At 33.1% G+C, this 72,089-nt stretch overlaps 2 protein-coding genes across 2 annotated transcripts; both read left to right on the top strand.

Annotated features, from left to right (window-relative positions):
* Positions 1-34,326: 34,326 nt before the first annotated feature.
* On the top strand, positions 34,327-37,375 carry LOC134855226 (uncharacterized). The gene is made up of 3 exons (XM_063871683.1): positions 34,327-34,929; positions 35,642-35,880; positions 36,688-37,375. Exons 1-3 carry the CDS (start codon positions 34,679-34,681, stop codon positions 37,155-37,157), a joined length of 960 nt encoding a protein of 319 aa, XP_063727753.1. The 5' UTR covers positions 34,327-34,678; the 3' UTR covers positions 37,158-37,375.
* Positions 37,376-39,908: 2,533 nt separating this feature from the next.
* LOC134855281 (uncharacterized) lies at positions 39,909-41,538 on the top strand. The gene is made up of 3 exons (XM_063871760.1): positions 39,909-40,044; positions 40,512-40,762; positions 41,064-41,538. The coding sequence occupies exons 1-3, from the start codon at positions 39,990-39,992 to the stop codon at positions 41,349-41,351; spliced, it is 594 nt and encodes a 197-aa protein (XP_063727830.1). The 5' UTR covers positions 39,909-39,989; the 3' UTR covers positions 41,352-41,538.
* The last annotated feature ends 30,551 nt before the right edge of the window (positions 41,539-72,089 follow it).

Genomic DNA, 72,089 nt, shown 5'->3' with positions numbered 1-72,089 from the left:
TTGACACATAGCAGCTGCCATTGGGAAAAATGATTTTTGCAGAAAATGGTGGAGTTATATAGTAGTAGTAACGCCTACGCAGCTTCCATATAGGGAAATCCTTCCATATTTGGTACTACTTCCATATATGGAAATGGCGATGACTCATACTGCTTACTTTCATTTTCATTTAAACTCAAAGTCATTTCTCTCATTTCTCCTCATCTGATCAGTTTGTTCTTCAAATGTACTCGAGAAAAGTTGATAGTTCCAACTATATTGAATTTTCAAAAAATCAAAAAAGAATTGGGAGATTTGTTTGGTTCCAAAAATCCTACAAGGGAAAAATATGCTTGGAACCGTGCTTTCAACTATTAAAAATAAATGATTTGGGACAATTTGAAAAGTCTCAACAAGTCTATCTTAGTGAAAAAGAAGGCGAAGCAATATCCGCAATACGGAATACTATTATTCACGATGCTGAAAATCTTGGACTCGTACCTATATATGAAGCCAAATCTGGCAGAGAATCAACGATGGATCAGGAGCTCGACATCTGTAATAGAGTATATGAAATAGCAATGTACAACATGAGGAGGGTGTGTGTCACAATCAAGAAGTAGAACGTGAGCAAGCCACCCTACATTCAGATTCGACTCTTCACTGCAAAGGAAAATGAAGACTTGAAGCAAGTTGCATATGTCAACTATATTTTGAATGAATTCAAAGAACTGTCCCAAATATTGGGAGACTTTATGTTTGTTGATAATTGTAAACCTCAGTAAAGCTTTGTGATGTTTTGCATGTTTGGTAATTGAGATATTATTGGTTCAAAACTATTTTTTCTCACTAAAGTGTATATTTAGAGCTATAATATCTAGGAAAAGTCAGACAAAACATACAATTTAATCGAAATTGACATAAAACACTAACCAATTATGAAATGATTTTCCAGTATTTGTTTATGAAATTGCTGATGAATTTATTTAATAACTGTTTTCATCACAATTTAGCTAAATTTTGCCTCCATTTAAGAAAATTGCAAACAAGAATGTATATTTAATTGAAAACATTATCATTATTTTTTTAGATTTTTTGAATTTCATTGGTTGTTTTCAATTTTTTTCTACCCTAATTTGAAGTTTTTATTGGCTACATGAATTTCCTTGAAACTAATTAGACTCTAAATAAATTTAAAATATTTACGGTGAATTTTACTACAAAATACTTTAAAAATGATAAAACAATTCGAGTTTTTTCAGAATCTTCATATATTTCAGTAAGAAAAATGTTTCCATCAAAAGCGTTTTCAATGTCTGAATTGAACATTTATCAGATTTTAAAATTGAACTACTACAAAAAACTACAAGAGTGGTGGACAGATGAAGTTGATGGAGATTGTATTAGTTTTAATTTGTATAGAAACACAGAAAGTTCAATAGTTTTGTTAAAAAAATGGAGAGGAGATTACAAAAAAGAAGAGTACTGTCAGATTTATCAACAATATTTTTATTTAGAAGAGTTAACTCAGATTGGGTGGTCGATCAGTAAAAAACAAAACAATGGAAGAGCCTATGAATCAGAAATTGGAGATAAGGAACATCAATTCGATTACTGTTTTGAATTTGATACAAATACAAAATCCAGATTTGACAGAATTTCTTTTGATCGTTTATCCAAATTTAATAGACTTCCGGTTGTTTATACTACAATATACCAAAAAGAAAACGATAAAAACGTATATTTTGGTAATTTCTTTTTCACTGGTTAGAAATAGAACAAATCGGAAAAATTTTGATCGAAATTTCAAAATTTGGTTTGAATATCGAAAAAACAATATAAAATAGACAAGAAATCTCATTTATCAAACTTCAAATCTTAGTTATGTTGGAAAATTTCAATAAAATTTATTGATTAAGAAATTTCATAACATAGTCTGGTTCTGATCTACAAAGTTTTTTAAAATCTGTGATTACTTCATTCTGATTGGTTATTAACACAAATAATGTCTGTGAAAGTATCCTCAAAATCAATAAATTTTGAAGAAATTGTTGAAAAATTCATGAGAAAAAGAGCTCAACTCTGATTGGTTGACATTAAATTTCTTGAAAATTTCATGACTTTTGAAGCTCAATTCTGAAAGGTTGACATTGAATTTGTTGAAAATTACATGACTATTGAAGCTCAATTCTGATTGGTTGATATCAGAAAAGATAAAGTTTCCTTGTAATTAATGCTCGATTCTGATTGGTTGATACTTTTAAAAATTCCATGGTTAGATTGGATGATTTTTATTTTAGCTAGGCTAAATAGCATATCCATTATGATTTTCTTTCTCGTTAAAAACAATTGGTTAATAAGTTTGCCGTTTTTATTTACTTTTGTTCATTTTTTGAGGCTATTCAACTCACCTTATCTAAAAATTTGGTACATTTTAAATCTCCCATTTAATTTTTCATTACTATTGAGATGCGTTCACTCAATAGAAACGAAAGAGTTGCATGTCTTGAATGTGGCAGGGATTACACTCACAAAGATGCATCAAGACATCGTAGAACATGTGGTGTTTTGAAGTGTTCTAATTGTAATTTTTATACTTATAGCAGCGAGGAACTCGCTAATCATTTCAAGAAGAAGCATTCTCAGCATAATATTAAGTTATGTGCTCAGCAGACTCCAAACACACTTCAGGAAAAGGTAAAATTTTTAAGTTTTTTTTTTGAAAAACTTAGAAATTACTATGATTATTAGTTTTTACTGAATCTGAAAAGTCTCAGCAATTGTAACAAATCAAGTCAGTAATTATATAGTGTTTTCATTACATTACCTGAACTATCATTTATTTTTTTATTCAAAGGTTTTGATTGATGTTAAAGACAGCAAAAACTGAGTTCAAATCGTCGTGAAACTTTCCATGGAACTCGATCCGAAAACTTTTAATCAACAGTAAAAACTCCATTGATTGCAAGCTTGCGGAGATTTGTTGTGATAAATTTGTAGTAAAGTGTATAACATATGCTAATGAGTATTTAAGTATTCACCTAAAAATTGTAAAACTTGGATATTTGGAAAACATCAACTAATTGAAAGGTTTTTTGTAGTTGCTATTTTAAAGTTTTCCTTGTTTTGTGCTTGTAAAAGTGATCATAGAGCAGAGCTTTTTAAGCAGATAATGTGGTTTGACTTATTAAGAATAATGTTTTTCTATTGATTTTTTGATAATTTCAGAAAAGAAATTGATAAATGACCTGGAAAAAATGTTTTTTTTGCTAAACTTTGAAAGTTTCAAGATAATGATACACATCATTCCAACTAAAAATTTATTCTAAAAAAAAGAAATTCAGATTTAAAACAGCATTATACAGTTATGAGCTTGAGAAAATCCTTTAAAGCTTTTTGTAAAGGGTTTATGGTATTAATTCAGCTTCGGATTATTGATCGTTCGTTGAAACGATACATTTTTCCATCTAAAATTCAATTTTCAAGTAAAAATTTGCTCAAATTGGATTCATTTGGTAGAAAGTAGATGAAGCAGAAACTGAGAAAATGCTAAAAGGAGATAGAAACTCAATTTAATCCTTAAGAGATTTGAGATACTTTTACTAAAATTTAGCTTATAAAGTATATCGTGAGAAAAAAAATCCAACATAAAAATTCTCAAAGTCTTATATTTATCCGTAATTCATTAGAAAAAATTGTTATCATTTGATATATTTGGTACTTTATATGAAAGATCAAATGTTTTGAAGATAATTTTTGAAAAGCAAAACCAATTCGACATCTTTTGGAAGAAGATACATAAAGCATAAATCGAAAACTTGCATTCAAGATCTACTTTTCCTTGCTACACAATACTACATAGAATATACAACACTATATACAATACATTACTACATTTTTACTACATAGAGTTTTTTTCTTAATAAAAATCGGAAAATTACACAACTGTTCCAGTTTACACCTTGCTTTGCTAAATCAATTTTTTGAGACTCACTCTTTCAGAAGTTTTTATATTGTATATGTTAGGAACTAGGTTCTCTTGCGCATTTCCGGAGATTTTCAGATTATAAATAATAGAGCTGCTCCTAATTTGTTCTTAGATCGTAAAAATACACCTTTATACTCTCATTGTGTACATATATTTTTGAATGCTTTAACTAGTACCAATTCTTTCTCACTTGGATATTTTTGAGAAAATTTCCGTCATAAATTAAGAAAAAAAGCGAGTTAATAACTATTTTGCAAGAAAAGTGAGAGTTAATGATTCCAAAATGTGTATTTTTGCTTAAATAGTTTACAATAGCAACTGAACAGGGGAACCTCGAGGAACATTTTAACATTTTTTATTGTAATTATCATACGGTATCAGTTCTAATTTCATCTCTGCTAGCAAATTGTTCGTTCAATTGATACTATTTTCCTCCTAAATTCTCCAGTTTTGACTAAATTTTCTAGTAAAGTGTGTTCAATAGCGAAAACATGTTTTAAACAGAAAGCAAGAATAACTTTAAAACATGGAAAAACTCTACGGAAAATCTTGAAAGTTATGTTGCAGAAGCAACAGAGAGATAATCATCAGTTATGAAGAAGTTTTTGTTGAATTTGAGCCAATATCGAATAAATTTTTGAGAAACATTTATCCCATTTTAAATAATTTTAGCAATAAACCGTTAATTTTTTATCAATAATCAGAAATTTCTAATTTTTAAAATGAAAAATTTCTCACAAGTTGTAATTTTTGTACAAATTTGGGTAATTCAATGAGAAAAAAATGAGAATCATGGAGTTTGAATCATGGAGTTTGATTTAGAAATTTCATAGGATATTACCCTTAAGGTTCATTTCAATTGAGATTCCTAAAAATAATCCCTGAACTGGACAAAAAAAAAACAGTTAAAGACCAAAATTACCTTCTCGAAAATTACGACTAATTTTACTGTTTTCCGGAAGTTTCAAAATTGATTCTGCTACTATGAACCTTCTTTTCAGTGTTTAGAGCATTGTATAACCAAATATTTAGCTCAAATTAAGGTAAACTTCATCGTATTTCAATATTTTGAGAAAAAAATGTTGAAAAAGTCATTTTTTATTCAAAATTTTGTATCATTGTCTCAACATAATGCCAATTAACATATAGTCTTAGCTTATTTTTAAAAACTATAAGTAAAAGTATGTTTAAAATTAGATCAAAAGCAACAATACATTAGCCAAAATTATGAGATTTCTGCAATTTTTTCCAAATACTTGAAATTTTTGCAATTTTTTCCAAATACTTGAAATTTTTTGCAATTTTTTCCAAATACTTGAAATTTTTGCAATTTTTTCTCAAAAAATTTAAACTTTTTTGAAGTTTCAGTAGGTTTCAGCATTGTTTCAATTAGATAGAAAGTAAAATTATCGTTTCAATTAGATAGAAAGTAAGATTATTTAATAAATTAGGTCAAATAATAGCTAACCTTATCGTTTTTTGAAGTTTTTTTTTGAAAATTTTTTCATAAAAATTTACCCAAAAACTCTTACCATTGACTTACCATGTATCAAAAAACTAATCAAAAGTCCTTCATTACACAACCTACACGTAATTAACTTTCAATATTCACAAATTAGTTAACACGCGCCAACATTTTGCGAAAAAAACTAGACATTTCCACACAAAAACTAAAAAAATTACGATTTTCTTACCATTATCTTACCATCACACAAACCATAAAACCTTACCATCGGTATTCCCTATCTTAATACATTGTAGACTCTATACCCAATCTTAATACATAGCATGGCAGACCCGAAGTCTATAGCGTATCTTAATACATAGGGTCTGCCATGCTCCCCCCCCCCCCCCTGATCACCTCCAACATCTACTACTTCTGTATCTATTGCACATATGTTGTTTGTTTCATTAAGAAATGAAAAGTAATTTCTAAAGTTACACACTTAAGATAGTCAACTTCAGGGTCAATGTGATGTTGTAGGGTGTTCGTTTTCATGATAAGTTGATGGAATGTTTTGTTCATAAAAGATGTTGTTTTTTGGACTTGGAACATTCTCGTATAGATTTTCAGTCGATATTATGATTTATACCTATGGCGAAATTATATTTAGAGTTGGCATTAGTGTGTGGTATGGTGTGAGGAAATAATAATTATCTTTATCGAAGTTGAGCTGTACCATGTTGAGTTGTTCATCAGGATTGAGCTGTACCGACTACATGCTGCTTCACATGGAACGACGGTATCCGAAAAGTATTTTAGCTTTGATAAGATAGCCCTAAAATGATTTTTTTTGCATCGTTTTTCCGCAAAAATATAGAGTGGTAAGGTTTTTTTCGTACAAGGATGTTTTCTTCGTAATCGATGAGCTTTGAAAAATTTCCCTAGAGAAGGTATCTTGCATAGAGAACTGCTAGTGATAGTGCTAGTGCCTGTTGTATTTTTTTTCTTTCTGATTCACATTCTTTCTAATTCTCAAAGCAAGATGTTTTTTAGTGTCGTCTTCTAAATCTCCTGTCGTTTGAACTTGTTCGAGTTGTGTTTTGCAATCAAGACACATTAGTTCTTGATATCCAGTGTTTTTTTTGCTAATTTCACAACTTGATTGATCTTTTATACCGATATGAGGTTTCCAATTTTTATCGTGGAGGTCATTGATTAACCATACGTGTGCGCCATGATAGGGATATTTTTTCGTCATGTTGTATATGGCCTTGGCTGCCTTCAAGTTGATGCTGATGTTTTGAGTCCGGAAGAATTTGAAATTTTACACCTATACGGATAATATCTTCGTTAAGAATTAATATTGAAAGTTGCAGTTCAGTTTAAAATTTTCGGGATTAGAGTTTAGTGGTCGTTCAATTTTGCTTTTTGCATTTTTTTATGTCTTCTTCTAAACCTTCTGTGATTTGAACTTGTTCAAGTTGTTTTTTCTAATCAAGACACAAAATTTTTTGAGATATTTTTTGAATATTATAAACTTGTATATCTTTGTGAAAGTTACGTCTATATATTTGTGTAATCAATTTATTGCCCAAGTGTGTCGTCACGTGTTATGCAAATGTGCACCATTTAAATGAGGAGGTGCTACAAAATTGTTCCAGTCTGCTCGTAAGGGTGTATTAGTTGTTTGTAATTATTGATACCTTTGTTTCATATGTAGTTGCAAGTTTATGGAAAAAGTATAGAGAGTTGAAGTAATTTTAACCGATGGTGTTGATGGTAGGATTTTTGTTTCTGGTAGGGCTGATGAAATTTTAATAGAAAGAGAAACCGATTGGGTCGGTAGCTAGGCTTGATTTTCCTCAGGGAATTGTGTGGTTCATCCAATATGAATTGTGTGTGAAAATTGGGCGGGGGGTTGAACGGTTTTCCTTTATTTGCTCAAAGTTGGAATTAAACTTAAATAGTCTGATGACAATTTGGTGTGTTTTGTGGTGAACTCAGATTTAAAAGCGGGAGAGTAATTTCTGTAGTTGTTGGTAGTTCTTGAAGAAGTGGAAGATGCAAGCGATGGGGATGTGTTCAATGGTCCTCTTGGTGTTGTTAAATTTTGATTACGTCTCGGGTGATTTTTTTTTGTATTTCGATTAGAGTATTTTGAGCTGGAGTTTGATTTTGAGTTTTGTTCAAGTCTTGTGATATTCGTTGGTAGAGATTTCATGTTAGTTGGTACTTGGTTCACATCAAATTGCGTTATGAAGTGCTGGAGTTGGTGCTTCTGACAACAAAATAGTTGTCTTCCTTCAAAGATCTATGGGTTTCCAACGTATGATATCCGGATAGATGCTTGAGAATGGGTTGACTGTACATTTGAATTATCGACTGTGCAGAATTTTGGTTCGGGTGTTACCATGGGTTGTGAGCTGTGGAAAGTTTTATTGGGGTTTGATCAGCAATTTTCTTTTAGATTTTTGTATTTTGTCAAACAGTAGCCAGAATTAAGACAAGGGTTGCTTCATTAGATTTTTTTTAAAAATCTGTTATTCGGGCTGCTAAAAGTTTGGAAGATAACGAAAAGTATCAGGACTTTTTCTTTTTAAATTAAAGATACCTCGTCATTTAGAAGAAAAAATTAGTTTTTGCTAATTCTGATTAGTTTGTCGATGGTTTGGAAAGGTAAATAAAAGTTTTTAATAAAAATAGGAGAGCAAAATGAATACAAAAAACTAGAAGAATACTATTAAAAAATCATAGATATCGGTTTATTCGAAAATAAAAAAAAAGTTTTGAAAAAATGGTAGGATTTGCTTGAAAAATTGAAAAACTCACTTGATGTGAGCATTCGAAAAATGATATCAATTTTCTAAAATTTTTCTTTAATTTATCGGAGTTGAATGCAAAATTATCGGATTGTTTAATGATTTCTGACAAAAGAGTCGGGTTGAGGGAAGTTTTGGTGAGGACCAGTATGAACGGCCTGATAATAAGTTGCTATTTCTTGTTTTTATTTATAGGATGATCAAGGGTTAGGTTATCTTTGGGCTGGGGGATTGTGTGAAAATTTAACTTTGAACTAATTTCCTTTTGGGGAGACTTTTGCGGCTTAGTTTTTTCAGTTTTGTTGACTTTTGTTTTGAGTGATAGAAGGGGGTTGTAGATTCGATAGAACATTTATTTGAATTGTAAAATATGATAGTGTTGCTCTTTTTTGGCCTGAAATTATTAAGTTGTAGTTACGGAGTCCTAATTCAGGTTTGGATTTGATCGTTTAATTAAATGGAAATGGCGAATAGAAACTTTGAGAAAAAAAGCGCCGTGATAGCAACAAAAAAACTGGAATATGATTTTTATTGTATTGTTCGCTCCTATTGTATTGTTTGCGGACTATCAGGTGTTCTTTGTTTGATTGCTTTTTGTGGTGTTTTGACATATGGAGTCCAGTAAAAATTATATAACTGGATGTCTTGTGTGATTTCGTTTTTGATTTGGACATTTTGTTCATATCGTTTTTCTGTAGGTCCGTCCAAAATTTGCAGTGGTCTTTTTCTTGATGATTGTAACTTGTTTGATACTCCCTTGTGTATTGTTAAAATTGGAATGGAAACGAATGCTCCAAATTTAAGATTTGAATTGGGTGTAAGACGGGAATTGATAAGAAGTTTTGTCTTTGGAACATTTTCTGTGATGCTTTTTGATCATTGCATTGCTTTTAAAATCTGTATTTAAAATCCTTTCCAAATGCATACCAGAAGCTAATTCCATAAATTTAGGTGACAAAAATGATTTTCATCATTAGTACGAAGCAGTAAATTAAAACATATGGAATCTTTCGACAGTTGGCAGTGTTTTTGACGCGTTTGCTGTGAACGTTACTGATTTACATGGATTTTGACTTTTTTTAAAATTTCATACGGTGTTAATTCAGATGTTGAGTTTTTTTGAGAATTATGTGCGAATGGTGATAAATTTACATCTGTTGACACTTTTACATCTGTTGACCATTCAGTGTGTTTAAATTTTTTTTGTCATTTAGACATTATAAGTAATCCTGGATTGTACGGTTCATGTCTTCGACTAATCCTTCAGTCTACGGACTGTGTGAACTTAAGGTTTTTTTAAAATATTATTTTAATGACAGAATGTAATAATTCCGTTATTATTAAAATCTGTACCATAATCAGTGGCAAGGGTCTCGGGTAGTCCGATTTTGGCGACTAGTGTTCAAAAATGTAGTGTATGTACAAAAACATTACAATGGGGAACTAGACTTAGGGCTACAAAATGTATAAATTCATCTATTAAAACACATCAAATGTGTAAATTCATCTATTAATAAACATTAAAATGGGTAACTAGACTTAGAGCTACAAAATGTTCTATTATTGAGTTATCTATTATCTATTCATCTATTATTGAGTTTCCTTCAGATGTATGACTTTCATCTTGAGCAAGAAAAAATTTTGGGATTTTTTGTTTCGTGGAATTTCAGCTGTCTTTTTTAGGGTGAGTAACATTGTTGGTGTGTTTCTTCTGAGAATATCTTTTTTTGGTTAAAAGAATTTTTTATACTTTTATGATCTGTAAATTGAACTGTTCGATGTTTTGAACCAGGATTTAAATGTTCGTTTTCTGTTAGTGTAAAAAATATAGCGGTACACTCTCTCATGAATGTAAAAATGATAAGTCTGCTGGTGTGAAAAGTCGTGATTGTGCTGAGATTATTAATGTTTTAAATGTACGGTGATGAGATTGCAAGAGTGCTGCTCTAAATCCAAATTTGGATGCATCACACAGTGCAGAAAATTGACGATTGGCATCAAAATTAGTGTTTTAAATTTGCTTGCGAATGAGTTTTTCATTTCGTCAAATCGTTTTGGTGTTCGATTGTCCACTCAAAAGTTTTTTTTTGAACTGAAGTTATGTTGAATGTTTCTAAGTATAGTTGGAACTTTTACAGGTATTTGCCTAAAAAAATTAACATATCTAAAAAATCTTGAATTTTTTCTCATTAAATGGTGGTTGTAACCTTTATCAAGGTTGAAATTTGAAAGACAGCTGATGAAACACAAACACAAAAAATGGTGAGTGAAATATTTATCATTAAATGTTAAAAAAATTAAATTTAAACTTACCAGGTGTTGGGATAGGAAAAAAATTAATAAGCAAGTTAGTTTCAGCCGCGGATGATTGCATAAAAAGCTTTGCGAGCATGCTAATTGAAATTTTCTTTCGTAAGAACGACCAATGAAGTTCCACTGTTCAGATGGTTTTAATTTCTCCAGGAGTTACTGCAAATTCGTGGCGAGTGTATTGTACGAAATTATAGAGTTCATGATCATATTTTCTATTGTGAAAGTTTTCTTTAATCGGTACTTTTACAGGTTGGATGTTTCTATGCGGTTTGACAATGAGACGGAGAGTTCATTGAGGAACCTGCTTGTGAGGGGGCAAAAAATATACATTTGTCTTGATGGATCATAATTACAGAAGATGCCGTAGATTTTAGTTGTTTTAAAACAGTAAAACTAAATCATAGCGTGGTTTTTTGAATAAATGAACAGATATTGCTAATGAGGTTTCCGTTAGTAGTGCTTTGTAAAAAAGTCTCTGTGTGGAATGATATTCAGTGTACGTGTGAATTAGTTTTGCTTTTAGCATAACTTCATGCGAGCATTGGACGTCACGCACTTTTCAGACATGGAAGAAAAGGTTGAGTTTAAAATGATCAAGTTCAGTGGAAACACTTCGTATGCTTTAGTCTTTCTGCTGCGTGATCAATCTTGTCGTCAAATTTTTTGTTATTGCTATCTAGGTCGAGAATATAATCGGTTCTGACGAATAATAATTTCTCTGTTAGTCGTGTTTCAACTGCTGAAAACCTATCATAAGGTGAATCTTCCAAGTAAGGATTAACTGTATAACTGTACCATGTAATAGAAAATTGATTGGATTTTTGAGCGATAAAACTATTAAAAATATTGTTTTGAGAACGAAAATTAACTGTGTGAGGTTGTTCTCTGTTTTTTCCATGTAATTTGTCGGTATTTTTTTAGGCTGATATGTGATGTTTTATATATGAGTTGGAAATGCGTTGCAGTTCATTGTTCTAATGGTTCAGTTTTGTAAACATGATTACGCAAGTTAAATTGTGTAATTATGCTGGTGCTGTTGGTGTAGTGTGTGCGTTATTTTTCGGGTTATGTTATGTGTTTGGTTTTGTTGATAATTTCTTATAGTTTTCATCATTTTGTGCGTCTAGTCTTATTTTGTGCGAGTATTATTCTGCTACCCTGGCTTTTTATTTGACATCTGTATCTATTGCCAATATGTTGTTTGTTTCATTGTTTGGTAGGATTTTTGTTTCTGGTAGGGCTGATGAAATTTTCACAGAAAGAGAAACCGATTGGGTCGGTAGCTAGGCTTGATTTTCCTCAGACAATTGTGTGGTTCATCCAATATGAACTGTGTGTGAAAAATGGGCGGGGGGTTGAACGGTTTTCTTTTATTTGTTCAAAGTTGGAATTAAACTTAAATAGTCTGATGACAATTTGGTGTGTTTTGTGTTGAACTCAGATTTGAAAGCGGGGGAGTATTTTCTGTAGTTCTTGACGAGGTGGAAGTTCAAGCGGTGTGGAAGTGGTTATGTTATGTGTTTGGTTTTGTTGATGAAATCTTATAGTTTTCATCATTTTGTGCGTCTAGTCTTATTTTGTGCGAGTATTTTTCTGCTACGCGGGTTTTTCTTTTGACATCTGTATCTATTGCACATATGTTGTTTGTTTCATTAAGAAGTGAAAAGTAAATTCTAAAGTTACACACTTAAGATAGTCAACTTCAGGGTCAATGTGAAGTTGTAGGGTGTTCGTTTTCATGATAAGTTCATGGAATGTTTTGTTCATAAAAGATGTTGTTTTTTGGACTTGGACTATTCTCGTATAGATTTTCAGTCGATATTATGATTTATACCTATGGCGAAATTATATTTAGAGTTGGCATTAGTGTGTGGTATGGTGTGAGGAGATATTAATTATCTTTATCGAAGTTGAGCTGTACCATGTTGAGTTATTCATCAGGATTGAGCTGTACCGACTACATGCTGCTTCACATGGGACGACGGTATCCGAAAAGTATTTTAGCTTTGATAAGTTATCCCTGAAATGATTTTTTTTGCATCGTTTTTCCGCAAAGACAGAGTGGTAAGGTTTTTTTCGTACAAGGATGTCTTCTTCGTAATCGATGAGCTTTGAAAAGTTTCCCTAGAGAAGGTATCTTGCATAGGGAACTGCTAGTGATAGTGCTAAGGCTGTTGTATTTTTTTTCTTTCTGATTACATTCTTTCTAATTCTCAAAGCAAGATGTTTTTTAGTGTCGTCTTCTAAATCTCCTGTCGTTTGAACTTGTTCGAGTTGGGTTTTGCAATCAAGACACATTAGTTCTTGATATCCAGTGTTTTTTTTTGTTAATTTCACAAATTGATTGATCTTTTATACCGATATGAGGTTTCCAACTTTTATCGTGGAGGTCATTGATTAGCCATACGTGTGCGCCATGATAGGGATATTTTTTCGTCATGTTGTATATGGCCTTGGCTGTCTTCAAGTTGATGCTGATGTATTAAGTCCGGAAGATTTTGAAATTTTACACCTATACGGATAATTAGAATTAATATTGAAAGTTGCAGTTCAGTTTAAAATTTTCGGGATTAGGGTTTAGTGGTCGTTCAATTTTGCTTTTTGCATTTTGTTATGTCGTCTTCTAAATCTTCTGTGATTTGAATTTGTTCAAATTGATTTTTCTAACCAAAACACAAAATTTGTTGAGATGTTTTTTGATTATTATAATCTTGTATATCTTTGTGAAAATTACGTCTGTATATTTGTGTAATCAATTTATTGCCCAAATGTGGGGTCGGGTGTTATGCAAATGTGCACCATTTAAAGGAGGAGAAGCTACAAAATTGTTCCAGTCTGGTCGTAAGTGGTTTATTAATAGTTTGTAATTGTTGATATCTATGTTTCTTATGTAGTTGCAAGTTAATGGAAAAGGTATAGGGAATTTAAGTATTTGTAACCGATGCTGTTGATGGTAGGATTATTTTTTCTGGTAGGTTTGATGAATTTTGAATTTTTACCTGAAAGAAAAATCAATTGGGTGGCTAGCTAGGCTTGATTTTCCAAGGGAAATTGTGTGGTTCATCCAATAACAAATTGTGTGTGAATAATTGGGGGGGTTAAGATAGTCAACTTCAGGGTCAATGTGAAGTTGTAGGGTGTTCGTTTTCATGATAAGTTCATGGAATGTTTTGTTCATAAAAGATGTTGTTTTTTGGACTTGGACTATTCTCGTATAGATTTTCAGTCGATATTATGATTTATACCTATGGCGAAATTATATTTAGAGTTGGCATTAGTGTGTGGTATGGTGTGAGGAGATATTAATTATCTTTATCGAAGTTGAGCTGTACCATGTTGAGTTATTCATCAGGATTGAGCTGTACCGACTACATGCTGCTTCACATGGGACGACGGTATCCGAAAAGTATTTTAGCTTTGATAAGTTATCCCTGAAATGATTTTTTTTGCATCGTTTTTCCGCAAAGACAGAGTGGTAAGGTTTTTTTCGTACAAGGATGTCTTCTTCGTAATCGATGAGCTTTGAAAAGTTTCCCTAGAGAAGGTATCTTGCATAGGGAACTGCTAGTGATAGTGCTAAGGCTGTTGTATTTTTTTTCTTTCTGATTACATTCTTTCTAATTCTCAAAGCAAGATGTTTTTTAGTGTCGTCTTCTAAATCTCCTGTCGTTTGAACTTGTTCGAGTTGGGTTTTGCAATCAAGACACATTAGTTCTTGATATCCAGTGTTTTTTTTTGTTAATTTCACAAATTGATTGATCTTTTATACCGATATGAGGTTTCCAACTTTTATCGTGGAGGTCATTGATTAGCCATACGTGTGCGCCATGATAGGGATATTTTTTCGTCATGTTGTATATGGCCTTGGCTGTCTTCAAGTTGATGCTGATGTATTAAGTCCGGAAGATTTTGAAATTTTACACCTATACGGATAATTAGAATTAATATTGAAAGTTGCAGTTCAGTTTAAAATTTTCGGGATTAGGGTTTAGTGGTCGTTCAATTTTGCTTTTTGCATTTTGTTATGTCGTCTTCTAAATCTTCTGTGATTTGAATTTGTTCAAATTGATTTTTCTAACCAAAACACAAAATTTGTTGAGATGTTTTTTGATTATTATAATCTTGTATATCTTTGTGAAAATTACGTCTGTATATTTGTGTAATCAATTTATTGCCCAAATGTGGGGTCGGGTGTTATGCAAATGTGCACCATTTAAAGGAGGAGAAGCTACAAAATTGTTCCAGTCTGGTCGTAAGTGGTTTATTAATAGTTTGTAATTGTTGATATCTATGTTTCTTATGTAGTTGCAAGTTAATGGAAAAGGTATAGGGAATTTAAGTATTTGTAACCGATGCTGTTGATGGTAGGATTATTTTTTCTGGTAGGTTTGATGAATTTTGAATTTTTACCTGAAAGAAAAATCAATTGGGTGGCTAGCTAGGCTTGATTTTCCAAGGGAAATTGTGTGGTTCATCCAATAACAAATTGTGTGTGAATAATTGGGGGGGGGGGGGTTGAATGTTTTTTTCTTATTTGTTGAAAGTTGGAATTAAACCTAAATAGTCTGATGAAAGTTTGGTGTGTTTTGTGGTGAACTCAGTTTTAAAAGAGGGAGAGTAATTTCTGTAGTTGTTGGTAGTTCTTGAAGAAGTGGAAGATGCAAGCGATGGGGATGTGTTCAATGGTCCTCTTGGTGTTGTTAAACTTTGATTACGTCTTGGGTGATTTTTTTTTGTATTTCGATTAGAGTATTTTGAGCTGGAGTTTGATTTTGAGTTTTGTTCATGTCTTTTGATAAGGGTTGGTAGAGATTTTATGTTAGTTGGTACTTGGTTCCCATCAAATTGCGTTATGAAGTGCTGGAGTTGGTGCTTCTGACAACAAAATAGTTGTCTATCTTCAAAGATCTATGGGTTTCCAACGTATGATATCCGGATAGATGCTTGAGAATGGGTTGACTGTACATTTGAATTATCGACTGTGCAGAATTTTGGTTCGAGTGTTACCATTGGTTGTGAGCTGTGGAAAGTTTTATTGGGGTTTGATCAGCAATTTTCTTTTAGATTTTTGTTTTTTGTCAGTTGATTTCAAGCAGAAACATGTTCTTGGTAATAGTCTGCGACAAAAATTTTATTCAAATAGTAGCCAGAATTAAGACAATGGTTGCTTCATTAGAGTTTTTTTAAAGTTTTATTTTTCGGGCTGCTAAAAGTTCGGAAGATAACGAAAAATATCAGGAGTTTTTCTTTTTAAATAAAAGATACCTCGTCATTTAGACGAAAAAAATTAGTTTTTGCTAATTCTGATTAGTTTGTCGATGATTTGGAAAGGTAAATGTAAGTTTTTAATAAAAAAAGAAGAGCAAAATGAATACAAAAAACTAGAAGAATACTATTAAAAATTCATAGATATCGGTTTATTTGAAAATAAAAAAAAGCTTGAAAAAATGGTAGGATTTGAAAAAAGTTTGTTAGGATTTGCTTGAAAAAATGAAAAACTCACTTGATAATAGCATTCGAAATTTGATTTCATTTTTCTAAAAGTTTTTTTTAATTTATCGGAGTTGTATGCAAAATTATCGGATTGCTTATTGATTTCTGACAAAAGAGTCGGGTTGAGGGAAGTTTTGGTGAGGACCAGTATGAACGGCCTGATAATAAGTTGCTATTTCTTGTTCTTATTTATAGGATGATCAAGGGTTAGGTTATCTTTGGGCTGGGGGATTGTGTGAAAATTTAACTTTGAACTAATTTCCTTTTGGGGAGACTTTTGGAGCTTAATTTTTTCAATTTTGCTGACTTATGTATTGAGTGATAGAAGGGGATTGTAATTTCGATATGATTTTTGTTTAATTTGTAAAATATGACAGTGCTGCTGGTTTTTGGCCTGAAATTATTCAATTGGAATTACAGAGTCCTAACTCAGCTTTTGATATGATTGTTTAATTAAACGGAAATGGTGAATAGAAACTTTAAAATAAAAAGAGCAGTAAGGAAAAAAGGGCCGTTATTGACTGATTATTTCGGCATCAGTTCTCAAACAAAAAAAATGAAATACAACTTTAAGGATGTTTTTCTGGCACGTTTTTTATCGTATTGTTTGCTCGTTTTTGTTTTGTTTACAGACTAACAGGTGTTCTTTATTTGATTGCAATTTGCGGAGAGCATGTTGTTTTGGAAGAATTGATAGTTCAAATGTTCATGTGATTTCGTTTTTGATTTAGACAATTAGTTCATATCTTAATTCTGTGGGTTTGTCAAAAATTTAAAGTGGACTTTCTCTTGATGAGTGTAATTTATTTGATACTCCCTTCTGTATAGTTAAAATTGGAATTGAAACAAATGCCCCAAATTTATGATCTGAAACAGGTGTAAGACGTGAATTGATTAGAAATTTTGTCTTTGTAACATTTTCTGTGATGCTTTTTGATTTTGCATTGCTTTTAAAATTTGTATTTAAAACCCTCTCCAAATGAGTACCAGAAGCTAATTCCAAAAATTTGTGTGACGAAAATGATTTTCATCATTAGTACGGAGCAGTAAAATATTACATATGAAATCTTTTGACAGCTAGCAGTGCTTTTGACGCGTTTGTTGTGAACGTTACTGATTTACACAGATTTCGATTTTTTATAATTTCATACGGTGTTAATTCAAAAATTGGGGTTTTTTGAGAATTATGTTCGAATGGAGATAACTTTACATCTGTTGGCACTTTTACATCTGTTGACCATTCAGTGTATTTAAAAATTTTTTTGTTTTTTGGACATTATAAAAAAATCCTGGATTGTACGGTTCATGCCTTCGATTATTCCTTCAGTCTACGGACTGTGTGAAATTCACGTTTATTTTTTTGATATTATTTTGATGACAGAATGTAATAATTTCGTTATTATTAAACTCTGTACCATAATCAGTGGCAATGGCAAGGGTTTCGGGTAGTCCGAAATTGGCTATCTAGTGTTCAAAAAATGTAGTATAAGCACAATGTACATTACAATGTACAATGCCTCTTTTCGGGCGAGTAACTCTGTTGGTGTATTCCTTTTAAGAGTATCTTTTTTTGGTAAAAGAAATTTTATAGTTTTGAGATCTGTGAATTGGACTGTTGGATTTTTCGAACCAAGAATCAAAAACTTGTACTCTGTTAATATTAATAATATAGCGGTTCACTCTCTCTTGAGTGCAAAAAAATAAATAAATCTACTGGTGTGAAAAGTCAAAATTTTGCTGATATTAGCGATATTTTAACTGTTCGGTGATGAGATTGCAAGAGTATTCATAGGTATTTTACATTTGAACAAAAAATCTTGAATTTTTTCTAATTAAGCGGTGATTTTAACCTTAGATTTCATCTGTTCGTAATTTTGGAGCTTTTTTGTACTTCAGTTAAGTGTCCTAACAATATAATTTGGGTGAGAAATAAAAACATTTTTCTTGACTGCTTTCTATTTCTTTTTCTAGTTTTTGGGGGTTTTGTTCTAAAATTTTAAACATTTTGGTTTTGTCTGTGGTTGTTTAAAAACATCCTCTAAAATTGGTTTGACGTTTTCACTCAAAGTTAAGGGTGGGAAATTTTTGCTCATGATTGCGGAAAAAAAACTGTGGTCCCATGGATTTTCCATAGACTAATCTATTAAGTTCCTACTGTTGATTTCCCATGACAAAGTGTGTTACGTGTCATGATTGTTCACCTAGGGGCATCTGATTGTATGCATGTTTCATTTTTGCGGTTGTGGGATTTTGTTCATTTGTTTTTGTAATTTTTACCACTAATGGTTTTTTTGGCCATTCACATTTTATTTCATCTATTAGAGAATCTAATTATCTTGATTCAAAATTTATATTTAGAGATTTTCCATTTGCTCGATTAGTATCCGTGTATGTGATTATGTTTCTTTTTGGTTGTTCATCTTAGTCACTTGTGAAATAGTAACATATAGTTCGCGAATATCTAGGAGTCTCTCTATTTTGATTTGTAAATGTTTCAAGACTTTACTTGCGCGTTGCTTCTTGAAAACTGCGTTTTGTTTAAAGGGAAGGTGTAATGATGAATGTTGTTTTCCAACATGAAACTTTGATGCTGAATTTACAGTGGCAACTTTTAAAAGAAAATTTGGCAGTGGTTTATTCTCTCTTGTAATTGTACTTTTTAATTTTGCTTGGCTCATTTTTTCTCGATTTAATTGTTAGTTTTGGGAATAAAACATCGTGAAAAATTTCTTTTTTCTGGTGTGTAAATTGTAGTTTCAAATGTAATGTTAAAAAATGGTGTTTTGTGGTATCATTGGTTTTTCGTTTCGGTTCTCTAATCAGTTAATTATAGACAATTCTTCTTTAAATATAGTGGAGTGTCAAATCTGCAGTATTTTTAAGAATTTTAATTATTCTAAATTCTCGTTCGAGAGTTGGATGTTTTGATGTCTTTGTTTTGTAATTTGCGTGTATTCCTAAAATAAATGTTATCTAATTTGATGAAATACTATAAACTTAGATAGATAGATAGATAGATAGATAGATAGACAGATAGATAGATAGATAGATAGATAGATAGATAGATAGATAGATAGATAGATAGATAGATAGATAGATAGATAGATAGATAGATAGATAGATAGATAGATATAGCATGACATTGTCTGTTCTTGTTTTTTAGCGGATTTGATTGATGAGATTATGGTTCAAAGTATTCATGAATTGGCCTAAATTCAATGTCAGGCATGTACAGTGTTTGCGTGTTTTGATCATTGATGAACTGATGAAATTGAGCTTTAGAAAATTTATATGCAACACCAGCTAATGGTTTAAAATATTTTCGTTGATGGTTGTAAATTGGATAATTTTTTGAGAGTTTTTGGATGCCTAATTAGTTTTTGAAAAAATGCCAATGGAGATTTTTCATTCGTGTGTATTTATCTTGATTTTGTATTTCAATGTAAAGTTTTTTGATTGTTGTTATTTTTTTAAATAAACGGTATTGCTACAAAAATTTTGATTGGTTTACTTTTGATCTTTTTTTTCGCTCAGTTGTTTTTGTATGCTGAAATAACTGTCGAATTTTTCCATAATTTTTCAAACTTGCTCACTGTGCGGATGCTGATTTGCTTCAAGTACTATGGGGTATTAGCTTCGGCTGTAATGAGCAATCTTCATGCCATTGTTAAAATTAATATTGATTTTCCGGCTTAATTGATTAAAAAATCTTTTTTCAGGTCTTGAGTTTGATTTTTTTTTGCTTTTCGGTCTTTCTTTCAAAATTGGTAACGTCCAAATCTTTTTTTGGCCGAGACCTTTTGAGATGTGAGTTCTGATAATCTTCAATTGTTTTATTTCATTTTCGACATCATGTGGAGAATAAATTCTATCTGATATTTGATTTCTGGTCAGTTCATGAGGATTACTGTATGGTTATTGGTTCTCAAAGTGGTCAGAATCAACCTGGATTTCATGTTCATGCTCAATTGTTATCAAATCATTAATGTCTCGTCGGTTTCACTTTTGTCATTTGTTCTTCCACATTATATGTGATTCAATTGAACTTCTGAAGTTTCTTTGATCTCAATCACTGGCCAGGGTTTGTTTCAATTGTGGTTTGTACTTGATCAAGTTGTCATTGATGCTTTGGTGTGCTATTTCTATATCTTTGGTTTTATCTATTTGATTATTATGAATTATTTTTTGTGGTGACTGTGAACAATTTCTTGATGATCTATTGTCTTTTTTTATGATTTCTCTTTGTCGCGTGATTTGTGGTTACAGTTTCTGTTTTTCAAGTTATTGCTGGAGAAGTTCTTATATCTGTTGTTTGAATAATTCCGGTTGCGGTTATTTGAAAAATTTTTAGAATGGTCGTTTGAAAAAATATATATTGCGGTTGCTGGAATATGAAAGTGTTCTTTGATAATTAGGATGTTTAATTCTGTTTAACTTCGATCATGAGCAATTTTTTCCTGTTTTGACTAATATGGCTATTAGATTGGCTACATCTGATTGGTGACTTGTAAGTAAAAAATTTGATATGGGGTTTCTCCTCGAGAGTTATTAATGAATGATTATTATGATCTGTTGTTAGAATAAACAGATGGTATCGGTTTTCCTGGGCTAAGGTTACTTTGAAAAGTTCTACTGGGCATGCTTCAATTTTTTTAATAAATTGACAAAAACTGTGATTCGGTGATTTGTTGGTATTTGAATTATCTTGTTGTTTTTGAGTAAAATCGGTAAAATCGGTCAGTGTTTTTGAAGTTACACCAATTTTTAAATTAAGATTTTTCTATTAAAGTTTGGGATTTTTTTCTAAATTATAAGTATTGGGGTTATATTTTTCTGCCAACTCACCATCTGAGTCATGTATTTTGTTTATATGTGAAGTAGTTGTTTGAATGTAAGATATTTAGTGTAACTTGAAGTTTTCTGTTTCTTCGAACTTCATTTTAATTTCAGCTAGTTCTAGTTTTTATACGAACTTACGAAGTCGGTACCTAGTTTGCCAACTGATGATGGTTGTGATGATCTTTTCCGTATTGATTTCTCCCTAATTGTGGTGTTAAAGTCATTATTAGGAAAACTGTCATTGTAGTGTTTTGTTATCGTGTCTATTCAGTGAATATACTTTTAGCAAAAGTGTTTTTTTTTCTCACGAGAACTTTTTACAGTTTCATTAGGAAGTCTACAAACTTCTACACATAAATTTTTTGATTTTGATTGTTTCAATCTGAGTAAAAAAGTCCTACTGTTTCTGTAGGAAAAGTTTCCAATCTGATTTGATTTCTCTTGGTAGAACTGAAAACTACACCATATAAAAATTTTGAACTGCACCATTGAGTGTGGTTCGCATTATCGCTTAATGTTTGTGAATCCAATTTTGATGAACAGTTGTTTTTATTGATTCTCTAAATATCTTTTAAAATTAAAATGGCTGCTTTCATCTCATTTGACAGCATTCCAATTTCCATTAATTCCAAAAATTTGTGTGACGAAAATGATTTTCATCATTAGTATGGAGCAGTAAAATATTACATATGAAATCTTTTGACAGCTAGCAGTGTTTTTGACGCGTTTGTTGTGAACGTTACTGATTTACACAGATTTCGATTTTTTTTATAATTTCATACGGTGTTAATTCAAAAATTGGGGTTTTTTGAGAATAATGTTCGAATGGAGATAACTTTACATCTGTTGGCACTTTTACATCTGTTGACCATTCAGTGTATTTAAAAATTTTTTTTGTTTTTTAGACATTATAAAAAAATTCTGGATTGTACGGTTCATGCCTTCGATTATTCCTTCAGTCTACGGACTGTGTGAAATTCACGTTTATTTTTTTGATATTATTTTGATGACAGAATGTAATAATTTCGTTATTATTAAACTCTGTACCATAATCAGTGGCAATGGCAAGGGTTTCGGGTAGTCCGAAATTGGCTATCTAGTGTTCAAAAAATGTAGTATAAGCACAATGAACATTACAAGGGGGAACTAGACTTAGGGCTAAAAAAACTTGTAAAGGCATCTATTAATACAATGATGTATGAGTTTCCTTCAGATGTATGACTTTCATCTTGAGCAAGAAAAACTTTTGGGTTTTTTTGTTTTGTGGAGTTTCAGCTGCCTCTTTTCGGGCGAGTAACTCTGTTGGTGTATTCCTTTTAAGAGTATCTTTTTTTGGTAAAAGAAATTTTATAGTTTTGAGATCTGTGAATTGGACTGTTGGATTTTTCGAACCAAGAATCAAAAACTTCTACTCTGTTAATGTTAATAATATAGCTGTTCACTCTCTCTTGAGTGCAAAAAAAATAAATAAATCTACTGGTGTGAAAAGTCATAATTTTGCTGAGATTAGCGATATTTTAACTGTTCGGTGATGAGATTGCAAGAGTATTCATAGGTATTTTACATTTGAACAAAAAATCTTGAATTTTTTCTAATTAAGCGGTGATTTTAACCTTAGATTACATCTGTTCGTAATTTTGGAGCTTTTTTGTACTTCAGTTAAGTGTCCTAACAATTTAATTTGGGTGAGAAATAAAAAGATTTTTCTTGACTGCTTTCTATTTCTTTTTCTAGTTTTTGGGGGTTTTGTTCTAAAATTTTAAACATTTTGGTTTTGTGTGTGGTTGTTTAAAAACATCCTCTAAAAGTGGTTTGACGTTTTTACTCAAAGTTAAGGTTGGGAAATTTTTGCTCATGATTGCGGAAAAAAAACTGTGGTCCCATGGATTTTCCATAGACTAATCTATTAAGTTCCTACTGTTGATTTCCCATGACAAAGTGTGTTACGTGTCATGATTGTTCACCTAGGGGCATCTGATTGTATGCATGTTTCATTTTTGCGGTTGTGAGATTTTGTTCATTTGTTTTTGTAATTTTTACCACTAATGGTTTTTTTGGCCATTCACATTTTATTTCATCTATTAGAGAATCTAATTATCTTGAGTCAAAATTTATATTTAGAGATTTTCCATTTGCTCGATTAGTATCCGTGTATGTGATTAAGTTTCTTTTTGATTGTTCATCTTAGTCACTTGTGAAATAGTAACATATAGTTCGCGAATATCTAGGAGTCTCTCTATTTTGATTTGTAAATGTTTCAAGACTTTACTTGCGCGTTGCTTCTTGAAAACTGCGTTTTTTGTTTAAAGGGAAGGTGTAATGATGAATGTTGTTTTCCAACATGAAATTTTGATGCTGAATTTACAGTGGCAACTTTTAAAAGAAAATTTGGCAGTGGTTTATTCTCTCTTGTAATTGTACTTTTTAATTTTGCTTGGCTCATTTTTTCTCGATTTAATTGTTAGTTTTGGGAATAAAACATCGTGAAAAATTTCTTTTTTCTGGTGTGTAAATTGTAGTTTCAAATGTAATGTTAAAAAATGGTGTTTTGTGGTATCATTGGTTTTTCGTTTCGGTTCTCTAATCAGTTAATTATAGACAATTCTTCTTTAAATATAGTGGAGTGTCAAATCTGCAGTATTTTTAAGAATTTTAATTATTCTAAATTCTCGTTCGAGAGTTGGATGTTTTGATGTCTTTGTTTTGTAATTTGCGTGTATTCCTAAAATAAATGTTATCTAATTTGATGAAATACTATAAACTTAGATAGATAGATAGATAGATAGATAGATAGACAGATAGATAGATAGATAGATAGATAGATAGATAGATAGATAGATAGATAGATAGATAGATAGATAGATAGATAGATAGATAGATAGATAGATAGATAGATAGATATAGCATGACATTGTCTGTTCTTGTTTTTTAGCGGATTTGATTGATGAGATTATGGTTCAAAGTATTCATGAATTGGCCTAAATTCAATGTCAGGCATGTACAGTGTTTACGTGTTTTGATCATTGATGAACTGATGAAATTGAGCTTTAGAAAATTTATATGCAACACCAGCTAATGGTTTAAAATATTTTCGTTGTTGGTTGTAAATTGGATAATTTTTTGAGAGTTTTTGGATGCCTAATTAGTTTTTGAAAAAATGCCAATGGAGATTTTTCATTCGTGTGTATTTATCTTGATTTTGTATTTCAATGTAAAGTTTTTTGATTGTTGTTATTTTTTTAAATAAACGGTATTGCTACAAAAATTTTGATTGGTTTACTTTTGATCTTTTTTTGCTCAGTTGTTTTTGTATGCTGAAATAACTGTTGAATTTTTCCATAATTTTTCAAACTTGCTCACTGTGCGGATGCTAATTTGCTTAAAGTACTATGGGGTATTAGCTTCGGCTGTAATGAGCAATCTTCATGCCATTGTTAAAGTTAATATTGATTTTCCGGCTTTATTGATTAAAAAATCTATTTTCAGGTCTTGAGTTTGATTTTTTTTTTTGCTTTTCGGTCTTTCTTTCAAAATTGGTATCGTCCAAATCTTTTTTTGGCCGAGACCTTTTGAGATGTGAGTTCTGATAATCTTCAATTGTTTTATTTCATTTTCGACATCATGTGGAGAATAATTTATATCTGATATTTGATTTCTGGTCAGTTCACGAGGATTACTGTATGGTTATTGGTTTTCAAAGTGGTCAGAATCAACCTGGATTTCATATTCATGCTCAATTATTATCAAATCATTAATGTCTCGTCGGTTTCACTTTTGTCATTTGTTCTTCCACATTATATGTGATTCAATTGAAGTTCTGAAATTTCTTTGATCTCAATCACTGGCCAGGGTTTGTTTCAATTGTGGTTTGTACTTGATCAAGTTGTCGTTGATGCTTTAGTGCGCTATTTCTATATCTTTGGTTTTATCTATTTGATTATTATGAATTATTTTTTGTGGTGACTGTGAACAATTTCTTGATGATCTATTGTCTTTTTCATGATTTCTCTTTGTCGCGTGATTTGTGGTTACAGTTTCTGTTTTTCAAGTTATTGCTGGAGAAGTTCTTATATCTGTTGTTTGAATAATTCCGGTTGCGGTTATTTGAAAAATTTTTAGAATGGTCGTTTGAAAAAATTTATATTGCGGTTGCTGGAATATGAAAGTGTTCTTTGATAATTAGTATGTTTAATTCTGTTTAACTTCGATCATGAGCAATTTTTTCCTGTTTTGACTAATATGGCTATTAGATTGGCTACATCTGATTGGTGACTTGTAAGTAAAAAAATTTGATATGGGGGTTCTCCTCGAGAGTTATTAATGAATGATTATTATGATCTGTTGTTAGAATAAACAGATGGTATCGGTTTTCCTGGGCTAAGGTTACTTTGAAAAGTTCTACTGGGCATGCTTCAATTTTTTTAATAAATTGACAAAAACTGTGATTCGGTGATTTGGTGGTATTTGAATTATCTTGTTGTTTTTGAGTAAAATCGGTAAAATCGGTCAGTGTTTTTGAAGTTACACCAATTTTTAAATTAAGATTTTTCTATTAAAGTTTGGGATTTTTTTCTAAATTATAAGTATTGGGGTTATATTTTTCTGCCAACTCACCATCTGAGTCATGTATTTTGTTTATATGTGAAGTAGTTGTTTGAATGTAAGATATTTAGTGTAACTTGAAGTTCTCTGTTTCTTCGAACTTCATATTAATTTCAGCTAGTTCTAGTTTTTATACGAACTTACGAAGTCGGTACCTAGTTTGCCAACTGATGATGGTTGTGATGATCTTTTCCGTATTGATTTCTCCCTAATTGTGGTGTTAAAGTCATTATTAGGAAAACTGTCATTGTAGTGTTTTGTTATCGTGTCTATTCAGTGAATATACTTTTAGCAAAAGTGTTTTTTTTTCTCACGAGAACTTTTTACAGTTTCATTAGGAAGTCTACAAACTTCTACACATAAATTTTTTGATTTTGATTGTTTCAATCTGAGTAAAAAAGTCCTACTGTTTCTGTAGGAAAAGTTTCCAATCTGATTTGATTTCTCTTGGTAGAACTGAAAACTACACCATATAAAAATTTTGAACTGCACATTTGAGTGTGGTTCGCATTATCGCTTAATGTTTGTGAATCCAATTTTGATGAACAGTTGTTTTTATTGATTCTTTAAATATCTTTTAAAAATAAAATGGCAGCTTTCATCTCATTTGACAGCATTCAAATAACCTCCGACAGAGTATTCAGGATCTGTTCCTTTGAGAAAGCATAATGGTTTGCTTGATGTGATTGATGATCTATCCACTAGGTTAGGTTTTCTTGCCATTTGAGGTGATTCTTTGGTGTTGTGTCTTTGTGTAAACTTTTTAAATTAGTAGGAACAACTTTGTGCTGTTTTAACTAATACTTTAAGTGGGTTTTATTTCGCATTGTTTCTGGTTGGTAGCCTTGATTATGCAATGGGTATTGTGTTTGAATGCTATTACCTAGAGGTGGCAATCTAGGTTTTTAGCTTGATTTCTTGATGCATTTATAAAGGGTGCAAAAATATCTGATTGAACTTGTCATACGGCTTGTCATTGTTAAAACAGTGATATTTTCATTGTTTTTATTTTTGTTGCTTATGATTCTGATGAAAGTGTTCTTATTTTTCTGAGAAATATGGTTGATTTCAATTTGGTGATTCTTTAAAAATTTTCCGTGCAATATGTGTGGGTTTTTTTATCATGGCAAAATTACTGTTTCTTGATTTGAATTCTTAGGTAATTGCTGATCATAATTGTGTTCTTGAGCTTGTGTTTGCCTTTCTAAGAGCGGTCGTGCTGATGAGCGACTAAAATGCTTGTTTGCAAAAATTTTTATTAGTGATTTGCAAAATCGTTTTTATTCTGTATTTTTTGTTTGTTGAAAGAACGTTTCTTGGTTAATGGCCTATATGCTTGATAATCCATCCATGAGTTCTCGTTAAAAACTGTTCGCTTAGCTCTTGTTTGCACTGCTGTTTGTGGGTACGGTTTTTTTGTGGTGATGTAATTGTTGGAGGAAAAGGTGATGACTTTTGCTTGGTTGTTGATGGCTATGTTCAACATAATCTTCAGTAGTCAAATGTGATGGTGTTTGAAATTCTTAGTTATTCAACGTTGTAGTTCTATATAATTTTTAGTGGGTTCACAAACTATGATTTTAAAGTATAATTTTGTAAATCTTCGTGTTTGAAATTACAGAAGTGGTTTCTGTTGTTATTGGAATTACTTTGAGATGGTTTCATTTACTTAAACGATTTGAATTGCTGAGTTGGAAAAATCGCCTGTTGTTAAAAAAGCATTGGGTGATAGCTTTCTGGATCCCGTGCGTTATCTGTTTCATCTGCTAAAATTGTGTCTTTTTTAAAATATGTGCGAAAGTATTTTCGGGATTGTTCTAAGAAGTGTAGATTGATGTGTATCGTTTTGTTGTTTGAATCTGGTGGTAGGATTTCAGTAGTGAATATGCCTTATTGTGATGTTATATTACAGATGCTTGGAAGATAATGATCAACTATCTGACTATTGAATCTGACTTCTGCAAAAAAATTTTGACATGGGTTTTGGTCTATCGACTTACCGAAATAAGTTTATGATTCATTTAATCAAAATTGTACTTGTCCTCTTGATGGATCAGTAGTGGGATCAAAGACAATTGGGAGGTTAGAAAAGCTATCAATAACATCGTCGTTTTGAATCATTTTTATGCGATATTACAGTTACTGTGTACTATCAAAAGTTTTATAAGTTGATTAATGTACAATCGTACTGACTTTGTGTGATAAAAGATTTTTTCTACGTTTACTTTTTAGAGAGGATGCCGCTGTAGCATCTGATTCAGAAATTATCGTTGATCGTTGACTCGTTTATTTTGATCGTTCATTAGGTTTCGGAGAATTTCGAGGTTTTTTACAGTTGTCGCGTCGAATTTGGAAATAGCGTTTCATTTTCTGGATAATCGGGTTTTTACAGGTGTTTTTGTGTAAAAATGATAGTCTTATTTTTCGTTTGCCATTTTGATCTAATGAATCCTATCTTTTGTTTGTGCGTTGTTAAAGGAAGGTGGTATTTAGTAACTTATGTTAGACAATTCTATAGATATTTTACTTGTTTGTTTCCTGATTTATCTTTTGATTAAAATGTTAGATTAATTCATGCAAATTCCAGGTGTTACATCATGTTTCTTAAACTGTTCACACTTAATTTTGTTTATGAGCTTATCCTAAACCTTGAGTCGTCTTTTCCTGACGAACCTGGTTGGGAACAGAGTTTATTGATTCAAAAGATTGATTTTTACTGCTCTCAAACGAATATGCTGTTCTCTACATGTAAGTAATTTTAACCGTACTTAAAGGGGATCATTAAGAGATCGAGGGTTGGAGAATGATAAATCAATCCGAAATGTTCAGGTATAATTAGAAAATAAGTGAATCGTTAAAGACTAGTTTAGTGCTTAATAATTTTCATGGTAGTTCTAAGCCTGGGTAGATTACGAGGTGGGAATCATGTGAAGGATAAGTAACCGAAGTTATTCGATGTTTGGCCAAATTTCAAGGGTGGGTTCTGAAGAAGAATTCAGTTATTCTTGAGTCGTTTGTAAAAGTTGGAGATAAGATCGACGCTTAAGGCTTTTAGACATTTTACATTAAGACTAGAGGTTTAACTTTTTCAATGATCTGAGGAAAATTTTGATGATCCGATTTTAAAATAAAGTTAAGTTAAAAAGTTTCAATAAAATTTAGAACTTAAGGTATAGAATTTAGTTTTTAAGTTTCAAAGGAAGCCGTGATGATCTGTTCCATCGAGTTCAAGTTAGGTCTCAAAGTTTATTTTATCAAGAAATAAGCCTTGAAAAAAATTCGCTGAAATAATTTAATGGTAAAAATGATTGAAGTTCCAAGAAAGGTCTTGATGATCTCATTTTGAAGTTGAGTTCTGTTTCGTATGAAAAAAATGTTCTCCTAGATTAGGAGGAACAACAAAAGAAATGTCCTTGCAAAAGCAAGAAGTTATAAAAAAATTTGTTTGGACTAACCATCTAAGTAACTTTTATTATTTATTTTTCTGTGTTCTTTTTTAAACTCATGATTGAAAAAAAAATGTTTATAGAATTTACCGCAGATTTAAAGTTTTAAGGTTGACATGGTTTTGTTTGTCCACAGGCTTTTATGTATCAATTTACTCTTTGGTTATTTTAAGAGTTACGGCTCTGTTTTTAACAGTTTATGTAGTATTAAGCAAGGTAAAGGCACAAATAATTTTAAGTTCAGTAATCGTCGTTGTCTGTTTTTTTTTCGTTTGCGATACATGTGTTTGGTTTTTCGTCATTGTTGTGACCTGGTTTCGTGTCTAGTATTGGTGCAGTTTGAGTATTTTTTAGAGACGTAGAATTAAGCTAATTTTATTATCGGTTTGACTGGGTTTTAATTTTGATTTTTGCTAAGTCTAGGTTTTTCTAAATCTAAGTTAGTATAAGTTAGTAATGGAGACTCTTTTGGTCGCACCAGTTAAATTAGGATTCAGGTAGACGCTCTCAGAGAGCAATTACGAATAGAGTACACCGTCTCTTTGTCATGGTTTCTTATTTTGACCGGATAGATTCGTGCAACTTCGTAGTCTAATACCGACCCTAATTTTACTCTTAGTTTATTACAAATCCTCTTTAGTTCCTTGTCTCAATAGATCTAGTATATACTAGTAATCTTGCGAGTTTAGAGGAGAGGTAGAGCAACTGCTTTCTAAGTTAAATTATTTCTGCTCTGGCTGAAAGTATAAATAGTTTCAGCTTTACAATTTATCATAAGTTTTAGTAATGGATTAGTATTCGTTATTTCTAATTATTTTACAGTAATAATTATCATAGAAAACTATTAAATATACAAAATACTTGTTTCAAACTGGTTCTAGAATAAGTAACTAGCTCAAGAAAGTCTTGCATCGAGTAGAAAAACAGCACGGGCGTTTTTTGCATACATGATCAGATAGTAAAAAAAATAGCATAATGAAGAAAAAACATCCATCGGTTTTTCATTCAGTTAATTAATACAACACTTCCAAAAGGAAATAGAATGAATGGAAAAATTCCATCAAATTAAATTTTTGAGAATCTGTTAAAAAAGATTGAAATTTAAGTGGTATTTTGTACCCATCAATTTTCATCAAAATTTTAAAAGTTATTTAAATTTATTTTCAGCCAGAACAAAACCATTTTCATCAAAAAGTGTCATTTCCTTCCCTTAAATTTGGTCGTACATTGAGTCTGAATTTTTCAATTCCAAAAACGCTAAGTTAAAAGTTTGATTGGTTGCAAGTTTTTTGTTCAAATTAAGTTAATGTTCATATATAAATGTTCGAACGAAACCTTTTTACAGTAATGCTACGAATGTTTCCAGCTTTATTCTATATCAAAGTAGGTATAAATCGGGTGTTTTTTCTTTAAATTTAGCCGCCTGATGGTAATTTAAGAAAAAAGAATATGTGTTTGTAGAATAAGAAAAAACGATCAACATTACATTATGTTTTGGTTATAATGTGATGGATACATAACCGATAGATGTTGTTTGTCATTCTGCTCAAGTTGAAAAATGTACATTCCTACTGAAACAAAATATATGTTTATGCCAAACAGCAGTAAGATGAAAGTTTGGTAGAAACAAGAATGGTCTGTCACTGTTCAAGTTGCACAGAAGATTCCGACCATGGTCTTAAGAAACAACAATTTTTTTTAAAAAAATTAGTGGCGTTTTTTTTTCTGCGTGGCATGAAAAACGTATCTGCACAAAATATAGAACTAAGACATACTCGACAGTCATAGTGAAATGAGCATATTTGAAAACAATTTTTCAAGAACAATGACCAGAAAAACAAAATTATCAAAAAAAAACTCGAGTTTTTTCAATTTCAGCGTTGAAAGACTCAAAAATTTTACGTTCAGAATAAACTATTGTGAGCCATTAAGTTAATAAATTAAGTTATTATAAGCCCGCTCACTCCCTTCACTAGCTCGAAGTTAGACAAAAATCAAAAACTGAAAACCGGTTTCTATTGACAATGGAAAAATTTTTGGAATTTTTTCAATGCCTTTCAAATCACGACTGAAAAAGTTCTTTTATGATAAACCTTTCACTCATTCCAATAAATATTGGTGGTTGCTAATTTTGCGTGGAATTTTAGAAAAAGCAAAAAGAAAAGAACAAAACACACCCGAAATGAACGACACAGGAACGAAAGCTAATATATGACATGGCTAGTATAAAGCAAGTAATAGTGCTACATTTACAAGTCCGATGAAGCACAGTGGCTTGTGCACGATTTTGTCAATTCCTAACGCAATGACTTGATCCTCAGTGGGGCTAAGGCGCTTCTAAACAGTAAGCAAACACAAGGGCTAATGCTGATTGAGCTCCCCGGTTGACCGAAAATGCTTATCATACAATTCTCATAAATGGAAAATTTTTTTCGTACATCTTCATACCATTCCATACGTACAGAAAATTGTATGAAAGCTCTGTATTAAACATTTTCCCATAAATGGAAATTGTATGATAGGTGTTTTCGCCATAAACCAAAAAGTTGATTTTTGTTTCTAAATTTATTTTCTGAAAAAATTTGAGTTGTGTTTGCAAACGAACACAAGTGGCAAAGACCTTGATTACTCAAAGCACCAAAAGTTGGAGGTCTTAGATTTCCATTGCATGATTTTCATTTCGTTGTATGATAAAGTTCAATGCATGATAAACGACCTGAATTGTCTTCAAGATGTCTTTCACAAATGATATAACAAAAGTAACAAGATTTTAAATTTTGGCAAAACTTTTCAGTGATGATTATTTAATTTTTTTGAATTTTTCAATTATCAGACATTGATCAAGGCATACATAAACACGCCATTCAAAAGAATTAGGAACTTTCAGCGTTTTTGAAAAAAAATTAAGTGAAAAGAAAAATAAAGCCATTATTATTGTATCCTATCCAGGACTTCGTTATGAGCACAAAAAAATTTTCGGAAAATGTCTGTTTGCGTACAAAATTCAATTTGCGGTTGAAAACAAAACAAAAAAAATTTTAGGGCAAATTTTCAAAAATAAATTTTGTGTCGCCATCAAAAAATGCCAGTCATACAATTTCCGTATACATGGAAATTGTATGAAAAGCATTTTTTTCAAAAAAATATATTTTATATCAATTTTTTTATTGTCACCAGTCTGTTCAACTGTTCTCAAAAAGCCGCAGAAATGGTTTATTTTTTTTCTATTGTTTTCGAAAATGTATGAAAGTTGTATGACAAGCATCTTCTCCATAACCTTGATGTATGGATTTGTATGACAATGATTTTTATTGTATGGAATTGTATGATGAGCTTTTTCGGTGTATGGAGGTCAACCCGGGCAATTTAAACACAAAAAGAAGGCTGTTTTCTACTCCTCCTCCCCGCGTTCAAATGTCAGTTTTGAAAAACCTTTTTCATTGTCATAATGTAATGCAATTTCGCATGCTGAACAAACTAACTGATGTGAACATAATTGTTCTTCATGTCCCACATCGTATTATCACGCGTTCAGTTACAATAATACGTAAAACAATTGAGAAAATGTACAATTTGAGCTGTAGGGCGATTAGACGAGTGCATAAAATAAGATCAGACGGGAATCGGTTTGCTATCAAAACTATGCTTTAAAATTATGTGATCAAAAGGTTACTTCATTTGTACAGCCGGGCGGGCCAAAAAGCTTGAAAACGTTTTTTCCTGTACATAATCTTCAATCTGATGAACCGGATCTTATTGCAACACTTTTAGGAATAGATCAATAGCTCTTTAGATACTTTTTTGGTACTGTTCGGCTTTAGATTGTGCATGCAAAACAACGTCTGAAAAATTAGCTATAGCGCGCGAAAAATGTCGTGAACATACAGTGCTGATTTAAATTATCCGGACAAAATGAACAAAACTTGATTTTTAAACATATTGCTCTCAATTTGGGTTATGATTAGAAAAAAATGAATAAAACAAAAATCGCTTAGAATTTCATCAGAATTAAGATGTTACAATTTTTTCTCCGAATTTTTCAATCAAAAATTTACCCCAAAAATGGTTAATTTTGGTTTTTTTCAATTAATCAAAAAATGCGCCGAAAGTACTTTAATAATTGACGGAAAAAATTTATCACAAGAAGCCTCTTACACAGCCCAGCAGAGTTCCAGGAAAATTAATCTCCAAAAATTAAAAAAAAAAATTGTTTAAATTTTGTTTTTAAGCAAAGATTTTGGGTTTGATACAGTAAAAAATCACTTTTCTTGACTATCAAGTAAAAAATACTCTTATACTGTTTTTTGAAGATTATTCTTTTCTTAAAAATAGTTGGGCTGTTTAAGGGGCTTCTTGTGATATGGTTTTCTCGTCAATTAACAAAGTTGTTTCAGCGTAATTTCTGAGCAATTGAAAAAACCAAATTGACCCATTTTTGGGGTATAACTTTGGTTAAGAATTTTGAAGAAAAAATTGCATCATATTAATTCTAATGAAATTCTAAGCAACTTTTGTTGTATTCATTTTATGTTTTCTATTAACCCAAATTGAGAAAAACGCGTTTAAACTTTCGAATTTTGTTCATTTTGTCCGGATAATTTAAATCAGCACTGTAGTTTTTGACAATTTTATAGGACAACATTTCAAATTTTTGGAATAATTCAGACTTTCAAGCAGTGAAATGGCGTTGAAACTGCAATCGAATTTTTAAAACTGCATTTAAACAATGGAAAACGATTTCCCTTATTCCAAGAATTTCTTTTTTGCCTGCAAAATGTGTCGGAAACACAAGCTTTAACAAATTCATCGGACAAGATTTTGAAACATTTTTCAAGAGCTTAATTGAAAAAGAATTTCTTTCAACAAACAATTGCCAGGTAAATTTTATGGCCATAAACCGTAAAAAGCCGACAAAAGGTAAAAGCAAAACTTCAAAAAAAAAACAACTTTTGCGTGCAACAAGTGTCGAACAAATTTAACTTTTATCAAATTTATCGGACAAACTAATTAATCTTTGAAAAAATTTGACCTTGAAACCTTGAAATGGCGTTAAAACTGCAATCGAATTTTCATAACTGCACAGTTGTTCATTAGAGCACAACTGGAAAAAAACTTTTACAATCAACTATTTATTTTTCAATCATATATTTTTCAAGACGAAAAACACAAAAGATCGACAAAAACGTAAATACGAAACTTCAAAGAAATGTTTCGATTTATATTGAGTTCGAAAGTCGAATTATTTCAGAAAATTAATACGTTGCAGGGGCGGATTTAGGAGGGGGTGGGTTGGCCTTTTTTCCTTAGGAATTCGACCCACTGCTGACCCAAATTTTGAGATATCCTCTGCGCAATTTTGAGGTTTAGAGCCCAGTTCTCTATAGTTTTATTTTGAGCGATGAATTCGTGAGATCATTTTCAAATTGAGTCCAAACTTACCAACAGCTCATAAATTAATCAACAAACGCACTTGTCAAATGCGTTTCAACGTGTTTTCTTAAACATGCCATTTGTTACATACCAAAATTGGCATTTGCTATTACAGAAATCGTTACTCGCCAAAGCTTACTTTAAGACTTGCGTTGTATAACTCACCTTTAAAAGCTTTGGACGGACCATTTTCAGACGTACCTTTTTTACAGCCTTGCTGCAAACTAGTAATTTGAAATTGAATTAGAAAATATTTAAGACAACTTTGTTAATTATAACTATCTGTCAAACCGTTATCAATTCACAATCTTAGTTCAATTTTTCCATGCAAAAAATGGATGTGGTATTACATAATAGATTACCTGGAATTTTCCAACTCGTCTTCGTCCTCTCGGTCGTGGCTCAGCTCGTATCTGGCGACGTAACTTTCGGCAGTTGTCCGAACAAGTGTACATGTGAGAACGACAATGATGGAAAATTAGTGATTGATTGTGCTGATGCTGATTATGACTACGTGCCGGTTACCAGCATTCCATGCAATGCGAAGAAGTTGCTGTTTATAAATAATAATCTCCAGTAAGTAATAACAACTTACCATAATTTCCCATATCAAAATAGCGACCGTGACACAAAATTGATGATGAAGGAGCAAAAAACGCGGCTTTTTTCCCGGTCGATGTCTGCGACTTATGTCCAGACAATCGCAACCAAAAATTGGCATGTCTAGTTTTTTTGCGAACAATTGTGACCTGCGCTTCCAGACTCAAACTCTCGGAGCCAATAAGCAACTTCGGTCATCATCCGGACGCGGCGCGACTTTCAAAGTCCGAACCTAATTCTGAGACCTCGTTCCGGGTCGGTACAAATCGTAGTTTTTGATATGATAAACCTTTTGAAACTCAATTCGATTTGTAGTGTTTCTGCACGGGGTTAATTGAGGGTAAAGATAAAGAAAACACTAATGAAAAGTGAAAAAAAGCATAGAAACTTTTGGCCTAAAAGTGAATTGGGAAGTTTACAATCAAAACAAGTCCGATTTTATCTCGCCGTATGTTCTATTCAAGTAGTTCGCATTTTGCTGAGTATAGATTAGTTAAGTATAACTCAATTTTATTCAATTTTATTCAGTAAAAAAATTGAATAAAAAACCAATCAATCGGAAGTCAAAAAAGCGGTCCGCATTTCTTTTTTGAAAATATAACTTGATACTTTTGGCAAGAAAAGTATCATAATTCAAACATTAGGTGTTTTGCTTATTTTGGTTATATTTTCATTTTTTTGTTTACAGAAAACTGAGCAGGATGAGTTTCATCGGCCTACGTGAGCTGGAAGAAATTGATGTCTCTGGCAATTTCATTTCCTATATTGAGCCGGAGTCGTTCGCTGGCCTCCCCTCGCTGCAACGAATCAACCTCGTGCAAAACGACTTGACCACAATTGAGTCGTGGTATTTCCGAGACGTCTCATTCCAGCACGTTGCCGTGTCACTTGACGGAAATCCCGTCTACTGCGACGAAGACTTAAAAGGAAAATAATTTATGTTTATGCCGGCAACCAAATCAATATTTTGATTTTTTGGGTTAAGCTTCATTTGCTTGTTTTTAACATAGATCAGGAGTGTTCGTTAAATTCATTCGAAATAATTTTTTTTTGATATGGTTGTAAAAAAAATATTTATGGAAACAAATAATTAGTGAAAAGAAAAAGTCGAATATAACCTCCGATTTAAAACGCTAGAAGCTTTGGTCTTTATTTTTATAACTAATGAAATGCAAACTCTTGTTTTTCACCATATAGAGGATGGTACTTATTTTGAAATATGTAACCATCTCTGTGTTTTGTAAATAGTAACAAACTATTTTTATCCCTTTTTTGCAATTGGGGGAAATAGTTAGAAAAAGGTCTTGGCAAGTAATATGGCGAAAGTTCGGAGCAGAAACTCTATTCAAAACTGAATCTGTGGGATCAAAAAAAGCGTTTGCCCTTTTTCCGTTTCCCCTCACCTGGCATGAACATCAGTTCTATGGTGTAACGAGCATTTTTACACGAGAATAGATACGCAGACCCATGTTATTGCCATGAATTAATTTGTCTGTATGTCATTTTTTATAACAATCGGAAAATTTTAACAATCAATTCATTTGTTTAGTTTCTCAGGTGACGGGGGGGGGGGCGTAGAGTTGAGAAACTCCTCGAAATAGCCGAAACCCCTGTAATGATAGGTCTGACATAACTGGTCAGACAACAAATGGCTCTCTAAACACTTTCATTTTTTGTGACTTAAGAAAAAGTTAAAAATTGTCCGAAAATTCTAATTTTTTTATTCTTTTACAGAAAACATTAACCTCATCAAGAACCAGGTCACAGTCGGCGGATTGATTTGCGCAGGTGGGGAAATTTGGCGCGTTCTCGGAAAAGTCAAAGGACGAACTTACGAAGACGTCGAAAGTCAAATCCGAAAGAACTTCGAGTCGTGGGAAATCGCTCTTTTGACCTTGTCGTCTTTCGTTCTTTTCTTGATCATTATCTTAGTGGTTAACGTGATTTACCGAGTCAAAAGAAGCGACTACACAACTGGAGAAGTTATGCGAAGCACGAACCGACGTGGTTCAAACATTCGGAAAAGTTACCACGGTTCGGAAAATGAAGAGGCTAACGAAGCGGCTCAGTCGACGAGTGGAAGTCGGAAAATTCCAATGAAATCGGAAGACCATTACTATGACGAGGACGATGACGCTGTGGTGTTTGGGGCACCTCAAAAACCCAAGTACAGTGACAGTGGAAGCGAAGAAGCCCCCCTTTAGCCCAACTTCTCCCCACCCCTGAAGTCAATAACAAAAAGACAGAAAAAAAAAGAAAAAAGCGTCACAATATAGAAGAAAATAGAAGTGTGACCAAAAAGTTTTGGATGGATATTTTCATAAATTACCATTAGACTTGGGAAAACTTTGACGTGTTTTAATATCTATACATTTTCTTTTAACGACACAAGTTAATTTCTACCATTTTCAAGATTGAATAGAAAGAATTTTTTCCAGGAAGGGTATAACTACTGAGCATCTATATAGCACGCTTAATGGTTTTCGGTATTAATCCGTGTTTGTAAGAAATAGATACAAATAACTCTTTGATCTAGGGTAATTTTTTTCTGGAACAGCTTCGAATTTTGAATTTCAGAATGACCATTGTTAACAAGTTTTCTATATAACACTTGATTTTTTATAATACTTTGATGCTCTTAGTTGAAATCAAGGGTAGATCTAGGATTTTTTCGAGAGGGGGGATTTTCAAAAAAATTTCAAAAATTTTGTCGACAGTTTTTTTGATAAACCAAATTGATTTTCCGAGATCTCCTAAAGCACTAAAAGGCATTTTTGGCTCTTTTTCCTCCAACCAAACCCTCCCCCCCCCCCCCCCCCCACCTGCAAAATCGTACTACGAAATTTTGTTCACGTTATCCGAATGTTACGAAAATGGACCTGCGAGCTAATTAGGCCATAACAAACATATTTGTTCTGCATAATTAACCTTGCAAAACCCCTCGTTACACCATAAAATTGACGCTTAGGTGAGGTGAGGAGGAGGGGAAGGAAAAATAGCCGCATTTTAATCCCTTTTTTTGGAAAATTTTGACCAACAAATTGGGTATTTATTGGCGCGCGCTCCCCCCTCAAAATTAGTATAGGCTCTTTTTCCTTTCCCCCCCAACTGCAAATTTTTATATTTGAAGTTATTGTTCACTTTGTCCTATTGTCGTGAAAATTGACGTGCAGAATATTTAGGCCATAACAAGCATATTTAATCATCATAATTAACCATGTAAAACCAGTCGTTAGACCATAAAGTTCATGTTTGAGTGGGGTGGAACAAGGAAAAAGAGCCTTAATATAAATTGGCCCCGAAGGGTCCGTCAGACAAAAAATGTATATCTCAAAGTTGTGAGTAGTATTGTATCGTGTCCCGGGACCTAAGGAGGGGTCCTTCCTAAGGGGGGGTCCTCACGTAAAAGCATAATCCTAGGAAAGGGTCCCTAATTTTTTCGAGGACCCTCATCCTAGGATTTTGTAAACGAACGAAACTTTCCTCCCAAAAAGCAGAAGACCCCCTACTTAGGATCTTGCTAAGCTTAGCTTAGCAACAAGGGGCCATTACGAGGCCAAACTGTGCATTTTGTGCATCGTAAGCTGATTCTGCAACAAGGACGCTCACTTGGTTCTTCGTTTGTTCTTTTCTTTCTTTGACCGTTCCGACAAAATTTTAACATGTTTAAAGACTTGTCCGTGGAATCTAGAAACATACAGACACAAAATTGTGCGCCTATCCAGTGCACACTTTAGCCTCGTAACGACACGATACAAAAATCTTTCTAATTCCAATTTTTGGGGTCCTAATTATTGGTCCTGGTTAATAAAATTTCTGGTCATTTTAATTGTTAAATTTGTTTCAGGCAAATGAACTTCCGACCTAGTTGAAATTTGTTATTGAACAGGGAAGTGAGACACACTGCACTCTTGAATACCAATGATTGATTAATAAAAAAAGCCTGAGATAGAGATAAAAAAGAGATTTTAATCTGTAATTCGAATAAAAGTTAGGAAGTGAGTGACACAGCAGTTGCCATCGCCGATCCATCGTGAAATTTGAAACACATGTACACTGAATTTTTTATATAATAAGTAAGTCTCAATCCTAAAAAAGATCCTTATTTGGCCGCGCGATTGATTATATCGAGCGATGGTATCTAGCGATGATCCAATTATTCCTACATGGAAATCGTAATTGTTCAATGAGCAAAATGATGTGTCTTGAGATACACAGCACTTTTGAGTACCAATGATTTTCCTATGCAAAAAGTCTGCGATAGAGATAGAAAAGAGATTTTACATTGTAAATCGATTTAAAGCTGGGATGTACTTAACACATAGCAAACGCCATCGCCGATCTTTTGTCAAAAATGGTTCATATGTACCATTCATATGCATCATATAACCCTACAAAAGTGTCCAAATTTGGCCGACCGTTGATATCGAGCGATAATCCAACTAATTCTAATTGAAACTTGCAATTTTTCAATGAGCAGAACAATGTGTAGTGAAAATCACAGTAGTCAAAGCTAGGATGGGCTTGACACATAGCGAATGCTATCGCCAATTTTAGTTTAAAATGATTCAGTTGTATCAAATACTTCAAATGCAAACACTTCGTAAGTTCCATTTAAAAACATGTTTTATCGATTGAAAAGTACTTTTTTGATGATGGCTCACACATTTTTGATAGCTTTAGGCCAGGGCAGCTCTTTTTTTATAGCAATCATAAGAAAGCATTCAAAAAGAGTGAACTTTTCATTTTTTGGCTCAACCTTTAAAGTACAATTGGTATTTGAGAGTAAAGTACGAACATGTATATAAATTGTCTAAACTATAACCATTTTCGTATCTCAGCTCTGACGTCTAAGATCTCAAAAAGCGCCTCCAATTAAATATGACGCAGGTCAACTTTGAATGTGAAGAACCTCTTGAGCGTGATGAAAATATTAAACGCCTTCATTGTTATTGAGAAGCACAAGCCACAGGTAAAAATCATTTTGAGCCGAATTTTTCTCCGACAATAGTTGATCAAATCCAGTCCGATAAAAAATGAGAATTTTTCTAGTCGTCACGCTTCTCGCTCTGGTCGTGGCTTTCATCGATGGTAAGTTACGCTTTTATTAAAATATCTAAATTCATAAATAAAGTTCATAAGATTTTTCTGTTTCTCATTCAAATCGAGATTATTTGCTTCTTTGCTTGCATATTTCTTTCCAAAAATTTCACAATGAAAGGCGTACAATGAGTAAAAGGGTGAATATGCTTTTAAAATCAATTAATTTGAAAGTTTTGTTTGATAAAACGTGTGCAATATGACCTCCAGTTGACAAAATTTTTTTAACACAGTGATTTATCTATTTAAAACAGCTTAAATTGAATTGATGTCCTTGATGTTAGCCACTAACCCAAAAAAAAACCTTTTTTTTATTTGATGGAACGCTTTCCCAATTTCTCTTAGATTTTTGTGAGATGCTGTCTGAAACAATTTTCGAATCAGTTAAAACCTATGCAACTTATGAAAACATTTTTTTTTGGTTTTCCAACAAAATAATCGACCTCCATTTTTTCCAGCCAATCCCAACCGAGTGATGAGGCGAAACCGCGTTGCCGAGAAAGCGAGAAGGGACCACATGGCACGGCGAGGAGTGGGACCTTCGCCCGGATCTGGAATGGTCGTCGACCAAGTGGGAGATGTGAAGGACGTGGTGGAAGAGACAGTTCCAGAGCAGGAAGTGATGAAGAAACCGAAGAAAGACGACGAGGTCTGTCTGAAGAAGAAGGAGCTGGGTCCCATTGTCGAGTTGGTCGAGCTCTTCTACCTGGTACGTTTATGGATATGTTATATGAATTCGAGGGACCAAGTTGACTTAAGCCCGATATATGTTGAAAAAAAAATGTAGGCTTGATAATAAAAACATCAGTAACACCGAAGAATGTTTATTTATATTTGGTAATTTTTCCCAGTTGTCATGAGCTAATAGGAGAATTTCTCTACAGATCTTAATGAATTTTTTGATATTGTTCTTCTTAATTTGCTTCTTTTTTGAAATTATAGATAAACTTGAATGGATCCGAGTTTGAATAGCGAGAGAATAGGTGTTTAGTTTTTTGTCGTGTTTCCAGGTCCAAGATTTCTACGCCTTCCGAGAAGCTTGTGGCGAATTCGACTACGATGAAGAGTACTACTTCTCTGGTGCGATCGACAAACGAGGAGACGACTACGACGAAGAGGAAGATGATGAGTTGATGCTGGAAGAGACTGACATCTGGGAGATCGAATGGAAGGTGTTCGGAGATTTCATCGATGCCGCATTTAGATGCGACTGGCAGAAGTTTTGCGACCGAGTCCCGTTGTCGCCCGAGGATGAGGCAGCCCTTTGCCCCTACGGCCCATTTTTCTGGAAGAAATAAGCCGAACAAATTGCGAACGGAATCGAGCCCGATGGTTCAAATTGTGAAAAAAAATGGACTCTGATTTTAACATTTTTATGAGTTTTATCAGTGATATGTAGTTTATAGTGTCTGTTTGGCAGTCCAAAGATGAGTGTTGTTGTCTGTGCCAGTTTTCAATTTGTACAAAAAAATTGTTTTAAGAATACTTTTGATGTAATCAGTAGTGTGCGAAGGAGTTTTTCCAGCGCTGACACACAAAAATCTTGTCTTAGATGCGAGCAAAATATTGAGACTCAAAACTGCTCATTGGACAAAAAAGAGCGAGCCAGAAAAAATTGATTGCACAGAGTGCGATATAAACGCATTTTAATTTAGAGTTTGACCTGAATCAAAGTAACATCAACAGATCTATTGTTAAGTAGCCCCCATCAATGTGAATGAGTAAATATATATGTTTATTGAAGTTCAGGTTTTGGTGAAAACATTTTTCTGGGTTGAATTTATCTTCCTTGGTCAAAATTGGTCAAATGTTCTTCCTCAGTTGATTTTGATCGAAACGATTTTCCTCAGTCGAAATTGGTCGAAATGTTTTTCCTCGGTCGAGCTTGTTCATAGTAACCTTCTTCGGTCGAACTTGGTCGAAGTGTCCTTCCTCATTCGAATTTGGCCGAAATATTCTTCCTAGGTCGATTTTGGTTAAGGTTATATTCCTCATTCGATTTTGGTCGAAATCTTCTTCCTAGGTCGATTTTGGTTAATGTTATCTTCCTCATTCGAATTTGGTCAAATTGCTCTTCCTCGGTTGAACTTGGTGGAAGTAATCTTCCTCGGTCAAACATGGTCGAAGTATTCTTCCTCGGTCAGACTTGGTCAAAGCAACCTTCCCCAATCGAATTTGTTCGAAATATTTTTCGTCGGTGGATTTTGGTAAGGTTATCTTCCTCACTCGAATTTGGTCGAATTGTTCTTCCTCGGTCGAACTTGGTGGAAATAATCTTCCTCGGTCAAACATGGTCGAAGTATTCTTCCTCGGTCAAACTTGGTCAAAGTAATCTTCCCCAATCGAAGTTGACCGAAATATTCTTCCTAGGTCGATTTTGGTAAGGTTATCTTCTTCATTCGAATTTGGTCAAATTGTTCTTCCTCGGTCGAACTTGGTGGAAATAATCTTCCTCGGTCAAACATGGTCGAAGTATTCTTCCTCGGTCAAACTTGGTCAAAGTAATCTTCCCCAATCGAATTTGTTCGAAATATTATTCGTCGGTGGATTTTGGTTATCTTCTTCATTCAAATTTAGTGAAAGTATTCTTCTTCGGTCGAAGTTGGTTGAAATTATCTTCATCGGTCAACTTGGTCAAAGTATTCTTCCTCGGTCGAACTTGGCGGAAGTAATCTTCGTCGGTCGAACTGGGTTGAAGTTATCTTCATCGGTCGAACTTGGTAAAAGTGTTCTTCCTCGGTCGAACTTGGCGGAAGTAATCTTCCTCGGTCGAACTTGGTTGAAATTATATTCCTAGGTCGAATTTGGTCAAAAAAACCTTCCTCAGTCGATTTTGCTCGAAGTAATCTTCCTCGGTCAAAAATGGTCGAGTTTGTACAAATCAAACAACTTTTCCTATAAAAAGTCTTTAGTGACCTGACTTTCAAAGGGTGTCGGAAGTCTCAAAGGGTCTCGGAGCGTTCAAGATATCAACCTGATATGAGCACAATGTTGCCCTGGTACGAAACGCAGTATTGTTTCTTCTCTCTCAAAAAACTTTCTATCAACGCAAAATATATTGTTTTTAAGGTAAAATGTAATAATTTTGTTTGTTATGTGACATATTTTGACGAAAATGCTTTTGTAGCAAATATCAGACAATTCACAAAAACTAATCAATTGCGTAGGAATTGAAAAAAGAAGCTGATCTTCTTTTGAAAGATGTATACTGTTCCGAACTTTGCCTGATTCGTAATCACTTAATTATTTTTCTCTGCTCTATTTTTCAAACCACTACTGTGAACAGTTTAACAAAATTTTTTACTCTGCATTGGCACATCGAGTGAGTGAAACAATGTTGAGCTTTCAATTTTTAAAAAACATCAAAAACTGTTTCAAAGGCTTCATGAACGGTTTTTTGACTAATAAAATAAATTGAAGCTTTCTAATCATCTTTAAAAAAATTGTGACTTTTTTATTAGAAAAATGGTCTTTTTCATTGTATTTTCATTCATGTTATTTCATTCTTTCTTCAATTTAAAAACCTAGGAATTAAAAAAGTTGTTTCTCACTCTCTGATGATCGCAAGCTCATTCATGATCTTTAAAATTACATGACCCAAAATAACTTGCACAAAAATTAAAAATTATCAAAAAAATTGCAAAGAAATTTTTCTTTGCAGGTCAACAACTGATTTTCTTGCTATTTATAAGTATTGAAAAAACCAAATCTGTGAGAAATTTGTTTTACCACTCATTTTTCATGGTACAAGCTTTCTGGTCAAAAGTTTTGTTTTTTATGGGTAATTCTGTGGGAATGTGCGAAAATTTTTTTTAATGGCAAACCACCAAAAACAAATTGCAAATTATCCGTGTGGGTGCTGACGCTTAGCAACTGGGTTTTCTTGTACGTACAAAACTTTGATGCCTTGACAAAAAAGAAAAACTCAAAACGAAAAAATTGTTGACTTTTATTTAAGGAAAAGTGCAAGTCACATTTTTGGATGGTTCTCATTCAAGTTTCATATATCTAAGAAGACGCTTAAAATTTGTCAAATACGCTATAAACCCAGAAAGCTTTGTGCTCACATTTTTCGAACGAATATTTTTCGATTCTTTGAAAACCTTGATTGTATTACCAGTTTAGTCCTTTTTTGTTGCGTATCTAAGTTTTCTAAGAGTATTTTCTTCTTTTTGAAGATTTGATTTTGCAATTTTTCTGCAAAAAATGATACCAGTCAAAAAAAAATTGTTTGATTTATTTTAAAAATTTTTTGAGCGCACTTAAATCATGCAGTTTTTAGATTACGTCGTGAAATTGTGAGAAAAATGGAAATACTGTTTATGCAACATTTTAAAACAATATTTAATTAGCTATTCTGCGACTTTACGTGACCCAAATTACCTATGTTGCCACTTTGTGCTACTCAAATCAAATTAGCTATGTTGCGACTTTGCGCGACCCAAATCAGCAATGTTGCCACTTTGTGCGACCCAATGTTGCAATGTTGCGACTTCCTGCTACCCAAGTTAGCTATGTTGCGACTTTGCGCGACCTAAGTTAGCTATGTTGCGACTTTGCGCGACCCGAATTAGCTATATTGCGATTTTGCGCGACCCAAATTACCTATGTTGCCACTTTGTCGAACCCAAATAAGCTATAATGCCACTTTGTGCGACCCAAGTTAGCTATGTTGCGACTTTGCGCGACCCAAATCAGCTATGTTGCAACTTTGCGCGACCAAAATTAGCTTGGTTGCGACTTTGCGCGACCCAAATTAGCTATGTTGCCACCTTGCGCGACCCAAATATGCTATGATGCCACTTTGTGCAACCCAAATTAGCTGTGATGCGACTTTTTGCGACCCAAGTTAGCTATGTTGCGACTTTCCCCGACCAAAATTAGCAATGTTGCCACTTTGTGCAACCCAAATTAGCTGTGATGCGACTTTGTGCGACCTAAGTTAGCTATGTTGCGACTTTGCGCGATCCAAATCAGCTATGTTGCGAATTTGTGCGACCCAAATTAGCTGGTTGCGACTTTGTGCGGCCCAAGTTAGCTATATTGCGATTTTGCGCGAACCAATTTTTCTATGATGCCACTTCGTGCGACCCAAATTAGCTGTGATCCGACTTTGTGCGACCCAAGTTAGCTATGTTGCGACTTTCCCCGACCAAAATTAGCTATGTTGCCACCTTGCGCGACCCAAATAAGCTATGATGCCACTTTGTGCAACCCAAATTAGTGATGCTGCGACTTTGCGCGACCCAAATAAGCTATGTTGATTTATATTGGCGGGATGATGGAAATTCGGTCGCAACATGAGTCGCTGACCTCAACCCGGGATATTCATATTGAGCGGTTTGAGCGGTTTTTGAGCGGTTTATCAACTAACACCGCTCAGAAACCGCGCAAAGTTTGGACGTTTTTTGAGCGGTTTATCTAGAAAAACCGCCCAAAAACCGTTCAAATCTTCCGCGGTTTTTCTAGATAAACCGCTCAAAAAACTTTAAAACTTTGCGCGTTCTTTGAGCAGTGTTTTTTGTTAAACCGCTCAAAAACCGTTCAAATCCTACGAAGTTTTGAGCGTTTTTTTTACATAAACCGCTCGAAAACCGCTCAAACCGCTCATTATGAAGCACAATTTTGAGGGAAATTAGCAATGTTGCCACCTTGCGCGACCCAAATAAGCTATGATGCCACTTTGTGCAACCCAAATTAGCTGTGATGCGACTTTGTGCGACCTAAGTTAGCTATGTTGCGACTTTGCGCGATCCAAATCAGCTATGTTGCGAATTTGCGCGACCCAAATTAGCTAGGTTGCGACTTTGTGCGGCCCAAGTTAGCTATATTGCGATTTTGCGCGAACCAATTTTTCTATGATGCCACTTCGTGCGACCCAAATTAGCTGTGATCCGACTTTGTGCGACCCAAGTTAGCTATGTTGCGACTTTCCCCGACCAAAATTAGCTATGTTGCCACCTTGCGCGACCCAAATAAGCTATGATGCCACTTTGTGCAACCCAAATTAGTGATGCTGCGAATTTGCGCGACCCAAATAAGCTATGTTGATTTATATTGGCGGGATGATGGAAATTCGGTCGCAACATGAGTCGCTGACCTCAACCCGGGAAATTCATAATGAGCGGTTTGAGCGGTTTTTGAGCGGTTTATCAACTAGCACCGCTCAGAAACCGCGCAAAGTTTGGACGTTTTTTGAGCGGTTTATCTAGAAAAACCGCCCAAAAACCGTTCAAATCTTCCGCGATTTTTCTAGATAAACCGCTCGAAAACCGCTCAAACCGCTCATTATGAAGCACGATTGTGAGGGAAATTGTCTGAAAAAAAAACGGCTCAAACCGCTCAAATCTTGTTTCAAATTAAGTGAAAAATCTCGACTCGGGGTGTTGCTGCAACTGATATAAAATTTTCAAAAAACTATCATCTAAAACCGTACTAGAACAAAATCTCGATTTTTGTTTCCGGTAGTACTGGTACATTTATCTTGCACATGATTTTGTTGGAGATTTTTTTACAGGACTAGCAAAATTTTACCGAAAAAAAAATCAGTTCTTTTCATCTGCACAAACGGTGGAATTTTTCTTTTCACCTGCCTGATGTCACGTGTTGTCCACTTTAAAACTGTTACTTCTAAAGATTGTTATGGGTTTCGAGAGCTTTCTAACATACCATGGGACATAATCTGGAATATGATTGGATAACGAACCCGCGCTGGAATTTCATGGATGATAATCGAATATATTGTCATTTCAAAGTCAGTATCTATAAAATTACAAAAATAATGGATTATAATCCATCAAAAATGATTTATAATCTTAGTATTTTTATATCACTATCATTATTTATATCATTATAATATATCATCGATTATAATGTACTTTTTGAGAACTTATGCATTTTGCAAATTTTTTCGAAGTTACCTCTTTTCTTGTTTTGTGCAGCTGCTACATATTACGTTTCATAAATTTTTACTTTTCACATAAGGTTTCATTTAATTAAGTTTTCTCTAATTTTTCTATACTACGTAAACTGCATCGCCTTTTTTATCAACCCCCTTCCCCAGACAACCCGTATTCAGTTTACCCCTCCCCCCTCCCTTTATCTTAGTTTCTCCCTACCCCCCCCCCCGTTTACTTGTGTGAGGGGGTTGAAATGGAGAATGGGGATAAATAGGTGTTGTTCGCACTGAGTAAACCCCCTCCCCCGTCCCAGTTCAATGGTAACCCAAAATGGGGAGTTGGATTTGGGGGGTAAACTTTAGTAAACATGGGGGTGGGCGTAGAAATAATTGTAGGGGAGTGGGGGGAGGGAGTTAGGGGAAATGTGAGTGGGGGTCAAAGTGAAGGGGGTTTAATTTGACTAGGTTTAGAAAGCGAGTAGGCCGTGAGTGACGCAGAAATGTTGCAAGTTTTGCAAATGATTTTGCAAAAAAAGTAAAGATTATAATCCGTTATAATCAATTATAATGGAAAATGATGGATTGAGTTTTTACGAACATAATCGATTATAATGACAATATAGCAGATTTCGTGGTCTATATTTGCAACAAAAATGGATTATAATGACAACATTTTAGACAACAACTTTCCATTATAATAGATTATTATCCATGGAATTTCGGTGCGGGAAACAAATCTTTTTGGGACAGAAAACAAACCACATCAAATCGGCTCTTGCAAATGCCTTGTGAGATTCCGCTTAGAGGTATTTAACGCTGTTCTAAGGTTCTCGCAAGTTCATTGTAGACTTGTTTGATACCAGATTTTGTTAAGTGGAACCGAAATGTTAGCTCCCGGTCTCCTAAACCAGTGGCAAATTGTTGTGACACCAATGACTTAGAAGCGACCACATCGAATCACTTTTCAAAAGGCCATCAGAACGCAAGGTTTCCTCTCTCCTAAAGGAAGAAAACTTTGATCACATAAAACTCTGAAAACTTTGATCACATAACAGAAAATAATAGATTATAATAGATTTTAATTTTCAGTCTCTATAAATTTTAAAAAGAGTTGATTATAATCGATTAAAAATGGATTATAATGATACTAGTTTTCGAAACAAGAAAAATCTTTAGAATCAATTTTTTATTATAATCCTTTATTATTCAACAATTGTGTCATCGCTTCATTTCGTTTTATTTCTGTTTTGTTTGGTGTGCTTTTCAGTTCGTTGCCGAACTACAAAAAAAAATGTTATTTTGAATTTATAGCCAGGGGCGATTTTAGGGGTGGGGGCTGGGGTTTCCCACTTTGAACTATTTTGAGATATTCATTTTTGGTGACGGAGTCTAAAGACATCTAAAGGCGCCTTTGGCGCCAACGTATACTAATTTTGAGGGGGGGGGGGGGCAAAAAATGCAATTTTTAGATCAAAATTATCCAAAATGTGTCTATAAACGCTTTTTTTGGCCAGTTTTTTCATAATTTTGCCATCGGCGCAGAAAAATTAAAACCAAAATGGGGTCTTTGTAGTTAGTTAGCAGTGCTGATAATATAATATCAATTTTTTTCAAAAATCCGCCCCCTCCCCCGAGAAATCATAGATCCGCCTCTGCTTATAGTTTAGACTTACATTAAGTTTGATTATTACTGTACTTTCTTGCAGAATAGCTAAATTATACTCCATTATAATAGATTTTTTGTGAGATAAAATTTTGATAGAAAAAGGGATTTTAATCTATTATAAAAGATTATGAGAGATTTTTGGAAAAAATATAATCAATTATAATTGATTATTATTTATTAAAAAGTCATCAAAAATGTTATCATTATAATAGATTTTGAATAGTTTAAACATTATAATTAATGCTAAAAGTACTACTTTATTTATGATATAATCGATTATTTTCTCTTTTTACTGAGTGCGGGTGCTGTTAAGCGGTGAAAAGCCCAGCAAAATAGGAGTCTTACAACAAATCTGTTAATAAAATGCATTAACAGTTTCAAGACAAAAATATAGTAAAAATTGTAGTAGATAAAGCAACAGCTGCATATTACTGAATATTTGTGAACAAATAGAGACACCCACTGTCGAGATCTGAACAAAACTCGAAACGCAATATAGACTGATGCTTCTCTGGTATAAAACACATGTGAAAAAATTGAACAAAATGCCCACATTCAAAAATACTTTCACGCTCTGACGTGATTTTTACTTTCCAATTTGTATTGGTTGATTGTTCTAGAAGAAGTATTGCAGGAGTGTTTTATTTTCAAATTTGAAAGTCTAGCATTGCACTAGTTTTTCAAATATTGCACTAATGATTCAATTTTTGCTCTAGTTTTTCAAATATTGCACGAAAACATACTGAAAACGTGTCTTTTGTTAAAATCACTTCTCTTCTATCGGAGTAAGAAAAGCTTCCCGCAGCAAGCGCCCATGGGTTCTAATCGATTATAATGGATTCTCGAGACAAAATTATTATCCATTATAATCCATTGAGATGTAAAACTCAGACAACGAAATCGATTATTTTGCCATTAGAATCGATTATTATGTTTTTAAAATAATCATTATAATCCGTTTTAGTTGGTTATAATTCATTTTTTTGGCAATGAAATCGAATACTTCTGGTAAAATAGGGGGGGGGGGGGGGGTAAACTGGGTGAAGAGTGTGTAAAGTGGGTGGGGAGGGGGGTAAACTGGGTGCATGGGGTAAAACGGGGGGCGTCAATCATTCAGCCCTTGCCCCAAAATCTTGCCCCAGACCAATAAATAATCACCCATGTTCAATCATAAGGGAGTTGGTGAACTGGCAGGGATGGGATTAAACGGGGGGAAGGGTTAAAGTAAAGGGGTGTAAACTTAGACGAAATATTTTATGAAACGTAATACGTAGCAACTGCAAAAAACAGGTGAGATAATTTCGATGATAGAAAGATATAATGAGTATTCCTATGACAATAAGGACGGTCGGGTAAAACTCAAAAAAACATTTGAATTCAGAGTTTACAGAAATTTGGTAACCTTTATCCCAATATTTCGAACAATTCTTTTTCATTCATAGGTTTTCACGATTATTTAGCAGCTGCGGAATATGGGCATTTGAACAACCATCTTCAAACTGAAGATTTTGTGAACATTTCAATATAATATCGCAATAAAATGAGACTGGATAGAAAAAAAAATTCTGAAACTACGGCCTATAAACAATTTTAAGCAAAAACCGAAACAAGAGTTAATTTAGTTCAAGTTTTAGTTCCTAAGGTTAAAGGGCTTTCTTAGTTTTAAGTAACATTTTTGCAAAATACTGACCCAAAAAGTTCTAATGAAATGACTCCATTATAAAAACAGACGCATAATTAGCCGCGGCAACATCTTCCAACCCCAAAGGAGCAAGAACGGTTGCGAGTTTCACGATCGGACGGGTGTACTCGCCGGTTGCCGATCTAATTACGGCGGACCGCGCTATGCCGTCGTTACAGTAGTTCAATGACTTGACTCATTCGGTAATGGCCTCTTGGACTTTTGTCCTCAATCAAGCAAACGAGATCTCCAGTTTTCAAGTGTGTTTCTGGAGAAGAAAACCATTTCGCTCGTGTGTTAAGCATTGGTACGTACTCACGGAGCCAACGAGTCCAGATGGCATTTACATAGGAGTAGTAGAAGAGAGAGGCAATCAGGGGAGGGGGAGGGAGGTTTTTGGGTGGTGAACCCACGTATTAAAACAGGGAAAAGAGCATCCCGCCACCAACCTTTTTATTAAGATAAGGAATAGATTTACTATGTATCAAGATAGGGAAAAGGTTTCCTAATGTATTAAGATGGTAAGGTTTCAGTGTTTTTGTAAGTTTCAGAAATTTTTTTCCACGCCCAAACTTTTTGGAGCTCGACTTTGCCCATACTTGCTTTTTCTTAGCTTAATTCTACGAATTATATGTTTTGACTATGGTTTTATATGTTTGAAACTGTGAGAAATTTATTTAAAGCTATACTGAAACCGAACAAAACTTCGAGAAAAAAATCAAAAAATTAAGTACATAAATCACTGCTTCATATAATCATTTTACCAAACGTTTACAGTTAGTTAATCAATACTGAATTGAATGCTATTACACTATCAGCTATGTACAAGTTCAAAGGTTTTATGTATATTCCTTCGTCCTGAACTTGTCTTTTCGGGTAAATCCCTTCTTTGTTTGCCCGTATGTAGCAATCATATGACTAATGCTTCTAAACTCTCTGCTTGTTGAAATCAATTTGATTGCTTTATCGAGTACTTTTCTGTATTTTTCCAAAGGACCATCGCCGAATTCCTCTAGAACGTTGTTATTCAATCCTTAGCTGCTAACTTTCAACTTTTCTGATTTGTTGTCATAGCAACAATAAGTCTTGCTACATAAGCATAGCATCTCCATACGCCATTCTTCTTTAAGTTTGGTTTATCAAGTTTCTTGTGAGCGCTACAACATGTTCGTGGAAAAAAAATTGTTTTTGAATCCGCTCCAGAAGAAAAAATTGTAGAAAAAAAGCTCAAGCATTCTCAACTTTGCAAACTGCAGAATGAAAAATCCGACAATTATGTTCTTTGTGCTCAATTGTTGACTTTAGTAATTCAATCTCGTACAAGTTTTTCTGAACAGTTTTCAGTCGTTTGAAGAGTGGTTCATTAGTTTCTCTATTTGTTTTCTCATCATTCGAATACTTTGTGATCGTATGTCTCGATCTATCCATTGTTTGGTAACCGTACGACGAATTACCTAAAAGCTTCATAGTTTCTGCAACAACACCGTATAAAAGGTTCTCATCTGCTTCCCTTCTAGCATCAGCAACTGACTGAACAAACTTGTTGAAGCGTTTTCGAGGGAAGTACTGTACAAAGAAATTGAAGAGAGGGGTAATGATGGAACCATTTTCTAGTTTGAAACTAGATATTAGCATTCACTGGGGATGCTTAAGAAGATCAGTTTCAATGGCATAATTTTGCATATCTTCCCCAATATCATTTCTTCCAACTAAGGTGTTTTGAAAATTGGAGGAAAGTTAGTAAATTTAGCTTTCAGTTCATCTAGAACAACTAAGTCACACTGAATATAGCCATAAAGGGAACCATCTCTTATTTTTTCCAATAAAGAATCAGTAAATAGAGGTCTCTTGTTCTGAAAATTGGGTCAGAAATGGTTCATTTTTTTTTTCGTTCGTTTTGAAGTTTTACCACCACTCACATTCCCACATCTCTTCGAATTTGTATCCTTTTTCGCAAATATACTCACGTTTCAAGTTATCCATCTATCTCCTTTTATTTGCTCTCTCAATATCTTCATCGCTCAGTGAGGGGTGAGTCTCCTGGTAGGTTCAGAAGTGGTAACAGCATCCCATAGCTTCAAACTCTGTTTTTCAGTGATCGCAATATCCATCTACATTGAAACGGGCAGTTTGTTTTATTTCCAGATGTGTAGAAGCTCTCAGTTCTGCATTCCAGTCTTGTTTCTTGATAGTAAGACATGACCATGTTCTCAAAATTGCGAGATCGCTTAAGTCTAGCCTTGAATTTTTGCATATCGGAATGAAACTCCCATCTTTTTGACAATCCTTCCGGCATATCTTGACACATTGAAAACGGATAGAGCTGGCTCGCATCAATTCCAACGATTGATTTGTAACCATTTGACAAATCCCTGATAAATGTTTTGTCCACAAAAACTTTTCGCGTAAACACAATTGATGGTTCATCCGTCATATCCTCTCTAATTTTCTCGCACAAATCTTAATCACTTTCGAAAATTTGGTAGATTTTTTGCATTGGTTGATTTGTGCGGACAAATATTTGCCAGATTTGGACGAACACATCCAAAAACTACAAAGATTGGAAGACTACATTTGAAAGAATACATTTGAAAAGAAATTCAAGCAGTTATAAAATGTATAGAGCGATTGCTTTTAAACTAAAGAAAATCAGAAAGAAATAAGTTTTATTTACGGTTTTTTAGGGAAAATCAACCCATCAGAATTGAGTTATGTTTTAGTATCCCTGTTTTTTCGATGTCAACCAATCAGATTCCAGCAGTTTCTAAAAGTGAACTATTCATTACTTTTAAAACAACCTTAAACTTTTTTTGGATAATGTCCATAAAAAACATTTGAATCTCCTCGAGTTACTCTACAAGAAAAAAAAAGCTTACTCTCCATTTTCTCATTGATGAATTAGACGTTGACTCTTACTTTTTGCACAATTTTTTGGACGTTTACGTTGTCCAAAATAGAGTTCACTGACTAAGTAAAGGTCTGTTTAGGGAAACTTACTCAATCACAACCAAAGAGTTTACTTTTGATCCACATGTTGCGTATCAAAGCCTTAAACTTATGGCTGAATTACACTTCACAAGGAAAGAAATTTTGTTTATTCTCGAGAATTTGAGTGTAATCAAAAATATATCAAAGACTCCTTTTATCCCCTACTCGATGCCCGAATTTGTGAAAAAAAAATCAGCAAAGTTCTTTATTCCTTCATTTCTATAAGGATACTTAAAGCTCAAAATCCTGCTTGACCAGGTTTGGAATCAGATTTCCAAAAATTTGCCTTGAAAAACTCATCAACTTTGAGTTAATTTTTCAAATTTATATCAAAATCAAAGAAATTGACCATCTACTCAAAAATCGGCATTTTCTCATTGATTACATACAAAAAAATTAACTAACTTGATGAAAAATTTGTGGAAATGCTACTTTTTCTAGTTTTCTTTCTATTGTTAGTTACATCGACAAAACTTCTTATTTTTACCGCATAAAATTTTTCGTCATTTTGTTTTTGCGATTGCTTTTGTGTAAATTTTTACTTATTTGAAGATTTAAGTCCTTAAAAGGGTCCTCTGATTGAATACAATGACTAGAACAAAATGAACGTTTCTGTGATTGGAAACGACAATGTGTGAAAAGAACCTAAATTGGAACTTTGTTTCCGATTGTACACGATTTTGTTTTTGGAATTTTCACAAAAGGAAGCTGAAATCTGATTGGACACAACTACAAATCAATTATGGAAAATCAATTCTGATTGATTAAACCCACACATTCGAGTTGAAGGTACCCCTCACTCCTAACTAAAATTCATTTGATTTCCAACTAAACTACCGTCAACTTCCTCTCCCAGCTCTAAATACCCTTATTTCAACTTTCTTCCATCAGCTATCCCCTCTCAGCTCTAAATCATTCTTGTTTTTACTATTTTACTCAACGAATTGCTCAAAATGATAATCTCAGTGCAAAATAGTAACCTAATTTACTCTGTAGAATATTTGCCTGATCTTGTACAAATTCATATACGAGAAACAGTCTCTGGAGTTTTTCTGGTACGAATGAACATCCCAATCCAAGTCTGGCACATGGTGGAATTGATGCGAGAGATTTCAACGAACATCTTATGATGCAAGTATCCATGACGGAGAACCAACTTGGAGAAATGCAAATGCTGGAGGAAGTGGCTGCGCACGTGGGAATGAACTACCCGACACTCCTGACTCTAGATATTCGTCTCAATTAGTCGACGACTTCCTCTTTCCTTGGGAGGAAGCAGAATCAGCCGAAAACCCCATCACAATAGATGAAGATGTGGGCTTCACGGCAACAATGACACCTCCAGCTCCACAAAAACGCTACAACCTCGTCCAGTTCTGCGTTCTACAGAGAACCTCCAGAAGTCCTTTGCTGCTCGACAGCTCTTTGAATAAATGTATTTAATTTTACAATTGTTTTTTGATAGTTACTTCGTTCTTTGTAGTTAATTAATTTATTCAATTTCATTTTAATTATGAGAGTAGATGAGAATTTCAGCGTAAATCATTAAAAAACAATTAGAATGCAATCTAAATTAGCCCTATTATGTTTTGACTCTTGTTTGATTTGTTTGAAACTATGAGAAAATTACCTAAGCTATACTACAACCGAACAAAATTTCGACAAAAAAAATCAGAAAAATAAATGAATAAATCGCTGCTTCATATATTCATTTTACACAAGTTTACCGTTATTTAATCAAAATTGAATTGAGTGCTATTACACTATCAGTTATTTCAAGTTTAAAGGTTTTATGCGTACTCCGTCGTCCTGAACTTGTCTTTTCGGGTAAAAGTAACTCAATCCCTTCTTTGTTTGCTCGTATGTAGCAACCATATGATTGATTGCTCTGTCGAGTATTTTCCTGTAATTTTTGATAGGGCCATCGCCAAATTCGCTAGAATTTTTTTTATTCAATCCTTAACTGCTAACTTTCATCTTTTCTGATTTGTTGTCATAGCAACAATAAGTCTTGCTACATAAGCATAGCATCTCCATACGCCTAAATTCTTCTTTAAACTGTCCAGGTTTCAATTTATCACGTTTTTTGTGAGCTCTACAACATGTTCGTGGGAAAAAAAATTGTTTTTGAATCCGCTCTAGAAGAAAAAATTGTAATAAAAGCTCAAGAATTTTCAGCTTTGCACACTGCAGAATGAAAAATCCGACAATTATGGGTTCTTTCTATTCAATTGTTGACTTTTGTAACTCAATCTCGTACAAGTTTTTTTGAACAGTGTTCAGTCGTTTGAAGAGTGGTTCATTAATTTCTCTATGTGTTTTCTCATCATTCGAATACTTTGTGATCGTATGACTCGATCTATCCATTGTTCATCCGTAGGATGAATTACCTAAAAGCTTCATAGTCTCTGCAGCAACACTGTATAAAAAATTCTCATCTGCTTCCCTTCTAGCATCAGCAACTGACTGAATAAAGTTGTTGAAGCGTTTTCGAGGAAGTACTGTACAAGCGGTAAACTTTTGTACACTGTAAACTAAGTTCCATATAGAAATTGAAGAGAGGAGTAATGATGAAAACAGTTTCTAGTTTGAACCTAAATATTAGCATTCGCTGAGGATGCTTAGGAAGATCATTTTCAAGGGAATTGTTTTGCATATCTTCCCCAATATCATTTCTTCCAACTTCACTGTTTTTGAAAATTGGAGGAAAGTTAGCAAATTTAGCTTTCACTTTATCTAGAACAACTAAGTCACACTGAAAAAAGCCATAAAAGGATCCATCTCTTATTTGGTCCAATAAAAAATCAATAGAGAGATATCTTTTATTGGGAAAGTTGTGTCAGAAATAATTCTTTTTTTTTCTGTTCGTATTGAAGTTTTGTCACCACTCACATTCCCACATCTTCGAATTCGTATCCTTTTTCCCAAATATACTCACGTCTCAGTCATCCATCTATCTCCTTTTAGTTCCTCTCTCAATATCTTCATCGCTCAGTGAGGGGTGAGTCTCCTGGTAGGCTCAGAAGTGGTAAGAGCATCCCATAGCTTCAAACTCTGTTTTTCAGTGATCGCAATATCCATCTACATTGAAACGGGCAGTTTGTTTTATTTCCAGATGTGTGGAAGCTCTCAATTCTGCATTCTGGTCTTGTTTCTTGATAGTAAGACATAACCATGTTCTCAAAATGGCAAAATCTGTTAAATCTAGCCTTGAATTTTTGCATATCGGAATGAAACTCCCATCGTGTTGACAATCCTGTTGGCATATCTTGACAAATTGAATAGGGATAGAGCTGGCTCGCATCAACTCCAACATTTGATGAATCCCTGATAAAGGTGTTGTCCACAACAACTTTTCGCGTAAACACAAATAAGGGTTCACTCGTCATAACCTTTCTTATTTTCTCGCACAAATTTTAATCACTTTCGCAAAATGGGTAGATTTTTTCATTGGTTTATTTGTGCGGACGAATATTTGCCAGATTTGGAAGAATACATCCAAGTTTTAACATATCAATGTTTTTCAGATGATAAAACTGAACCCTTTTCTGCTTTGCATCAAGGATTGGAACAACATCTTTGTTGTTGTAGCACTGCAAAAAATCTTTAAATGTACGTATTCCATGTTTCTGCCAAATCTACTGTGAATATTTGTGATTATCCCATCCAGATGCGGGTACTGCCTTGATATGAAGCTTCTTTAGTGCCTGCTGCTCATCAAGTCCACTTGATCTCAAGTTCTGATAATCCTTAAAGTCTTTATCAAAATGATTGCTGTTTCTCAGTTTACTGAAAAAGGCTTCGTATGGAGATAATTCTTCGTTCTCGAGCTTGTCCGCACTGTAAAACCACTCAAAAGGCATAAACCTTTTGTCTCACTGGCTTTGTAGGCTTTAAGAAAGGAGTCTAGAGATGTTTCTCCACCCAAAAAATTCATGATATCGAGAAACTGTATGTCTCCATATTTGAAGGATATGAAATCGTTAGCCTCTTTGATAACCATTGGTCCAGCTTCTTTATCATTGATTAAGTAGGAATCAGATAGCTCTCGATCAAGTTCAGATAACATCTTTTGCTGTTAAGTCCAAATACAGGTAACGTGGTAACATAACTCTCCAGATTTCGTTTCAAATGAATCAGCTGATTTTTCTGCGTTCTCAAAAACTGGGTTGACATATCAATTTCCTCTGTGTCCGGTCTACAATCAACTGCATACTCAAAATATTTTCAGTTGCATGATTTCGACATCTTTCTTTCAACTCTCGGAAAGTTTTCGACATCCGCTCATTCACTACTCTATCAACAACTCGAAATTCAGTTCTCAATTCGCGATTACGTTTCTCAGCCAAAAAATTAAGTTTCTTTACAAAAACGATAAAAAAATTTTGCGGATCCTTGTTATAAAGAAAAATTGGTTCATCTATCAGGTTCGAGGATATTGATAAAGAAATTGGAAACTATTTTCCAATCCAGGTTGTTGTTTGGGTAGCTTTCAGTTCATCTGATGAAGCACATATCGAATCAAAATCGAAAATAGCTGGGTTGTTGAGTGGTGTGTTATATTTCGAAACTGGGATATTGAAACTTTCCAACTTTTGAAATAGCGTTTCTCGAAGTGTTTTTTATTCTTTGGATAAATGTGTCCCAGTCGATCTTTACAAAATATGAGATGTCTGTTGAAGTTGTCTGATCGTTAATGAAACAGTCACAGCTGGGATATGGAAAGCACTTGAAGAAATAATCAGTTTCATTTGTGTGACTGATCTGGCTGTTAAACCTTAAGAATTCACGATTTTTTTTTCAAAATTACCAATACTTTGCCTGGCTAATTCTTCTACATACTCTCATTTTTGAATGTCAAAATCGTAAATGAATATGTTGCGTTCAACTATGCCCTCTACGAGAGTAAGATCATCGATTGACACACCACGAAATTTCTTCGGATCGTATCTAGATTTTGACACAAATTCTAAAAAACAGCTGAGATGCATGAGCATCGAGGTTACTATGGCCATGCGAGTACATTGTTAATTCACGGAAAAGGCAAAGATGATCTTTGTATGGTTGTTTATCTTTGTCCGATAAAAGACAGTTTACAGAATGGTTTTGCAGTAAGGTTCGGGTAATACAGAGTCCGGAAATCATATTGGGATTTTTTTTAGTATTTCAGCAAAAATTGTGACAATTGAGATCAACTTGAACCTCCACTTTGTGTTCTGTCGTTCTTGAATGCATTGCTTCACGATATCAAATTTTTCAAATTTTACCTGGGTTGTAATCAAATCCGCTTTCGTACACCGTAAATGCAATTAGTCGAACAAATGATTGTTCTCTTTTGCGTTGTAATAGCAATATTCTCTCATTTTGACATTACGAAAAACAAATCCAAGAGCGATACTGATTTTTGCAGCGGAATCGAGCTTATTGAATACTTCTTCAAGCTTCTCGTTGATGACTTTGGTATCAAACTATGACATTTGAATTTTGAATACCTTATGTCTCCAATTCTACATCTCAATATCCACCAGGAAAAACTGACAAGCGCTCAACTCCTCTCTGAGTTTCTCTCCATCTTCCCCTTCATATTCCACAATCTTGTTCAAGTCTACCACCGAATCACTTCGTATCCTTTGTTTCGCTCCGTTTTCTTTTCTCCGATGTTGTTGGTGAGAAAAGTAACTCAGAAACTCCTTCTCGCAAGACGAGCAAACCATTGATTGCTTGGAAGTTGAAGGAGCATGCTTCTTGGGCACGTGATAATTCATTTCTTGCTTATTGTAAGTGAAAAACTTACAACCAGGACAAGAAAAAATCCCTGCTTGACAGCTTTTGCGGTGTCGAGCTGCATGCGGCCTAACATACTTGTCTCCACAGTCCCCACAATGCACTTTCTCGTTTCTTTTTATCGACGGCATCCAAAAAATGGAGAACTAATAAGTCTCAATATAAAGAAATTAGTACTATATATAGGTAAATATCAAAGTGGGAGATTTAAAATGTCCCAAGAAATATTAGACTATTTATAATTACCTTGAATTGTTGAAAATATTTGAAAAGAATTTCAAGTAGTTGTAAAAAGTATAGAGGGATTGCTTTTAAACTGAAGAAAATCAGAAAGGATTAAGTTTTTCTTACGGTTGTTTAGGGAAAATCAACCAATCAGAATTGACTTATGTTTTAGTATCCCTGTTTTTCCGATGTCAACCAATCAGATTCCAGCAGTTTCTAAAAATGAACTATTCATTACTTTTTAAACAACCTTTACCTTTTTTCGAAAAATGTCCATCAAAAAACATTTGAATTTCCTCTAGTTACTCTACAAGAAAAAGAAAAGTTTACCCTTGATTTTCTCATTGATAATTTAGACGTTGACTCTTACTTTTTTCACATTTTTTTGGATGTTTACGCTGTCCAAAATATAGTTCACTGACTAAGTAAAGGTCTGTTCAGGGATTTTTATTCAATCACAATCAAGGAGTTTACTTTTATACACATATTGCGTATCAAAGCTTTAAACTTACGGCTGAATTACACTTCACAAGAAAAAAAAATTGTTTATTTTCGAAAATTTGAATGTTACAAAAATATATCAAAGACTCCTTTTATCCCCTACTCGATGCCCGAATTTGTGAAAAAAAAACCAGCAAAGTTCTTTATTTCTTCATTTCTATAAGGATACTCAAAGCTCAAAATCCTGCTTGACATCCTGCTGTTTGGAATCAGATTTCCAGAGATTTGCTTTGAAAAACTCATCAACTTTGGGTTAACCTTTCAAATTTACATTGAAATCCAAGAACTTGACCATCTACTCAAACATCAGCATTTTCTCATTGATTACATACAGAAAAATAACTTGATGAAAAAGTTGTGGTAATGCTACTTGTTCTAATTTTCTTTCTATTGTTGCTTACATCGGCAAAACTTCTTATTTTTACTGCACACAAATTTTTCGTCATTTTGTTTTTCCGATTGCTTTTATGTATACCTTTACTTATTTGAAGAGTTAAGTCCTTAAAGGGTCCTCCGATTGAATACGATAACAAGAACAAAAATGAACTTTTTTGTGATTGGAAACGACAATGTGTGAAAAGTATCTAAATTGGAACATTGTTTCTGATTGGACACGACTTTTTTATGGAACTTTCACAAAAAATGCTGCAATTTGATTGGACACAAATACAAACCAAATATGGAAAATCAATTCTTATTGGTTAAACCCACACATTCGAGTTGAAAATACCCCTCACTCCTAACTAAAACTCATTTGATTTCCAACTAAACTACCGTCAACTTCCTCTCCCAGCTCTAAATACCCTAATTTCAACTTTTTTCCGTCAGTTATCCCCTCTCAGCTCTAAATCATTCTTGTTTTATTCTTTTACTCAACTTATTGCTCAAAATGATCTTCTCAGTGCAAAACAGCAACCTCATTTACTCTGTAGAATATTGGCCTGATCTAGTGCAAATTCATGTGCGAGAAATAGTCTCTGGAGTTTTTCTGGCACGAATGGACATCCCCATCTAAGACTGGCACATGGTGGAAGTGATGCGAGAGATTTCAACGAACATTTTATGATGCAAGTATACATGACGGAGAACCAACTTGGAGAAATGCAATTGATGAAGGAATGGGCTGTGCACGTGGGAATGAATTACCCCGACACTCCTGACTCTAGATTTGCGGCTCAATCAGACGACGACTTCCTCTTTCCTTGGGAGGAAGCAGAATCAGCCGAAAACACCATCACAATAGATGAAGATGAGGGCTTCTCGGAAACATTGACACCTCCAGCTCCACAAAAAACACTACAACGTCGTCCAGTTCTGCAGTCTATAGAGAACCTCCAGAACCTCTCTGCTGCTGGACAGCTCTTTGATTGATTGTTTTTGTTTATATACTTGGTTTTTGATAGTTACTTCGTTCTTTGTAGTTGATTAGTTTTTTCAATTTCATTTTAATTATGAGAGTAGATGAGAAGTTCAGGGTAAATCATTAACATACAATTAGAATACAACATAAATTAGAACTCCGAGTTTGCACTCATTTTCAGAATCTTGAGTATTTTTTGCATACATTTTTTGAGAAAAATCAATAATTTGTAAACAATTAAAAAAATACCTGATTGTTCGGTGCATCAAACTTTTTTTAAAAAAAGAAATAGTTTCTGCATCTTGTCGAACAAAGTGGAACACTTTCCGCATCCTGTCAAAAAAATTTAAACCTTGTCCGCATTTTGTAGAAAAAAGTGATTTTTTTTTTGCAATTTTAGGAAAAAAAAGTGAAAGAGTTTTTGCATTTTGTCAAAAAAAAGTGAAAAACTTTTCATATTTTGCTTTAAGAAATGAAACATTTTTTGTATGCTGTTGAAAAAGTGAAACAAATTTCTCTTTTTGTCGAAAAAAATGATATTTCCTTGCACAGTTAATTATTAATCTTTATGACATTCTTGTTCAAAATTTATTCCTTTAGAAAACCACTTTTTGTATGTCAGAAACTATAGAAAACCAATGAACTAACATAGGGAATAGCGATGAAATTCATCAAAATAGAAGTTTTCTAAACAAAAAGTCAACATGTTTCTTACATTAAAATTTGCGTTTTTCGTTTAACTCATTTGAGAAATTACTTTAAGATTTTGCATAATTTTCAAAAAAACCGAGAAAAAATATGTATTTCACCAAAACAAATTTTTAGATATTTTCGCACACTTGTGAAAATTTCAAAACAATTTTTACAATTTGAAAAAAGATTTCGAATTTTTTTAAGCAGCTTGCAAAATTTCCTGAGAGAGTTTTTTGCGCATTTGATAAGTTAGAAACGATCAAACTGGAAAAAATTTACCTTTGACATGATTTTTTTTAACAAATTTTCAAATGTCATAAGTAAAATTAATTGAAAATAAGCCAATCCGAGAGTCTGACATAATTCTCGAGAGAGCTAAGAAAATGTCTTTTGAATTATTCCGGCAAAAAAAGAGATTCCACCTGAGAAAATGACGTCATTACACTTAAATTTTTATCGAACAAAAAAGTTGTAGATTATTTCAACCAGAGAAATTGACGTCATTATTCATAAACTTCAAGAATCATCTCATTTTTAGAATCTACAGATTAAATATTCGAGTTTTATAAAAAGTCAGAGCACCAATAAAAATTTAACCAACTCTAAGGTGATGAGGTTGACGAAAAAATTGTAGATTTTAGTTAAATTGTTAGTTTTTTACATCTACATAAAGATACTCAATCAAAGTTGTGGTTAAGAGAAATAGTTTTCAAGGAAATTCTTTCTTTTTTTAAAACCTTTCAAATATAGCTTCAAACCACAAAAACTTCTTGTTCTACAAAACTCTTCAGAAACAATTTAAGTCAACCAAGTGTGGCCAGAAATTTGAATGAATAAAAAATTTTTTAGAGAATGTCAGCAAAATCTACATTTGAAAAATTTATATTTCATTTTAATTGAAAATCTGCTACAGTTCAGTTCATTCTATCAACATGAGTAAAATTTTAAGAAGGAACTGAATCATATCCCAAAAGTTGAAAGCAATCATGATAGAACAGGCGATTTACTGCATCCAATTTGAAAGTGGTACCGAAACTGTCAAGCTACTCAAATTCAATAAAATCTCCCATGCTAGTGAGCAATTTAGCATTTAGCATAGATCTTTCAGAATGGAGAGAACTCGAGAGTAAAAGAATTAGAGAATTTAGAAAAGAATTGCTATGTCTAAGTCACCTTCGAGAAAAAAGTACTGGTTTTTGATATTATCAAATGAAAAATAATTTGATGAAGTTGTGGATCTGGGATACAGAAAAACATTTTATTTGCTGACAAGTGAACATTTACTAAAAATGACTATTTTTGAAAAAGTGATTGATTTTGACATCTTCTACAGAGATTAGAAAAAGTCTTTCAGTTCCTTAAGAATTTCCCTCATGATTGGCAAAAAATTGAAACAATTCGTGATAGAAGGTACGAGAAAGAAAAGTTGAAGGTTCAACAGGATAATTTAGCTCTGTTTAGAAGAAAACATGGTGTGGCACATGAAAAAGAAAGTGACACGAACTCGAAAGTTAACTCAATATTTGTCTTTTTACACATTTTTTCAAGTTTCCCAATCGTTTGTAAGCTGAACGTTTTTTATTTGAATTTTTTTCCTGAATCAAAGCTTAGTTTTTAAAGACTTATCAGGGCAAATTACTAAGAGAACATTGTAAGACAGTTGATTAATTTATCACAAAGCTAACATAATCACTACTCACAGAACCATCAATAAAACAATAAATAGTCTTGAGCACTATAGATTCTTATTTTGGATTTTGAATTTTTCAAATTTTGTTTAGAAAAGCTGAACCATGAGTTTGTGTGGAATCAAGTTTTTGATTAGAGTTTAGATTATGACTCTTGAATTTTTTCTAAACTAGTCGTTTCTCTGCAATACTAGGTATATTTTTGACTCTTTTCCGTCGTAAGTTATGTTGAACTGTTCGACGAAGCTAATTAAATACTTCTCCGCTTGATGTAACGATATTTGAGTGGAATCTGTGTTTGAAAAAAATGTAAAGACAGTCAATTTCTTGATATATGTAAATCTTTTTATCTAATCTTGGGTTACTATGTGTTTTTCTAAAAACTTGTTGGAAAAAGAAATAAACATCAATTATTTTTTGTAACCTGAATAAAAGCTGAAAAGAGCATGACACATAGAAGCTGCCATCTGGAACAATGATTTAAGCTGATAATTGTGAATTTATATAAAAGAAATAACGCCAGCGCAATTTCGATACACGGAAACTACATACAAAACATTCCATATTTGATACTATTTTCACATAGGGAAGTCGCGATGGCTCATATTGTCTGTTCTCCTATTGAAGTTTGTACTCTTATATTGAACTCTCAAAAAATCAAACAAGAATTGGGATATTTGTTTGGTTCCAAAAATCCTGCAAGTGAAAATTTATTTCAAACCGTGTTGTCAAATACTTAAAATTAATGACTGGGGACATTTTGAAAAGTGCCAACAAGTCTATCTTAGTGAAAAAGAAGGAGATGCAGTATAGAAAATCCGGAATACCCTTATTCACGATGCTGAAAACCTTGGACTCGTACCTATATATGAAGCCAAATCTGGCAAAAGATCAGCTATGCATCAGGAGCTCGTCATCTGTAATAAATATATGAAATAGCAACATACAACATGAGGAGGGTGTGTGTCATGATCAAGAAGTACAGTGTGAACAAGCCACTCTACATTCAGATTCGATTCTTCGCTGCAAAAGAGAATGAAGCAATGAAACAAAATGCCCATGTTAACTGTACTTAAAACGAATTCAAAGAACTGTTCCAAGTTTCGGGGGATTTTATGTTTGTTGATAGTTGTAAACATCAGTACTGCTTTGTGATGTTATTTTTGTTTGGTAATTGAAATATTATTGGTTCAAACCTATTTTTGTCACTGAAGTGCACATTTAAAGCTAAGATATCTGAGGAAAAGTCAGACAAACCATAAAATATAATCAAAATGACCATAATACACTTTTGAATTATCAATTGACTTTCCAGTATCTGTATGAAAAACTACAAAAAACTTATTTAATTACTGCTTTGATCTAATTTTTTTTTAATTTGTCTTTCTTGATTAAAATTACAAATAAAAAGGTATATTTACTTAAAAACATTATCATTAGTTTTCAAATTTCTGAATTTCATTGGTAGTTTTCAATTTTTTTTGCCTAAATTTAGGATTTTGATTGGCTACATGAGTTTGTTTTATAGTGAATTAGACTCTAAATAAGGGAAATTTGTGTCTGGTGATTGTTATTGCAAAATAAATTTAAAATGATACAATAGTTTCTTTGCTTATTTCAGTAAAAAATATATGTTTCTATCAAATGCGTTTTCAATCTCTGAAATGGCTTTTTATCAGATTTTAAGGTTCAACTACTACAAAAAACTAAAAGAGAGGTGGACAGATGACGTTGATGGCGATTGTATTAGTTTTAACTTGTATAGAATTACAGATAATCAAAAATTTTGTTTAAAAGATGGAGAGGAGATTTCAGAAAAGAAGAGTACTGCCAGATTTATCAACATTGTTCTTATTTAGAAGATTTAAGTCAGAATGAGTAGTCAATTAGTAAAAAACAAAAAAAAAGAGTATATCAAAGAAAAATTGAAGATAAGGGACATCATTTCGAAAACTATTTTGAATTTGATACAAATACAAAATCTAGATTTGTCAGAATATCTATGAATCGATAATTCAAATTTGAAAGACTTCCGGTCGTTTATATTACAATATACCAAAAAAAGAATCATAAAAATAGAACAAAGCAAAAAAATTTTGATCGAAGATTTGAAATTTGAATTGAGTATCAAAAAAACAATTTAAGCCAGACAAGAAATCTGAATTTGGTGTCAAATATATATGTTAGTTATGTTAGAAAAAATCGTTAAAACTGATTGATTGGGAAGTTTCATAATCATAGTTTGGTTCTGATCTACGAAAATTTCTAAACTCTGTGAATACTTCATTCTGATTGGTTATTAGCAGAAATATTACCTGTGAAGGAATTCTCGATTATTTGATATCAAAATTATTGAAAAAACCTATGACAAGTAGAGCTCAATTCTGATTGGTTGATTTTAAACTTGTTGAAAATTCCCTGACCATTGAAGCTCGGTTCTGATTGGTTGATATCAAAAACGATTTTAAAAAATTCCTTACGAGTAATGCTCCATTCTGATTGGTTGATAGTAACACTTTTGAAATTTCAATAGTTAGGTTCAAAGATTTTTGTTTCAGCTAGGCTGAATATCATTTCCATTCTGATTTTCTTTCATGTTAAATACAATTGGTTGAGAAATTCACATAAATGTTTTAACTTACTTTTTTTCTCTTTGGAGGCTATTCAACTCTTCTTTTCTAAAAACTTGGGACATTTTAAATCCCCCATTTAATCTCAAATTCTTTCTTTACTTAATGAGATGCCGTCCCTGAGTAGAAACGAAAGAGTTGCATGTCTTGAATGTGGCACAGAATACAAGTGTAAAGATGCGTCAAGACATCGTAGAACATGTGGCGTAGAACATGTGGCGTAGAAAGTGTTCCAAATGTAACTTTATACATATAGAAGCGAGGAACTCGCTAATCATATCAAGAAGAAGCATTATTCTTGTCAAAATAAAGTTATAGTGTTCAGCAGTCTCGAAACACACTCCAAGAGAAGGTAAAAAAATATAATAAAAAAACATAGAGGAATATACTTTGAATAATAGTTTTTACTGAATCCAAAAAGTCTATACAATAAATTGCAAAGTTGTAGTTAAAAATTACTTTTTTTCATCACTATTCTTGATCTGTCAATTTTTTTATTCAAAGGTTCTGATTGATGATAAAAACAGAAACAATCGGGTTCAAATTTTTGTGAAACTTTCAATGAAAATCGATCCAAAAATTTTTAATCTACAGTAAAAACTACATTGGTTGCAAGGTTGCGGAGATTTTGTTGCGATAAGTTTGTAATAAAAGTGAATAACGCATGCTAATTAGTGCTTAAGTTTTTGTCGAATTATTGTAATTAAACTGGATTTTTATAAAACATCGACTAATTGAAGGGTTTTGCCTACTTATTATCTTAAAGTTTTCCTTGTTTAGTGCAGGTAAAAAAATGTTCATAGAGTAGTGCAATTTTAAGCGGATAATGGGGTTGATTTACTCAAAATTATGGTCTTCTACTGTTTTTTGGCAATTTCAGAAAAGAAATTGATAACTGATCTAGAAAAGCTAAACAAAATATATGTTTTTTCCAACTTGTGAAAACTTCAAATAAAATTTTTCAACGATAGAGATTCAGAGTTGAATTAGCAAGATAAACTAATCAGGTTGAGAAAATCATTTAAAGTTTTTAGAAAAAAATTTATGGTATTAATTCTGCTTCGGATTATTAAATGTTCGTTGAAATGATATATTTTTTGATCTAAAATTCAATTTTCAGGTAAAATTTTGTTCAAAACGGATTAAGTTGGAAGATAGTAGATGAAGCGGAAACTGAGATAATTTTACTGAAATTTAGCTTATAAATTATTTCTTGAGAAAAAATCCAACATAAAAGTGTGATGTTTGGAAAATTTGTAATCATTTCGTATATTTGCATGAAAATTCATATGTTTTGAGGATTTTTTTCGTGAAGCGCAAACCAACTGCGACATCTTCTGGAAGACAATACATGAAGCATAAATCGAAAATTTGACTTCAAGATCTACATTTCATTATTTTGGATTTTAAAAAATTTGATGTAGAAAAATTTTTAGAGAAGACAATATGGGGCTTGACAAAAATTTCTAAGCAAACTGATACTTTAGCAGAACTAGAAGTAGAACTTTTTATTTATATGAACTTAACACAAAAATTTTCAATTAGCCACACAGTAAAGATTTTGTTCTGGTTAGCCTCATATTTTTTCAATTAGAACTAAAGAAATTTTTTTAAAGTAAATTTTGCAAAACTATTTAATTGTTACTGTTTGCACCTTAATTTCTTTTGCTTCGAGTTTTTAAGAAGCATCTTTCAGAAGTGTTTAGATGTTGCAGAAGTTAGGAACTAAGTCCACTTTTGTTTTTCTACTTCCGAAGGTTTTCAGATTAAAAACAATCAAGCTGCTCTTAAATTGTTCTAAAGCTCAATGTTAAAATACAGCTTTTTATTCTCAATTTTTACATGTATTTTGAATGATTTAACTAGCACCGATTTTTTCTCACTGAGACATTTTTGAGAAAACTTTCGATACAAATCAAAAATAAAAAGCGATTTACTAACTATTTTGCAAGAAAAGTGAAAGGTAATTATCCCAAAAATTGTATTTTTGGCTAAATAGTTTAACTTAGTAAGAGCACAAGGGAACCTAAAGAATAACAAGTAAAAATTACAACTTATTCATTTGATGTTATCAGTTCTTATTTTATCTTTTTATCTCTGCCAGCAAATTTTTCGTTCATTGATACTATTTTTCTCCTAAATTCCCCAGTTCTGACTAAATTTTCTTGCAAAGTGAGTTCGCGAAGTGAGAACGCATTAGCGAAATCAGGAAATAAGTAGAAAACAGGATTAACCTTATAAGATAGAAAGTTTTTACGGAAAAATCATAAAAATTATCTTGTAGAAGCAACAGAGAGATACTCATCAGTTTTGAAGGAGATTTTATTGAATTTCATCCATTCTAATACACTTTTAGGAAACATTTAACCAAAAAGTAGTAGTTATATACTAATTGGGCTTAATTTTTGGCGAAAGAATGTTCATTTTTCATCAATGATCTGATTCTTATTTTTATTAGCAACGTGAAAAACTTCTCAGAAGTTGTATTTTTTGTACAGTTTGTGTTAATCAATGAGAAAAAACTTAGGAGGAGGAGTTGTATCAATGAGTTTGATCTAGAAATTTTAACGAAAAATGCTTTTATTGTTCACATGAAATGAGATTCTCAGATCAATTTTCCATGAACTGAACAAAAAAAAACAGTTTATTACACAAAAAATGGTTGAAATAGAGAAATTTTGAATAGATTTGATTAATTCATTTTTCTTTTCTCAAAAATTACCCATAGTTCGCACAATTCTTTTTCATTCATAGGCTTTCACGATTTTTTAGCAACTGCGGAATATGAGCGTTTTCCGGAATAGGAGCAACAATTCAATATATCATAATTTATTGCAATAAGTTGAGGCTGAACAAAAAATAATTTCATCAACTACGGTTCATAAACAATTTTAAGCACAAACCGAACCAAGAGTTAAATTGGTTCAAAATTTTAGTTCCTAAGGTTAAGAGTTTTCTTAGTTTAAAATAACATTTTTCCTAAAAAATTGACCCAAAAACTTCTATTTGAAATTACTATCTCATAAAAACAGACGCATAATTATCCGCACTAACAATGAGATAACTTTGAAAAAGTTGCGAATTGCTTGATTAACCTCTCGAAAAAAAAACAATTCTAATGGATTATAATCGATAATAAGGGACAGTATCTGCATAAAAAATAGTAGGATTTTGATCCATTTTCAATGAAATATAATCTATTAAAATGGCATATATTGACTTTAAAAAACTTTAGGACCCTTTTCCAGTCCCCCCCCCCCCACTTTTTATTCTTTTTCTGAAATTTAATAAATATAAGTCAATTTGAATTGAATTTTCATATTTAACACTGCATCCAAATGTGTCAGCGTGAACAGGTGAACAACTTGTTACGATAATTCTTACACAAAAAATGCTGTTCGAACAATTTGTGAACAGCTTTATTATTAATTTAACGAAGAGGGGGGCTGGTTGGGGGGGGGGGACTGGAAAAGAGCTAATATTAGAATTATAATCCGTTTTTAATGGATCATACTCGACTGTTTTTTATCGTTATAGTTATTGGCCATATTATGACAAATGTATTCGATTATGATCCTTGGGTACTCGGTGCGGGATGTCAGTTAAATTCATTCGGCACTGGTTGACCTCTTACATTTTGTTTGTTTTGAAATTGCAAAACCTGGCATTTTTTTTTCGTTTTGATGTCATTTATTTAGGGATGAACTCATGCACAAAACTGGGCTCTTTTTCCATTTCCCCCCACCTGCAAATTTTTACATGTAAATTTGTTGACCACATTGTCCGATTGCTATGAAAATTTACATACAGACCAATATGGCCACGACAAACATATTTGGTCTTCATAATCAACCTCGTAGACCAATCGTTACACTAATAAGTTGAAACTGGCGTGAGGTGGGGTGGGGGGGGGGGGAAGGAAAAAGAGCCTAAAACTGTAAATAGTTTGTTTTTAAGACTTTTCGTAATGCCGAAAAAATTGCTTTTTTACTTTCGTTGGTAATACATTTCTTGCCTTTGATGTATTTAATATTTTTCTGCATTTTTAACTGCATTTAACGTTTTCTACCGTTTCTTTGAGTTGAGCGGCAACACTGGTAATTGTTTTTGGTCTAACGAGAAATTTTGTTTAAATTTGCCGTGTGTATTGTCAAGAACTAAATAATTAGTAAAAACAGGCAATGGAGGGAAAAAGCAGTGAATTTGCGCCTACAGCTTCGTCCACTAGTGTTTCATGACAAGAGAGGGAAAAGTTTCCCGTAAAAAAGAAGTCATCTGTAGAATTTCATTTATTTTACAGCAGCTCTTACAGAAGGTGACACGTTCCTTTTTAAAATCAAAAATCAATTAAATCATTTGTCTTTGTAAGACGTTCAATTTACCATTCTTCAAAAAAAACAGCAGGTGACAAAACAGGCTCTTTCCCACTCTCTTTCCCCCTTTTTTTAAATCTTGATTTTTTAAAACTTTTATGACGCGCTATTGTGCCTCGGCGCCAATCAATACTACTTTGAAGGGGGAGCGTGCGCCGAAAAAACGCAATTTTTCGGTCAAAGTTTTCCAAAAGTTGCCTAAAAAAGCTTTTTTTGGTTTGATTTGTCAAACATTTGCCTGCGCCGCAAAGAAATTCGGTCAAAATGGGGTCTTTATACCAATTTAGGAGAGCTCAAAAAATCAATTTGGTCGACCTAAAAAACCGGAAATCAATTTGGTCGACCCTGAAAAATTTTTTGAATAAAAGTACAGAATTTTTATTAGGACAAACAAATGAATGCTCATTTTTGGATCTCAACTCTGCTGGTTGCACTGGCTGCAGTTCTGTGCTCCAGTGTAGACTCTCTGCCGCATCTGATGGAAAAGAGGGGGTTGCGTTGTCCCTCTGAATCAGACAAAGACTGTCCTCCAGGAAGTGTGTGCAAAAGGAAGCGCTGTGTGAGGAAGCCGTGCAATTATGTGATTGTAAATCGTTTTGAATGCGGCAGTAATTCTATGTGTGTTCCCCCTGGGTTCTGTGATCCTATGCAAGGCTGAAAAACAGTATAAATTATTCAACCAAGCAAAAAAAAAAGTTAATTTCGAAAGAGATTCTGAACAATTTTTTTACTGAAGTTCGTAGGCTCTTTTAACACCCCCCTTAGCCCACCTCTAAGCTTGTTCTAATCTTTTAACCGTTAACCTTGTATAATTGTTATAAAAATTGGCATGGGAAACAATAGAATCATGTCAAACATATTTGATCTTTATTTTAAACCTTTTAGGCTCTTTTCCAGTTTCCGACCCCCCTGGTAAAATTACAAATTAAATCTGCTCAAAAATTGTTCACACGGCATTTTGCACGTAAAAAATGTAGTCAAAGTTTGTTCGCTTGTTCACACTGACACGTTTTGATGCAGTTTATAACCTGAAAAACAGTATATCCGGATTGGTCTTGCAATAATAATCATTACTGTTTCGGAGTAAATTTAGTGATACATTTTTAGTGATATATTGGTTAAAAAAACTGCAAATAATTTGATTCATCCACCCACAGCTGATATCAGCTGAAAACCGACGGAAATTTCAGTTTTTTTGCTAAATTATTTAGATATGACTAATCTTTGATAATCAAAGAATTGATTCATCCCCCACAGCTGTAATCTGCTGAAAACAGTCTGATATTGTTTTCTTCTGCAGAATCAAATAGAATTGAATAAGCTATCATGGGCAACTAAATTAGCCGGGAAAGGTTAACTTTCACCCCCACAATTAAAATCAGCTGAAAACCACCTAAAAACGCAATTGGGGGCACTTAGCATAGTGGTAAGGCGTTCACTTTAGAATCGTCAGATCGTGTAATCGATCCCATGCCATGGCAATGATAGTGTGTGAGGACGAGCTCTCACTTGACCTCTAGCTTCAGGTCTACCACAACCTGACCAAATT

The sequence above is a fragment of the Symsagittifera roscoffensis genome, chromosome 10 (assembly GCF_963678635.1).
Source record: "Symsagittifera roscoffensis chromosome 10, txSymRosc1.1, whole genome shotgun sequence".
NCBI classification, from domain to species: Eukaryota; Metazoa; Xenacoelomorpha; order Acoela; family Convolutidae; genus Symsagittifera; species Symsagittifera roscoffensis.
The sequence above is the reverse complement of the archived record's forward strand: the minus strand, read 5'-3'. Positions and strand labels throughout refer to the sequence as shown.

Bases quoted from the DNA above. Each gene is read 5' to 3' on its own strand.
- LOC134855226 (XM_063871683.1), top strand. From the start codon at position 34,679: ATGCAAAAAATGGATGTGGTATTACATAATAGATTACCTGGAATTTTC. The intron at 34,930-35,641 runs GTAAGTAATAAC...TTTTGTTTACAG, and splicing joins TTTATAAATAATAATCTCCA to AAAACTGAGCAGGATGAGTT. The intron at 35,881-36,687 runs GAAAATAATTTA...ATTCTTTTACAG, and splicing joins CTGCGACGAAGACTTAAAAG to AAAACATTAACCTCATCAAG.
- LOC134855281 (XM_063871760.1), top strand. From the start codon at position 39,990: ATGAGAATTTTTCTAGTCGTCACGCTTCTCGCTCTGGTCGTGGCTTTC. The intron at 40,045-40,511 runs GTAAGTTACGCT...CATTTTTTCCAG, and splicing joins GGTCGTGGCTTTCATCGATG to CCAATCCCAACCGAGTGATG. The intron at 40,763-41,063 runs GTACGTTTATGG...TCGTGTTTCCAG, and splicing joins TGGTCGAGCTCTTCTACCTG to GTCCAAGATTTCTACGCCTT.